This window comes from Bubalus bubalis, chromosome 20, assembly GCF_019923935.1.
Source record: "Bubalus bubalis isolate 160015118507 breed Murrah chromosome 20, NDDB_SH_1, whole genome shotgun sequence".
Classification (NCBI taxonomy): domain Eukaryota; kingdom Metazoa; phylum Chordata; class Mammalia; order Artiodactyla; family Bovidae; genus Bubalus; species Bubalus bubalis.
Window position 1 is genome coordinate 24,343,625 of NC_059176.1, and position 63,305 is coordinate 24,406,929.

General features: G+C 39.0%; 1 protein-coding gene and 1 long non-coding RNA gene across 4 annotated transcripts; both read right to left on the minus strand.

The window, feature by feature from the left end:
- Positions 1 to 15,965: 15,965 nt before the first annotated feature.
- On the minus strand, positions 15,966 to 29,963 carry LOC102409548. 3 transcript variants are annotated; one of them, XR_006546988.1, is made up of 4 exons: positions 29,400 to 29,963; positions 19,029 to 19,159; positions 18,306 to 18,929; positions 15,966 to 16,616 (listed from the first exon to the last, which is right to left on the minus strand). It is a non-coding gene; the product is annotated as an uncharacterized LOC102409548 (long non-coding RNA). The 3 variants fall into 3 exon arrangements; XR_006546989.1 differs by lacking the exon at positions 15,966 to 16,616 and having other exon boundaries at positions 18,083 to 18,521; positions 18,758 to 18,929; positions 29,400 to 29,961; XR_006546987.1 differs by lacking the exon at positions 15,966 to 16,616 and having other exon boundaries at positions 18,083 to 18,929; positions 29,400 to 29,961.
- Positions 29,964 to 42,254: 12,291 nt separating this feature from the next.
- Positions 42,255 to 43,239, minus strand: LOC112580826 (60S ribosomal protein L22-like 1). Its single transcript, XM_044932943.2, is given in 2 exon segments — positions 42,255 to 42,918; positions 42,921 to 43,239. Coding segments are annotated over 2 exon segments (366 nt in total). The 5' UTR covers positions 43,192 to 43,239; the 3' UTR covers positions 42,255 to 42,823.
- Positions 43,240 to 63,305: the final 20,066 nt, after the last annotated feature.

A 63,305-nucleotide genomic window follows, 5' to 3' on the forward strand; every position in this document is an offset into this window, starting at 1 on the left:
CTCAGCAGACTCGGATTAACAAATGAAAAAACGGAAAGCAGCTGAGGTCGTTCCACTAGCCCGTTTTTGCTATCAGGAAAAGGCTGCTGGGGCTTGCTCCACTTGCTTGGCAAGAGGAGGGGAGGTTGTTATTGCCAGGGGAGTGATTTTCTAAATTATCTTTAGGTCACTTATTGAAGACTCTAAATGTTTCAGATTATTGAGACTATTAATGAAGACTACACCCAGGCAAAGCTGTAGAGCACTTTTGCTCACTGGACAGAAATGGAACAAATGAATGAATTCTAGTTAAGGAAAATTCAATATCAATTATTTCATAAGCTAGAAAAGCAAGTATTTAAATGCAGCTGCTGAGCAAATCAGAAAGAATTTAGCAGAAACCTTTCCCCCCCCCACCAGTCTACATTTTTCACTGGAGATAAAGGACAAAGTTACTCTCCCTATCTCCCTAACTTCAGTAAAGAACTCTTTATAACATTCCTTTGATGTTAAAACCTGTCCTTTTCTTACATGAACTAGATACCACATGTAGGGACTTTAACTTAAGAATGTATCTACCAATCTGTCTCCTCAGAATAAAATCTGCCTCCATTAACCTTTATGCTGGAGCTCACTGACCATTGTTCTTACTGGATCTTAACTCCAAAATTTACTCAAACTTGCCACCTCCTTTCCAAAGAATGACTGAATTGGAGGTTGCAATAGGGAAACATTCCAAATAGGAATTAGACTTCACATTGGCTCTAATTCTTCCTTTGTGGCGACATGGTAGCCAGATGTTGATGATGCTGGTGAAGGCTGCATAACTATCCTTCACATAAACAGCCCAGTTTGGAAGGCAGAGGGAATAGATATTCATCCCAAAGTACAAAAATAGTATAGATCACATTTAAGGCATTAATACAGATACATAATGAACATTCTTCTGTGTATTCTGTTGTTGTTGTTACAAGCAAGTGGTATTTATTGGGGAAAACTTGTATTTTTTTTTTTTTTTTACCTTTTTCCCTTGTGACCCTAGAGCAGAATTAGCTTGGCATTGTGTCATCTCTACTCCTAAGGGGCAAATCCCTTCACTGAAGAAAAATCTTGCTCCAAGAATCATACGCTCAGCTGCTAGAATAAGAGAACTAACCTAAAAAGATGCAAAGAAGGTATGGGTGCGTGCTCAGTCATATCCGACTCTGTAACCACGTGGACTGTTGTAGCTCGCCAGGCTCCTCTGTCCATGGGTATTCTCCAGACAAACACACTAGAATGGGCTGCCATGCCCTTCTCCAGGGGATCCTCCCAAACCAGGGATTGAACCCAGATCTCTGGAATTACAGGCGGATTCTTTACCGTCTGAGCCACCAGGGAAGCCCCAAGCTCCTAATGCAGCGGCATGGGTGGTGCCCCCTCTGGTGGGGGAACTAAGATCCTGCATGCCACACAGTGTGGCCTAGAAAATAAAACAAAATAAAATTTAAAATAAGTAAAAATACATAAAAATAATGATAAATAAATTTACAAATGACAAGTCAATTATGCCAACACCCCTAGCAAATTTTTCTACGTTTCCAGAGTTGGCCATAAGCTGCAGATGCCATCTTTCTGGACTGCCTTTGAAATTCTGATGTTTTTGCACTTCAAAGAGGTACCAAGACAATGGATGGGATGTAGAGAGTGGGTCCTAGTCCCCAATTTAGAAAATGTTAGACTTATTTTATGAGCCTAAATGACTTTGTTTCATTGTCAAAATCTTCCTTCACCAAAGGATTAAAACTAGCCAGAACACAATAAATTGTTAATTATGTAGTCTATTAATTAAGACTTTCTACATAAAATAATTATCAATGAAGTCTCTATCTCAACTGGTTAGTGAACATCTTTATTATTGATGTGGCAAAACAAACAGGAGGGCCTTTAACAAAATTATTTTAAATCTACTGTCACTTCCCTTTCTTGTAGCATTCTTAAAGACTCTTTATCATCATCAAATGAACCTTCTGTTCACTTCAATTCCATTGACAAGAACTGTAAGCTCCTGTGTTAATTCTATGTAATAAATCAACACTTCTAAATAAGATTTATATATTTAAAAATAAATATTGGTAACATTACTGCTCAGTATAATTTTCTATATTAGAAAGGCCACATAAAGTTTTTCATCTTTTAACGGCTTAAAAAGTAAGTGGTGACTGGCACCCAAACCTAAAAGAAAGCCAGCAACAGGTCTCATGAAAATTGTGCAGAGAGCCCATCAGACATTAAGTAAATATACTTTACTTCTGTTTCCAATCCCTTTTTGTTTGGTTACCATGGCAACCTGTTTTGTGGGGGTCACTTGGAATGTATAAGAATTTGCTGCAATTAGATGCTTGCATCCTATTGGCCAGTATGAGTAGTAGTAAAACTAGAAAGAAATAAAAGAGAGCAAAAGGCCCTGATGAATGTGGACAAAGCCAACATGAACTTTAGGAACCAAAGAAAAAATTTGTAAGCCTAATTATCTTTCAGAGCTATTTTCAAAGTTGTTCTTAATAAAACATCCACATCCTCTAGCCTGTGATTTCTCACCTTGTTGACCTTCCAAACTACCCTTCAGCTGTAAGACCTATATTGCAATTGATTGTATTTTTGTTATTCTTTAATTGTTTTATGCATATGTCTTATGCCTTTAAGAGATTGCAAAAGTCTGTTCGTGGTAGGGGCCACATCTTAAACTTTTGAGGCAGCAAAAAGGAGAAAAAACCCACAGAAGGGGAATTACATGCGATGGGTTGGGGTCTAGGTTCTGAAACCAATGCATTGTACAGCATTTAGCCATGTCCTTTTAACCTCACTGAGCCTTGATTTCTTTTCTTAACTGATTTTATTGAAGTATAGTTGATTTCCAATTTTGTGTTAATTTCTACTGTATAGCAAAGTGATTCACTTATATATATCTTTTCCATTGTGGTTTATCACAGGATATTGAATATAATTCCCTATGCTACACAGTAGGACCTTACTGTTTATCTAGTCTCTATATAATAGTTTATATGTGCTAACCTCTGTTTCTATAAGAGTCACCATTTAGGGATGTCATTTTTAGATTATTTTCTTCTCTCTGCAGTGTTAGGCCTATGATATACTGTTTATTTCCTGAATTAAGTTTTAATTGCTCAATATTTTCTTTTAAAATTCTGTCTTAGGCAACCCTAAATATATAAAGATAACTGCCTTTTCTTCAATACTCACTTTGTTATGGACTCAGACTGTAAATTTTAAATCCATAGTTGGAGAGAGTGAAGGTGTTCTACTTCTAAGATACAAAGAGGAAGCAAGTTAAATATATAGCTATATTCAGAAAAAAAATAATAACAGCATCAGTACATGCTCAAAACCTTGCTTAGCCTGACTCATGAGAGGCAAAGCTACATTACTATTGTGTGTCATCCAGGCCTAGAGATTCTGAATGACAGAAATTGTTTACTTACAATAGCCTCACTGTGGTGTGTGTGTGTTTTTATTTGAAATAGTATCTACTAAAGTTTAGACCTATCACTAGACATACCAAATGATTTCAAATCTCAGCTTGATTGTTTACAATTCAAAGATTATGTAAACTCTCCTCCACTCACTATGATCACTCCAAATGCTTTAAGCCCTTGTTCAGCCTGCTCAAGGAGGTTATCCACTCAGGCTTTATTTCAACACCTTCAATGGCAAGAAACCCACCATGTCCCAAAGCCGTTCATCCTGTGTTCAAGCAGCTCTGTTAGACAATTCTTCCTTATATTAAAACCAAAATCCCCCTTCCCTGTTATTCTATACAAGTCTCAGGCTAGAACTGGTCTCATGACATTGTTTGGAATTCTTTTCCTCTGAGTACATACAAGTGTTCCAAGACTTTCTTCAAAAGGCACCCAGAGCTACACACAATCCTCTGTGCTGACTAATGTTGTTCAGTCGCCCAGTTTGCCCAAGTTCATGTCCATGATACTGTGCATATAATAGATGACTATCACCTCCAGAGGTTAATTCAACAAGCATGATTATGTGTCTGTTTGGGGCTCTGTGCTGGAGATACAAAGATAAATTAGACAACATCTCTGTTTTCAGGGAGACAATGGTCTAGAGGAAGAGCCAAGAATGTCAGCAAATATGTTCAACAGAAGGGATAAGGGCTAAGGTGGAGAATACAGTAACATTTCAAGAGTATGTTTTCAGTGCTTCTTGGGGAGTAGGAAAGAGCCAGGAAAAGTTTCATAAAAGAGGTATTACCAAGGAATCCATACAGAGCTTTCTGGGAAGAAGCAATAGTATAAGCAAAAGCCCTGACATAAAGACAACATGATAAATTCAGGGAACTCCAAAAAGTTCATTATAACTGGGTATGAAATGCTGGGTATGAAGCATGGGAAGTATGAGCTCATATACATACTCAAAGAAGCATTTGAGTATGAGAACTTCTATTTTAATTGATTTTTACCCCAAGAACTAGTCAAATATTAAGCATTACTGATATTTCATTTGAATTGACACTGGCACCCTCAATAGGTTTAAATGTCAAACTGTCACATATCACAAACAGTGACATGTAAGCAAAGCAACTTGAAAGAAAAATGGGAATTCCACACACGAAGCCCTGGACAGTCAGCCATCACCATTTTGTTTTTATTTAAAATGCTGTATATCAGATCAGATCAGATCAGATCAGTCGCTCAGTCGTGTCCGACTCTTTGCAACCCCACGAATCGCAGCACGCCAGGCCTCCCTGTCTGTCCATCACCAACTCCCGGAGTTCACTGAGATTCACGTCCATGGAGTCAGTGATGCCATCCAGCCATCTCACGCTCTGTCTTCCCCTTCTCCTCCTGCCCCCAATCCCTCCCAGCATCAGAGTCTTTTCCGATGAGTCAACTCTTCGCATGAGGTGGCCAAAGTATTGGAGTTTCAGCTTTAGCATCATTCCTTCCAAAGAAATCCCAGGGCTGATCTCCTACAGAATGGACTGGTTAGCTACTTTAAAGTAGATAACCCTCACAAAATAGACAAGTGACTTTTGAAAGATCTCATCAAACAAAGGCAAAACTAAAAACTCTAATAAGATAAGCAAAATAAGAGTTTAAAAAAAAAGGGAGAGCTAATCTTTCTACTCCATGTAGAATCTTTTTGTCAGGTAAAAATACTAACAACACATTCAAATCTGTTAAGTCATTGACATGTGACTTAAGATATGAATTTACATGTAGAATATGAAGACTTTACAAAGTTTACTAAACTCAATAAAGTTTATAAGCCTCTTTTGCAGAGTTTTTACTTAATAACTTTGGTTATTTTCTTCCTGCCTTAGGAAACATGGTCAAAAGCATTCTCAAGGCCATGTGGAGACCTCAGCAGATGATGCAGTGACTCTACCCAGAACTTTTTGTTGTTGTTCAGTCGCTCAGTCATGTCTGACTCTTCTTGACCCTGTGGACTGCAGCACGCCAGGCTTCCCTGTCCTTCATCATCTCCTGGAGCTTGCTCAAACTCATGTTCGTTGAGTCAGTGATGCCATCCAACCATCTCATCCTCTATCATCCCCTTCTCCTCCTGCCTTCAATCTTTCCCAGCATCAGGGTCTTTTCCAGTGAGCCAGCTCTTCACATCAGGTGGCCAAAGGACTGGAGCTTCAAGTTCAGCATCAGTCCTTCCAATGACTATTCAAGGCTGATTTTCTTTAGGATTGACTCGTTTGATCTCCTTGCAGTCCAAGGGACTCTCAAGAGTCTTCTTCCTCCTGTGGACATCTTACAACAGCACCAGTATCCCTGTATCTGAGGGTTCCCTCTAGATCTGCAAATAGGTAGGCCAAAAGTTTGTGTCAGGTGTGTGCAGGCTCAGTTATGTCTAACTCTTTGCAACTCCATGGATTATAGCCTGCCAGGCTCCTCTATCCATGGAATTTTTTACTGGGTGATTAATGTTTAGCCAATGACAGACAAGAGTCAGAGAATATTTACTCTGCTTCAAGTGGAACAATTGAAAAAAATTCTTTTTAAAAAAAATTATTTTTATTTTCGGCTGTGCTGGGTCTTTGTTGCTGTGCAGGCTTTTCTCTAGTAGCGGTGAGTGGGGGCTACTCTCGGTTGCAGTGTGTGGGCTTCTCGTGGTGACTGCTCGTCTTGCAGAGCACAGGCTCTCAGGAGCATGGACTCTTCAGGAGCTGTGGCACGTGGGCTCAGTAGTTACGCCTCCCAGGATCTAAAGCAAAGGCTTACTAGTGTGGCACACAGGCTTAGCTGCTCCCAGGCATGATCAAGCTCCCGTCTCCAGCATGGTAGGGTTGCAGATTCTTTACCCCTGAACCACCAGGGAAGCCCTCAGAAAAATTCTGTACTGCCTCCTAAGCTCTCCATGGGAGTGAACCCTAGTTTCCCACAGCAGGAATTCACTTGATAACATCTCCTTTATTGGACCATCCCCTGCTTTCTTTTCTCACATCTGCCATCCCTCATCCATGCTTCCTGGGATCTACTCCTCCCAAATAAATTACCACCACTCAAATTCTTGCCTCAAGATCAGCTTCTTTGGGAACCCAGCCTAAGACGGTGACTAGTTGAAATGTTAAATAGATATATAGATAAAGAGCTAACTATTTGAAGAAATAAGTACTAGAAAAGTCACTAAACCATTGGATAAACTATAGATGTTTCTAACAAGTTTCTATTTTTAATGTTTGTTAGGCACTGTGTCAATAATAAAATATGTGAAGAACTTTTTTGCAAGCCAATACAGTGACGTGTAGTGGAGAATATATGTTCTCATTAGTGGTACCGACCTCTTTTAAAAAGGCTACATTAAGGAAATACTGAGTGGAAATACAAACTTGACTAAAAGAAAAAAAAAAAGGAAATCATAAGATAAATGGAAAATGTTCATTGCCTGCATCATTAAAGGCAAATTTGGGTACAAAAATGATGAATCCAGATGAATATTTTGCTGATGGCATTAATTTTACAAAAACAAATCCTTTAAAATGTAGCTCATATCTTAAAAACATTTTAAAATCACCTTTTAATGAGGTGAAAAGTTATCATGCAAATTTGAGGTTAGTAGACATTTATCTCACAGCAAAGAATGTAAAAGGAACTTTCACATATAAAGATGAGTTGTACATTTTTCTGTTACAAATAAACAAATGTTCAAAATTTGCTTACCTATTCTATGATGAAAATAGATTGTCATTAGCATACTACCCAGATTTTTTTAAAGTAAATGAACACCAATCAAACTCCCAGCAAGTTATTTCATGGATATTGACAAACTAATTTTAAAGTTTTTATGGAGAGCTAAAAGGCCCAGAAAACTCAGCAGTGGCCACAGGACTGGAAAAGGTCAGTTTTCATTCCAATCCCAAAGAAAGGCAATGCCAAAGAATGCTCAAACTACCGCACAATTGTATCATCTCACACACTAATAAAGTAATGCTCAAAATTCTCCAACCCAGGCTTCAGCAATACATGAACCATTAACTTACAGATGTTCAAGCTGTTTTTAGAGAAGGCAGAGAAACCAGAGATCAAATTGCCAACATCCGCTGGATCATCGAAAAAGCAAAAGAGTTTCAGAAAAACATCTATTTCTGCTTCGTTGACTGTGCCAAAGCCTTTGACTATGTGGACCACAGTAAACTGTGGAAAATTCTGAAAGAGATGGGAATACCAGACCACCTGACCTGCCTCTTGAGAAACCTATATGCAGGTCAGGAACCAACAGTTAGAACTGGACATGGAACAACAGACTGGTTCCAAATAGGAAAAGGAGTATGTCAAACCTGTATGTTGTCACCCTGCTTATTTAACTTAAATGCAGAGTACATCATGAGAAACGCTGGGCTGGAAGAAGCACAAGCTGGAATCAAGATTGCCAGGAGAAATATCAATAACCTCAGATATGCAGATGACACCACCCTAATGGCAGAGAGTGAAGAGGAACTAAAAAGCCTCTTGATGAAAGTGAAAGTGGAGAGTGAAAAAGTTGGCTTAAAGCTCAGCATTCAGAAAACTAAGATCATGGCATCTGGTCCCATCATTTCATGGGAAATAGATGGGGAAACAGTGGAAACAGTGGCTGACTTTATTTTTTGGGGCTCCAAAATCACTGCAGATGATGATTGCAGCCATGAAATTAAAAGACGCTTACTCCTTGGAAGCAAAGTTATGACCAACCTAGATAGCATATTCAAAAGCAGAGATGTTACTTTGTCAACAAAGGTCTGTCAAGTCAAGGCTATGGTTTTTCCAGTGGTCATGTATGGATGTGAGAGTTGGACTGTGAAGAAAGCTGAGCGCTGAAGAATTGATGCTTTTGAACTGTGGTGTTGGAGAAGACTCTTGAGAGTCCCTTGGGCTGCAAGGAGATCCAACCAGTCCATTCTAAAGGAGATCAGTCCTGGGTGTTCATTGGAAGGACTGATGCTGAGGCTGAAATTCCAATACTTTGGCCACCTCATGCAAAGAGTTGACTCATTGGAAAAGACCCTGATGCTCGGAGGGATTGGGGGCAGGAGGAGAAGGGGACGACAGAAGATGAGATGGCTAGATGGCATCACTGACTCAATGCACATGAAGTTTGGGTGAACTCTGGGGGTTGGTGATGGACAGGGAGGCCTGGCCTGCTGTGATTTATGGGGTCACAGAGTCGGACATGACTGAGCGACTGAACTGAACTGAAGTGAAAAGGCCCAGGCTAGCCAACACAGTTTTGGAGAACAGAGTTAGAGGACTGATGACACTAAACTTCAAGACTTACTGTAAAACTACTTATCAAGGACATGGAAGCAACCTAGATGTCCATTAGCAGATGAATGGATAAGAAAGCTGTGGTACATATCCACAATGGAGTATTACTCAGCCATTAAAAAGAATACATTTGAATCAGTTCTAATCAGGTGGATGAAACTGGAGCCTATTATACAGAGTGAAGTAAGCCAGAAAGAAAAACACCAATACAGTATAATAATGCATGTATATGGAATTTAGAAAGATGATAATGATAACCCTGTATGCGAGATAGCAAAAGAGACACAGATGTAAAGAACAGTCTTTTGGACTCTGTGGGAGAGGGCGAGGGTGGGATGATTTGGGAGAATGGCATTGACATGTATAATATCATATGTGAAACAAATCGCCAGTCCAGGTTCAATGCATGATACAGGATGCTCGACGAGGGCTGGTGCACTGGGATGACCCAGAGGGATGGTATGGGGAGGGAGGTGGGAGGCGGGGTTCAGGATGGGGAACACATGTACACCCATGGTGGATTCATGTCAATGTGTGGCAAAATCAATACAATATTGTAAAGTAATTAGCCTCCAATTAAAATAAATAAATTTATATTAAAAAAAACTATTTATCACGACAGTGTGGCACTGGCAAAAGAATAAACAAATAGATCAATGGACAGAATAGAGAACCCAGAAATAGACACACATAAAGATAACTGGTCTTTGACAAAGGAGCAAAGGTAAAACAATGGAGTAAAGATTATATTTTAAACTAATTGTGCTGGAACAACTGGAAATTTACATGCCAAAAAAAATTAATTTAGACACATACCAATACCTTTCACAAAAATTAACTCAAAATGGATCATAGACCTAAATGTAAAACAAAATACTGTAAAACTCCTAGAAGATAATAGGAGCAAACCTAGATGACCTTTGGCACGGTGATGTCTTCTCAGATACAACACCAGAGACATGATCCATGAAAGAAACAATTGATAAGCTGGACTTCTTTAGAATTTAAAACTTCTGCTTTGCAATAGACAACATCAAGAGAATTAGAAGAGAAATCACAGACTGGGAGACAGTACTTTAAAAAGACACCATCTGATAAAGGACTGTTATTGAAAATATACAAAGAACTCTTAAAACTCAGCAAGAAAACAAACAACTCAGTTGAAAAGTGGGATCTGAACACACACCTCACCACAGAAGATATATAGATGGAAAATAAACATATGAAAAGATGCTCCCCATCACATGTCATCACGAAAATGCAAACAATGAGAAACATAAAACAATAATGAGGTAATACTACACACCAATTAGAATGGCCAAAATGTGAGACACTGACAACACCAACCGTAACCTTTGTGTAGAGTTCTACGTTTGGGTCTTGTGCCTCAAAAACCAACAGTGCCTCCTCAAACAGAAAATCCCTTTGCCGTTTCCTGCTCTACTTGTAGATGATGCACACATATGACAATATAAACCAAACACACAAACTAACTTACATGACTGGACATGTGAACACACGTTCACATCTTTGAAAGTTCACAACTTGAAGGTTCATTCATATGTGGGTGACTTACTGTAATACTAAATGAAAGAGGCCAAAATGAAAAGGCTACATATTGTATGATTTCAACTATATGACATTCTGAGAAAGGTAAAACTGCTGCTGCTGCTAAGTCACGTCAGTCGTGTCCGACTCTGCGACCCGAAGACGGCAGCCCACCAGGCTCCCCTGTCCCTGGGATTCTCCAGGCAAGAACACTGGAGTGGGTTGCCATTTCCTTCTCCAATGCAGGAAAGTGAAAAGTGAAAGTGAAGTCACTCAGTCGTGTCCGACCCTCAGCGACCCCATGGACTGCAGCCTTCCAGCCTCCTCCATCCATGGGATTTCCCAGGCAAGAGTACTGGAGTGGGTTGCCATTGCCTTCTCCGAAGGTAAAACTATGGAGACAATAAAAACATCAGGGGTTGCCCAGAGTGGGGGATAGAAGAGAGATTAATAGAACAAAGAGGATTTTTAGGGCACTGAAATACTCTGAATGGTATTAGCATGGATATATATCATTATACATTTGTCAAAACCCATAGAATATACAGCATCAAAAGTGAACCCTAAGGTAAACCATGGACTTTGGATTATTATGATGTCAAAATGTTCAATTTTAATGTCAAAAATGTTCATTTTTGGTCAAAAGTGTACCACTCTGGTGAATGATGTTGATAATTGAGGAGGCACTGTATACGGGGGTATATGAGGAATCCCTGAACCTTCCTCTCAATTTTGTTATAAATCTAAAACTGCTGCAGAAAAATTGTCCTTAATAAATAAATAGACTCAATCTGTCCTTTCAGAACAAAGATGAGAGTTTAGCCATGAATGAGAAAGAAACAATTTTTCAAAAGAAACATGTATGGACAGAGCATATTTGAAATGGCACCATTTCTATTATTATGCAATTTCATTAGCAAAAACAATGTGACAGTGTTGTTCTCACACCTGCACACTTAAAAGCACAAAAATGATTTTCTAACATTCTCAAATTTTGTAAATAAAGGATTTCATGGGAGCTCTTTTTGTTCAAAAAAAAAAAAAACATTAAAATGTAATGCCTTTTAGTTAGTTCACAAGAACAACTGATTGAAATTATGGAAGTTGGAAATGTATTACCCAAATTTTATAAAAAAGGTTGGATAATTGTTGGATGTGACTGAAAAATACAAACTGTTTTAATCATAGCCAATGATGTATTTCTCTTTGTTTTTGTTTTTGAAGTACCCTGTGTTTAGCCACTGTAGCAATCAAAAGCAAGCATCAGAAATAAAAACCAAAAACTGAACCATGAATCATTGTATCAAAAAAATTTGTTTTTAAAAATTAATGAAGCCTATTTAAATACATTGCAAAATAGATGTTCTATTAATAAATGATATTTTGAATGAGTTAAATTCTTAGAGTACCTCATTTTAAAAAAATTTCTGTTTTGCGTATGTTTTATCATGTACTAAATAAACATTTATATATGTACATTTGTACTTATATTGGATATGCATGCTCCAAATACTGTTATGGATAGAGCACAGGTAATGGGAAGGAACAATGAAAACCAATGGAAGTGTTTCAAGTTGGGAAATATGATCATATTTGCATTTTAAGAACGCATACCCTAGAAATTGTGTAGCTAGTCATGCAAGTTTGGAGACTGACAAGCTAGGAAACTGAGAGTTGAGTAGGATAGAGAATAGAGGAGCCTGGCAGACTATAGTCCATGAGGTCACAAAATAGTTGGACACAACTTTGTCCACAACTAAATAACCACAGAGTAGTTAGGCCTAAAACAACATGATAGCAAGGGAGAGAGAGATGAACAATGGCTAACATGAAAAACAAAAACAAAACACGGAAAACCAAATGTATGTGGGGATAAGGAAAAGATCTGAAATAAGGATGACTTGACTCAATAGTCTTAGAAGGCAGTGGCACCCCACTCCAGTACTCTTGCCTGGAAAATCCCATGGATGGAGGAGCCTGGTGGGCTGCAGTCCATGAGGTCGCTGAGGGTCGGACACGACTGAGCGACTTCACTTTGACTTTTCACTTTCATGCATTGGAAAAGGAAATGGCAACCCACTCCAGTACTCTTGCCTGGGGAATCCCAGGGACGGGGGAGCCTGTTGGGCTGCCGTCTGTGGGGTCGCACAGAGTCGGACACGACTGAAGCGACTTAGCATAGCATGACTCAATAGTTAGGGGCATAAGTAATTTCACTGGTAGTGTAGTACTTACGAAGACAGGCCCTCCCAGACAAGAAATATCAAGAGAACAGTGGATTTAGGAGAGAAAGCTCATATATTTATTGAATCTGAATTGCTATGAGAGATAAGTATTGATATCAGAAGACTGGGCTTACAGAGTCAAGAGTTTCAGCTTATATACTGCTAAGTCGTTTCCAGGCAAGAATTCCAGGCAAGAGTACTGGAGTGGGGTGCCATCTCAGCTTATATAATTATACTTTATTTCTTGATTAATGTGGCCTAAAAATGATTGTTTTGCTTTATTTGGGGAAGGAGAAGGGTCAGTTATTTCATCCTGTTAATTCATACTGAGCTTAAAATTAACTAAACTCTTAAATTTTTTACATGTGGTAATGTTAAGGCATTTCTCTTATACTGTGTTTTTGTCATTGAGTCTTTGGACTTAAGAACAAGGCTTCCCCGTTGTGCTTATCCTATTTCATTTTGTTCAAGACAATCCATCAACTGACTCATCAAGTGCTGTTTGGATAGTGACAACTATCAAGGCCATCAGACAGAGTCTCCAATTTTATTTCATTACTTGCTGTTGCTGCTAAGTCGCTTCAGTTGTGTCCGACTCTGTGAAACCCCATAGATGGCAGCTCACCAGGCTCCTCTGTCCCTGGGATTCTCCACGCAAGATAGCTTCTGTTAATTGAAAATTATATTATTTCATTTTGCCCCTCCTGGCTCCCAGGCACCTGTTACTGAGTTGATTGGTACATGGTAGCCTATTATCATCAATATCTGCCCAGCTGCTATTTTATGTTGTTGCTATTGTGTGCGTGTTCAGTCACTAAGCTGTGTCTGACTCTTTGTGACCCCATGGACTGTAGCCCACTAGGCTCCTCCGTCCATTGAATTACCCAGGCAAGAATACTGGAGTGGGTTGTCATTTCCTTCTCCAGGGGATCTTCCCCACCCAGGGGTCGAATCCACGTCTTCTCATTACTACGCAGGTTCTTTACCACTGAGTCACCAGGGAGGCCCATTGTTGCTGTTACTCTCCCTTATACAACATTTCCAATCCCACTTATCCTCCTTAAAGCTTCCCTCTACCATATTGGAACTGCACTGGAAAAAGAATTAAGGGCTCTACAACCTTTACTTTCCCACTGATTACAGTGATGTATCTCTTCATTTATTCAGATTGATTCATTAATTCAACAAATATTTCTTCAGTGTCTACTATGTCTCAAACTCTTTTCTAAAAGCTATAATCAGGGCTTCCCTGGTGGTTCAGTGATGAGGACCCAGTGCTTTCACTGCCATGGGCCCGGGTTTGATCCCTGACCAAGGAACTAAGATGCCATGCAACGTGACCAAATAAATAAAAATAAATAAATAAATAAAAGCTGTGATCATATTAGACAAAAGTTTCTTTGGGCCTTTTCATAGAATTTTAATATTTTTCTACAAGTATTTTCTACATTTTGTTGGATCACTTTCTAGATATTTCAAGTTTTGTTGCTATAATGAAGGCACAATTTCTATTATTTTTTAATTGACCAGTGCAAATATAAAAACTCTGTTGTTTTTGTTGTTGTTATCATTGGTCTGCTATCCAGCACATCATTGAACTCTTCCATTTGTTTTAATACTCTGCTGGTTGTTTTAAGTTTTCTGTGTCTTTCTTTTTTGTCCTTAACATTTCTTACATCTTTGTCTTGCCTTACTACATTGGCCAACGGCAATTACTTTTGCAAGAATTCACAAACCACTCTCTTGACAATTTAATACAAATCGATAGTGACTACCAGTTTACAGTTTATAAATTAGCTTTTCTTCTTTTTCTGGGAAGAAAGTCTGTTAAATTTTCTAGAACCTCTTTCTCCTCAGAATCTTTTTAAAAAATCTCAGTCCATATTGTACTGCATATGTGAAAGTTGCTAAAAGAGTAGACTTTAAAATTTCTTATCACAAGAAAAAAAATTCTGTAATTATGGTGAATGTCAAACAGACTTATGGTGATCAATTCACAATATATACAAATATCAAATCATTATGTTGTACACCTGAAACTAATACAATGCTGTGTACCAATCAAACCTCAACAACAAAAAAATCTCAGCCCAGATTTTAAACAATTTTCTAAATGAGATTTTGTATACATTCCCTGAGACTATTTTATCTGCCTAAAGTCATGTTTCAATTTGTCTTATAAGAGATTCAGGTAAAGACTCTATAATAGCAGCTGTAAACATAGGTTAAATATATTTAATTCATGTCTAGCAATAGATGTATTCCTATCACATTATTATACTCAGAGTTGGCCCCTCCAAAAATGATGAGTGGAAAAAGAATGGAATGCATCATAAGGACTATAGTGTGCATGCATGCTCAGTCACTAAGTCATGTCTGACTCTTTCCGACTCCATGGACTATATCCCACCAGGTTCCTCTGTCCATGGGATTCTCCAGGCAAAAATACTGGAGTGGGTTGCCATTTCTTCCTCCAGGGAATCTTCTTGACCCATGGACTGAACCCATGTCTCCTGCATCTCCTATGTTGGCAGGAGGATTCTTTACCATTGAGTCACCTGGATAACGACAAATTTTAATAAGACACCAAATATTATAATAAAAGGATGAGGGCTCTGAAGCTGAAGTTAATTTAGTATGTCATGGTTGCTGCTGCTGCTAAGTTGCTTCAGTCGTGTCCGACTCTGTGCGACCTCATAGACGGCAGCCCACCAGGCTCCCCCGTCCCTGGGATTCTCCAGGCAAGAACACTGGAGTGGGTTGCCATTTCCTCCTCCAATGCATGAAAGTGAAAAGTGAAAGTGAAGTCGCTCAGTCGTGTCCAACTCTTAGCGACCCCATGGACCGCGGCCTACCAGGCTCCTCTGTCCATGGGATTTTCCAGGCAAGAGTGCTGGAGTGGGGTGCCATTGCCTTCTCCGATGTCATGGTTAGTTCAGAGTAAAATCAGTAGTTAGTGCCTAATTTGTACATACTGTGTGAAGAAAGAGATAATCTCTTTATTTTGTTATTTTTCAAAAGCACTAAATTTTTGTTCAGTTGAAAATATTTTCAGAATAAACCTATCTGGTCATTTCATGGACATGACGCATTTGTTTATGAATCAATTATTGTAAATGAGATTGAATTATTATGCTTCTTTTCATTATGCAAATTCATTCATTACACTTTTTGGTTTGGGGGTGCTGTATTTCAGTGTCTGGTTATATTAACACTAAAACAAATACTTGGCATATATTTGGAGTGTACTCAGAATAAAATTTAAGTGGTTTGTTGTGAAGTCAGGAAAATTGTTGAGACAGCAAACACATAAAAACAGATTTACTCAGCTAATACATGTTACTATCCATTTCTTGGGTAAAGAAATTTACTAAGAAATAGTACATATATATATATATATATATAGAGAGAGAGAGAGAGAGAGAGAGAGAAAGAAAATATTTGAGCAGAGTTCAAGGTAACAATTATAGAAAAGCTGCCATATTAATAGGAATCAATAAACTGACCAACTTTTTTCTCTCTACTTTCTGCCAGAGAGACTATTATAAGCAAAATGACAGAAATGGAAAAGGGGAGAAATCCATACACTACATGTAGAGTATATTCTCCAGGATTATATTTCATTTTTTAAGTGATGATATTGTACTTTTTCATCTTCACAAGTTTGAATCACCTCCTCTAATAAAGTTTATTTATCATTTGCAATGACCACTTCCATATTCAGTCAAAAATAATAATAATTACATCAAGAAAAGAGCAGGTGATACTCCTGATTTTAGCATTTGCTTTCCAAGAAATGTAAACCATTCATTTAACTTTTTTTCCTGCCATCAATTTACTTAATAATTTGGATCATTCAATATCTCCATTAAAAAACCATAATGTGGCTATAAAAAGGATAAGAAAAACTCATACTAAAAGGAGAGCCAAGCAGCAGATAAGAACAGAGCTGGTTAAAAGCACTAAAAGCAGAAATATTTACAGATCATTCATCTTCAGCTTTTTCTAGAGCAACAAATCCAAACAGTGCTATGCCTTCTGTTGCTTTCTTTCACTTTACAGATGCTGAAAACTTTCAAGTTTCTATCTCCTAGAAGTGGGATAGGAAAAAAAAGCTGGTTATTATTCCTAAACCCATTGAAATTGCATTTGTGGCATCAAAATGGATTTTTTTTTAAGCAGGATGTTGGATTGACAGTAAAGCAGCTGCTCTGCAGCAAACGAAAGCAAAAATTAATAAGAGACCTTAGCAAAAGAAAGACTATTGGTTTTGCACACCCAGAGCAAATTGGCTGGATTTAGAAGAGCACACTTTGATCTTTTCCAGACTAATTACTGCTCTGTGGTTTGACTGTTTTGTGCATTAGTTGCCCTTCATACAAAACCGAAACTGCTGTGGTACACAGCTGTAATACAAATGAAAATTTGACATTCAGTAAACAAAGCATGGCAAGGGTCATTCTTTTAGCACAATAACTGCATAATACAATTTTAGAATGCCTTTTGTATACAAAAAATTACACATTTTAAGGCAGTTTTGAACTCAGAGTAGGCAGTCAAGGCTGTTTGTAAAGGATAGAGAAATTGCTCCCAACTCTAATCTATAAATACAGATTGAAAACAGTTTATTTCAACATTGTAGAAATGCTGAGGAATTTACATATTTACAGAAATAAATGTGTCTGTTTTTAGAAGATGGTTTTTCATTTGTCTATAAGGTTAATTGGGAGCAGATTTCTTAAGTAGCTGTTTGCAGTGGCAATAATGGTGTTGATTCACCAATTTGATTCTAGATTTGCTTCTGGGAAAGAATTCAGATTATTTTATGTGGAGACTCTATATTAAAGTATTTAATGCTTTCTTTATGTTTCAGAAAATATAATGAATTAACATTTTCAACAACTACCAAAATTGAAGAACTTTCCATTTTTCATTATATAAATATCACCATAATTATTAAAGCATAAATCTCTATCTGCATAAGAAATACATTTACCTTACAACTGAGTTTTCCTTCAAAAAGGGCCTGACTTTATGTAGTTTGTATTTTTAACGTATTTTGACAATCACTCTAACAAGCTATACAATAACTTATCATCATATTCCCAAAAAATAGATCAAATATATTGAAAGGCTTTTATAATACCTGACTCAGTTTGTATTTAAACCAAATTAACCTTTGGAGCTAGCTATACAAATGTTACCTAGTTTTTTTCCAACACACATATTTATGCAACTTTGAGAATATAAAGTCAAACAATTTACAATAATCCCATTATTTAATGCTGAAATATTTGAAATATAGAGAAATATTTGATCAAAGAATTGACCTATCAAAAAATGTTGCTTTTTGCTTTGTTTCAAATGTTTCAAACATTTGAAAAGAGGTGATTTAAAGAAGATTAATGATATAGTTTATTCAATTAACTGTTCATTAGAAACTGAAAAAAAATTTATCCAGGATTGATTAATAACCAATAACCATAACCAAGACAGTATACCATGAGTGTTGAAAATACTGAATTCTTCCATTCAACCATTTAAAAATACCACACATTAGATGTTGAGCAAGTTTTATTTCAGTCATTATTTCTTTAATTGCTATATGATTTATATAAATTTTATGACCTTCAGAGCCTCCCCTTTTTGCTTTCAAAATTTAGCTGGATACATTCTTCATAGACACACAAAGCTGCTTTATAAATGCCTGTTTCTCTGGCTCATTTACCTTTACCTCACAGAACAGCTATCTTGGGTGGGAGTTGAGGGGGGTAGTTACCTATTCACAGCAAGACTTGAGAATTCAGCACAAAAGATTTTCACAATATGTTTAGGAGAGGCCCAAAGCTCCGGTGCTAAGCGCCATGTGGAAAGGTAGATAAATACACAGAGACAGAACTGTAGACTTTAGCCAAGTGGCTTGAAGAATAACAGAGAATCTATAATGCTTTCTGCTTCAGTGGCAATCAAACTCAACCGCTGCAAATTAATCAGCCTGCAAAACACCAAGAATGGAGAAAAGAGGATATTGATTCCTGGAAAAGTCACCTATATTTTATTTTCCCATTAAAAATAATCACAGAATGCTATCTAAAATGTGAACATTTTCCCCTCCCTGAAGTATAAAATAGACCAGTTCCTTTTTGATAATATTTCAAAGATTATCTCAGAATGACTCCATGAAACACTTTGGTTTTAATTTTTATCATGGGAGAAAATTATTAAGTATACCCATAAAAGCATTATTGGCCATGCACTTTTTCCAAGGGTGTTAGTGTCCTGGGGTTAGAGTAGTTTACTGATGACACTGTTCGGTGTGCTTTCTTTCCTATGACCACTGACTCCTTAATGTCCCCTTCCATTTACTTTTATCCTCAGTTGTGCCTTCAGGTTTGGAAACTATCTGCAAAGAAACAAGAAATTTTAAATTAGTTTTATTTTTCCCTTTTCAAAATAAGCTTCCTGGTTAAACACCCAAATGAAAGACCCCCTTCTGACTTACCTTAACTCATAAATCTAAAGCAAATATGTTCATTGGGTTAAAAATTTTTACAACAAAACTTCTAATTCTGAAAAACGGAAGTTGGGTTTTACTTAGCAGTGGAAGCTGTTTTTCATGTTTCCATAATTATCCTGTAAAACAATAAAGAATTATTTCATGTGCTATACAATCAATTACAGCCTTGTGATTGACAGACTTTTTGAATACCACCCTCCACAATAGTTAATGTCCCAAGTTTGTGCTTTGGGAGTTATTAGAGTTAGTTATCACAAACACTGTTTTAAATTTTAAAAACACCTAATTAAATGGAAGCCATTCATAAATAGCAACAAGCACAAATCAGAATGAAATAATAAAGTCTCCATGTCTGTCCTCTTTTCCCACAAGACTCTTAGAACATTTTGTCCCCAGGGAAAAACTGAAATTTGTCAGCTAGCTAGACAGCTTTGTTGAGTAAACTGGCCACCACGGTCACCAGCGTGTTTGGGTATAAAAGAATGGCAGCGACTGTCATCCACCGATAGAAATACTCCCCAAAGCAAGATGGCCCCAGGTCATTCCGAGACCAGGTCATACTGGTCATGCCACTCTGCTTCCTTCTGGCAAGAACTTAACTCCATCCAGATCAAGAGAGGAAAAAAACTCTCAACCTCTGGGTGAAATGTGTTTGCAAGAACTCTCATTGAAAAAATTTATCTTCCTTTTCTTAAGGTTGGAGGTTACAGAATAGTTTTAAAATGGACTTAATACTTGCTGATTACTGAGAAGATTAAAGGCAGAAATGGCCAAGACTGGATGGCAGGGTCGCTACCAAAAACTTCACACCACCACTCTCTTTTAACCTGCTTTTCACTCCTGTGTATTCAGATGCTCCTCAACTAGATCTGAAAATTTCAGAATTTATCAAGAGCTAGACAAGAAGATAACATATTTCAAACATTTCATCATCAAATGAAGGTTGGTTATAGAGCTGATTGGCCTTTCACCTTAGGGAAATTATTTCACATTTCTCTTCCTCATTTATAAACTGGGGTTATAGACAGTTTGTGGAATAAAGCCTCACAAGGGCAAATGAATGAAATTGTACCTTTAAATGGTTTAAAGTCAGGAACAATTTGAGTTAAAAATATTACTTTTCATACATTGTGATCTTACATCAAAGCAAGGGGAATATGGTGCTTTTTCATTTGAACAAATCCAGTAGCAATCATGCTTATTAAATCCTTGTACATAGTTCTGTGATAAAAGCTGTGTTGTCATACAGGAGCTAATTATCTCAAATGAGAGACCTTTATGAAAGTAGTGTATAAAGTATAAAAATATAAAAAACTACACTTGTAATAATAATAGTAATAGTATTAAGTGCTTGTGTGTGTGTGCTAAGTCATGTCCGACTCTGTGACTGCATGGACTGTAACCCACCAGGCTGCTCTGTCCACGGAACTTCCCAGGCAAGAATATTACAGTGGGTTGTCATTTCTTCCTCTAGGGGATTAAGTACTTATCCTGTACCAAACAGTATATTCTACAAGGGTTAATTTACCATCACAGCAACCTTGGGAGATAAATGCTTTTGTGTGTGTGTTAGTCATGTCAGACTCTTTGCCACCCCATGGACTGGGGCCTACCAGGCTCCTCTGTCCATGGGATTTCCCAGGCAAAAATACTGGAGTGGGTTGCCATTTCCTTCTCCAGGGGATCTTCCTGACCCAGGGATTGAACCCGGGTCTCCCTCATTGCAGCCAGATTCTTTACCATCTGAGCCACACCCTAGGGCTGAAATGTTTTTATCACCATTTAAAAATTTGTACACCTAAGACCAAAGGACGCTGAGTCACTTGGCTGTTTCACACAGCAAGAAGGAGAAACTAGGGAAGAGAGAAACAAGGTCTGTCTGATTTCCAAAGCCCAGCACATGGAACACCCTGCACTATGTACACGATGGCTCTGGCAATGATGTTTACCTTTTCACTGTATTAGATAGCAATATGGTGGTTTTGTCATGATTGACAATTTATACCTTTGAAAATGCAGATGCTGTTTTGAGTTAAAATGTTGAAACATGGCATATTTTGTTCATAAAAGGTTTTTTTTCTAAATTACTCTTCTAGTGCAGCATTTACCTTAAGAGGAAAGGAAGTAAATAATGGATCCCAGAAGAAATTACTTTTGTTCTTATTTTGTTGTTCATATGAGTACAATAAGTGCTAGAAACACAAACCAATTACATCATTACTTGTTAACTAACAGTCACATTTTTCAGTGTTTACTGCTAACCTTTAAGGCACCAGAAAATATTGCCGACAGTGGCACTGTAATCACATCATTCTGTATTCCGCATATGAAATTTCTAACCTGGAAATTTCCTGGTATGAAAATATCAGCTCCAACAGTAATTCACTAAGTCATCTGAGTCAAGAATTTATAGTTAGTCATAGTTCAGTCACTCAGTTGTGTACGACTCTTTGCAACACCATGGACTGCAGCATGCCAGGCTTCCCTGTCCAACACCAACTCCTGGAACCTACTCAAATTCATGTCCATTGAGTCGGTGATGCCATCCAACCATCTCATCCTCTGTCATCCCCTTCTCTTCCCACCTTCAATCTTTCCCGCCTCAGGGTCTTTTCCAATGAGTCAGTTCTTTGCATCAGGTGGCCAAAGTATTGGAGTTTCAGCTTCAATGTCAGTCCTTCCAATGAGTATTCAGGATTGATTCCTTTTAGGATGGACTTGTTGGATCTTCTTGCTGTCCAAGGGACTCTCAAGAGTCTTCTCCAACACCACAGTTCAAAAGCATCAATTCTTCGGCGCTCAGTTTTCTTTATAGTCCAACTCTCACATCCATACATGACTACTGGAAAAACCATAACCTTGACTAGACGGACCTTTGTTGGCAAAGTAATGTCTCTGCTTTTGAATATGCTATCTAGGTTGGTCATAGCTTTTCTTCCAAGGAGCAAGTGTCTTTTAATTTCATGGCTGCAGTCACCACCTGCAGTGATTTTGGAGCCCAAAATATAAAGTCAGTCACTGTTTCCACTGTTTCCCCATCTATTTGCCATGAAGTGATGGGACCAGATGCCATGATTTTAGCTTTCTGAATGTTGAACTCTAAGCCAACTTTTGTACTCTCCTCTTTCACTTTCATCAAGAGGCTCTTTAGTTCTTGAAGACTTTCTGCCATAAGGGTGGTGTCATCTGCACATCTGAAGTTATTGATATTTCTCCTGGCAATCTTTTTTTTTTTTAAACTTTACATAATTGTATTAGTTTTGCCAAATATCAAAATGAATCCACCACAGATATACATGTGTTCCCCATCCTGAACCCTCCTCCCTCCTCCCTCCCCATTCCATCCCTCTGGGTCATCCCAGTGCACCAGCCCCAAGCATCCAGTATCGTGCATCGAACCTGGACTGGCAACTCATTTCATACTTGATATTTTACATGTTTCAATGTCATTCTCCCAAATCTTCCCACCCTCTCCCTCTCTCACGGAGTCCATAAGACTGTTCTATACATCAGTGTCTCTTTTGCTGTCTCGTACACAGGGTTATTGTTACCATCTTTCTAAATTCCATATATATGCGTTAGTATACTGTATTGGTGTTTTTCTTTCTGGCTTACTTCACTCTGTATAATAGGCTCCAGTTTCATCCACCTCATTAGAACTGATTCAAATGTATTCTTTTCAATGGCTGAATAATACTCCATTGTGTATATGTACCACAGCTTTCTTATCCATTCATCTGCTGATGGACATCTAGGTTGCTTCCATGTCCTGGCTATTATAAACAGTGCTGTGATGAACACTGGGGTACGCGTGTCTCTTTCCCTTCTGGTTTCCTCAGTGTGTGTGCCCAGCAGTGGGATTACTGGATCATGAGGCAGTTCTATTTCCAGTTTTTTAAGGAATCTCCACACTGTTCTCCATAGTGGCTGTACTAGTTTGCATTCCCACCAACAGTGTAAGAGGGTTCCCTTTTCTCCACACCCTCTCCAGCATTTATTACTTGTAGACTTTTGGATCGCAGCCATTCTGACTGGTGTAAAATGGTACCTCATAGGGGTTTTGATTTGCATTTCTCTGATAATGAGTGATGTTGAGCATCTTTTCATGTGTTTGTTAGCCATCTGTATGTCTTCTTTGGAGAAATGTCTATTTAGTTCTTTGGCCCATTTTTTGATTGGGTCATTTATTTTTCTGGAGTTGAGCTGTAGGAGTTGCTTGTATATTCTCGAGATTAGTTGTTTATCAGTTGCTTCATTTGCTATTATCTTCTCCCATTCTGAAGGCTGTCTTTTCACCTTGCTAATAGTTTCCTTTGATGTGCAGAAGCTTTTAAGGTTAATTAGGTCCCATTTGTTTATTTTTGCTTTTATTTCCAATATTCTGGGAGGTGGGTCATAGAGGATCCTGCTGTGATGTATGTCAGAGAGTGTTTTGCCTATGTTCTCCTCTAGGAGTTTTATAGTTTCTGGTCTTACGTTTAGATCTTTAATCCATTTTGAGTTTATTTTTGTGTATGGTATTAGAAAGTGTTCTAGTTTCATTCTTTTACAAGTGGTTGACCAGATTTCCCAGCACCACTTGTTAAAGAGATTGTCTTTAATCCATTGTATATTCTTGCCTCCTTTGTCAAAGATAAGGTGTCCATAGGTGCGTGGATTTATCTCTGGGCTTTCTATTTTGTTCCATTGATCTATGTTTCTGTCTTTGTGCCAGTACCATACTGTCTTGATGACTGTGGCTTTGTAGTAGAGCCTGAAGTCAGATAGGTTGATTCCTCCAGTTCCATTCTTCTTTCTCAAGATTGCTTTGGCTATTCGAGGTTTTTTGTATTTCCATACAAATTGTGAAATTATTTGTTCTAGCTCTGTGAAGAATGCTGTTGGTAGCTTGATAGGGATTGCATTGAATCTATAGATTGCTTTGGGTAGTATACTCATTTTCACTATATTGATTCTTCCAATCCATGAGCATGGTATATTTCTCCATCTATTAGTGTCCTCTTTGATTTCTTTCACCAGTGTTTTATAGTTTTCTATATATAGGTCTTTAGTTTCTTTAGGTAGATATATTCCTAAGTATTTTATTCTTTCCATTGCAATGGTGAATGGAATTGTTTCCTTAATTTCTCTTTCTGTTTTCTCATTATTAGTGTATAGGAATGCAAGTGATTTCTGTGTGTTGATTTTATATCCTGCAACTTTACTATAGTCATTGATTAGTTCTAGTAATTTTCTGGTGAAGTCTTTAGGGTTTTCTATGTAGAGGATCATGTCATCTGCAAACAGTGAGAGCTTTACTTCTTCTTTTCCAATTTGGATTCCTTTTATTTCTTTTTCTGCTCTGATTGCTGTGGCCAAAACTTCCAAAACTATGTTGAATAGTAATGGTGAAAGTGGGCACCCTTGTCTTGTTCCTGACTTTAGAGGAAATGCTTTCAATTTTTCACCATTGAAGATAATGTTTGCTGTGGGTTTGTCATATATAGCTTTTATTATGTTGAGGTATGTTCCTTCTATTCCTGCTTTCTGGAGAGTTTTTATCATAAATGGACGTTGACTTTTGTCAAAGGCTTTCTCTGCATCTATTGAGATAATCATATGGTTTTTATTTTTCAATTTGTTAATGTGGTGTATTACACTGATTGATTTGCGGATATTGAAGAATCCTTGCATCCCTGGGATAAAGCCCACTTGGTCATGGTGTATGATCTTTTTAATGTGTTGTTTCTCCCGGCAATCTTGATTCCAGCTTGTGTTTCTTCCAGTCCAGCGTTTCTCATGATGTACTCTGCATAAAAGTTAAATAAGCAGGGTGACAAAATACAGCCTTGATGTACTCCCTTTCCAATTTGGAACCAGTCTGGTGTTCCACTCCAGTTCTTACTGTTGCTTCTTGACCTGCATACAGATTTCTCAGGAGGCAGGTCAGGTGGTCTGGTATTCCCATCTCTTTAAGAATTTTCCACTGTTTGTTTTGATCCACAGTCAAATGCTTTGGCATAGTCAATAAAGCAGAAGTAGATGTTTTTCTGGAACTCTCTTGCTTTCTCATTGATCCAATGGATGTTGGCAATTTGATCTCAGGTTCCTCTGCCTTTTCTAACTCCAGCTTGAACATCTGGAAGTTCACAGTTCACATACTGTTGAAGCCTGGCTTAGAGAATTCTGAGTCAAGAATTTATAAGAATCCTAGTTTTCAAATATACATTCTATCATTTTGATTATGATAACAACAAACTATATTCTTTACAACAGAAGAAACTGACAAAGAAAAGCTATAATAGATGGTGAAACAAAGTGCTTTAGTTTCTTCTAAAAGTAAAGTCATCTTAAACTGGTTCAACCACTTAAGGCTACTTCTAACTTTTAAAATATTTTATAAGAAAAAATCAATTCCAAAACTCATTCACCACAGTTTATACTTCAGACTATTGTAATCAATTTTGGAAAGTGGTATATAAAAGAAAAAAGGATTAAAAGTTCATCTACAGTAATATAAATCTTGCTAAAATAGTGAAAATGATAACTGGAAGTTTCATTATGATGCAGAGGAAATACCTCCTAATACCAAGTATTTTCCTTATTCTACCATTATAGATCTATGAAAAGCTCAGAGAAACATTAGGAGCTGTGTTTTGAAGAAACTTAGTGTGAGCTTTGCTAACCATGATCCAAATAAGTTTTTTGATTACTCTTTCAAGAAATTGCAGTATTTCATGCAAAATGGTATCACTTTACCATTAAGGTAATTTTATAACTCATCATGAAATAAAAATCTATATTTTGCTCTTCCTTGCATGTCTCTTTAAAACCTCAAACCAGAAGAATGAGTCATATTTTAAACCATTTTCTTTTTTAATCTTCGTCACTCTTCTGTTTCTAAAGGGATATTTAGTTTTAACTAGATTGCAATTTCATTTGAAAAGACCTGAACAGGGTTTCTAGAAGGTTTTAAAGATTACCCACTGATGGTATTTTTGGCTGCTGCAGCTGCTGCTAAGTTACTTCAGTCATGTCCGACTCTGTGCGACCCCACAGATGGCAGCCCACCAGGCTCCTCTGTCCCTGGGATTCTCCAGGTAAGAACACTGGCTGCTGCTGCTGCTGCTGCTAAGTTGCTTCAGTCGTGTCTGATTCTGTGCGACCCCATAGACGGCAGCCCATGAGGCTCCCCCATCCCTGGGATTCTCCAGGCAAGAACATTGGAGTGGGGTGCCATTTCCTTCTCCAATGCATGAAAGTGAAAAGTGAAAGTGAAGATGCTCAGTCTATCCGACTCTTAGCAACCCCATGGACTGTAGCCTACCAGGCTCCCTCGTCCCTGGGATTCTCCAGGCAAGAACACTGGAGTGGGTTGCCATTTCCTTCTCCAATGCATGCATGCATGCATGCTAAGTCGCTTCAGTCGTGTCCAACTCTATGCAACCCCATGGACAGCAACCCACCAGGCTCCTCCATCCACAGGATTCTGTAGGCAAGAATACTGGAGTGGGTTGCCATTTCCTTCTCTGGTATTTTTGGCAGCTACCTTTAAAGATGCAAGGAGCTGTAAAAAATTGTACAGCTAGATTTAATACAGATAATATTTGGTTCTTTGAGATAGAAACAATGTAATGGTGATATTGCAGAAAAGATAGGTAAAATGTGCTTTTACACCTAACATCTCTTTGGACAAGCCGAGTGTTCTTTGTAGAATTGTATTATATTGACAATGCTAACTACATGAGTGAATTTCTCATACAATGACAACAGAAACATCTGGTATTGTTTTTAATTAAAATAGTTAAATATACACAATATTATTTCATGTTACTTACAATGAGAGTATGAAACTCAAGGCATGTGGCAAAAATTATTGTCATATCATTTCTATGAAAAATAAAGGGACAAGTGTTAAACTCCTAATTTTTCAAACAGAAACTTAAAGCTAGCTAAGAAAAGCCAAAGGTAAATATAAGAACTAATAATAACAAATTATAAATAATTAAGAAAAGTTTTTTCTTCTTTTTTTATTGTACCTATATGAGATGACAAATGCTAATTAAATTTATTTAGTAATCATTTCACAATATGTAAGTCAACCATTAAAAAATTCATTGTTTTACTTTGTCCAAGTACTGTGCTATTTTACAAAAAAATTATTTAGTTAATGGGGCTTCCCAGGTGGTTCAGTGGTAAAGAATCTGTCTGCCAATGCAGGAGACACAAGGGACACAGATTTGATCCCTGGGTTGGAAAGATCCCCTGGAGCAGGAACTGGCAACTTGTTCCAGTATTCTTGCCTGGAAAATCCCATGAACAGAGGAGGCTGGAGGGCTACATGGGGTTGCAAAGACTCAGACACGACTGAGCACACACACTTAAGTTAATTCCTTATAACAATCACATGAGGTAGGTAGGCATCCATTCTAAAGATGAAGATAAAGAAGCTTAAAAAGATTAAACAACTTGTCAAAGGTCACAGGCTGACTTTAAGTCTGCCACTGCTGCTAAGTCACTTCAGTCGTGTCCGATTCTGTGCGACCCCATAGACGGCAGCCCACTAGGCTCCCCCCGTCCCTGGGATTCTCCAGGCAAGAACACTGGAGTGGGTTGCCATTTCCTTCTCCAGTGCATGAAAGTGAAAAGTGAAAGTGAAGTCGCTCAGTCGTGTCCGACTCTTAGCGACCCCATGGACTGCAGCCTACCAGGCTCCTCCACCCATGGGATTTTCCAGGCAAGAGTACTGGAATGGGGTGCCATTGCCTTCTCTGGACTTTAAGTCTACTAAAATCTTAAATATAGTCTAGTAACTGTCCCTCATTGTTCAACAGCTATGAAAATAATGAGAAGCATAACTTTCTCAAACACACTATAAATTACTGTAACAAAATACAAATTGGGGATATTTGCATGGAAAACGTAGAAATTGGGATTTCTGGAATATATTAAATAAACATTTATTAGCAAATATATAGTAAATACCTTCTATGTTCTAGGCACTGGGCCAGGTGTCTATGATACAACGATGAAAAAGGACATAGTCCTTGCTCTCCAAATAAGCACTGTCTAAACAGACAAATATTTAACAGATGATTGCAATACAACAAGAGAGGTGCTATAATAATTAGAATGCCTGTGTGTGTGCTCAGTCATGTCCAGCTCTTTGTGACACCATAAACTATGGCCTGCCAGGCTCCTCTGTCCATGGAATTTTCTAGGCAAGAATGCTGGAGTGGGTTGCCATTTCCTCCTCCAGGGGATCTTCGTGACCCAGGGATAGAATCCACATCTACTACATCTCTTGCATTGGCAGGAAGATTCTTTACCACTGAGGCACCTGGGAAGGAAGCCCCAGTGATGAGAATAGCTAATCCTTTTTGAGGACTTATAATGTGCCAGCTATTGTTAATAAGCACTTTATCTATTTACTCTAGTAACCCTCACAGCAATCTATGAGATAGATACTATAGAGATAAAGAGGTAGGTTTAACATCTATTGGAACACAGAGAAGAAAATCTTTCACTGTCTAGAGAAGTCAGGAATTTGAGCTGAGTCTATAGGATGCATATCTCGACAAGAGGGAGTGACATGTCCATCAGTATAACATAAATTATCCCCCAGGAACCCCAAATCCCCAAGTCTTGGTGGCTTATAACAACAAAGATTTATAGGTCCCAAACAGCCAAGTCCCTGTCAACTTGGCTTGGGGACCCTTCATGTCTCCTCACTCTGGGACCCAGACAGAGTTTCCTTTGTCCAGAGCACCACCAACCACTACAGCAAGAAAAGGGGATTTCATAAATTATTCAATGGCTCTTCGAGTCTCTATCTATGAGATATTGTCACTTCTGCTCTGTTTTCATTTGCCAAAACAAGTTACATGGCCATACCTACCTTTATTGGAGAAGGGAAGTGCCAGCTTACTATATACCCGGAAGTAAGACATAGGAACACCAGGAAATAATCCTACTGCCTACAAGGGGGTGGAAAGGATAAGCAATCCGAGGAAAAGGACACATACAAAGGCATGGGAGTGAAAGAGTGTTTGGCACATAGTGGTTTCCACTATAAAAGCACAGGATGCACAAGAGAAGCGTGAGGAGGAGAGGAAAAGGTAGGTGAGTGCCAGGTCAGGAAGACTTAACACACTTGGCAAGTGTCAACGTCATCTTTTAGACCATGGAGCGTTATTGCAAGATTTTACGCAGAGGGGAAATCTCAATACTACCAAAATATTCATCCAGAAAAACCATGCTATCTGAAGCATGAAAGAAAAATTAGAAGAGATTAGAGACAAGGGGACTGTATGAGGTCACTGTTGCTGTGTAATAAGTTACCACAGACTTAGCAGTTACATAAAACACATCCATTACCTCACAGTTTCTGCAGGTCAGAAGCGAACTGAGTTGAGCTCTCTGCTTTCAGGCCTCACCGAGTTGCAATCCAAGCATCCACTGGGTCATCAGAGGCTCGACTGGGGAGAGTTCCACTTCCAAGCTCCCTCATACTGTCAGCAGAATTCTGTTCCTTGCAGTATCGAACTGAGGGTTTTAGTTTCTTGCTGAAGGCCACCCTCGGCTCCAAAGGAGTCACTCACAGTGCTTTGCTACATGGGCTTCTCCACATGACCACTATTTTGTGACAGCTTATTTATTCAAAGCCAACAAGGAAGAGAGTTTCTCACTTCGGGGAGGGTCCAGACCAGCTTTTAAGATTCTCACCTGATTAAGCCAGGCCCATTCAGGATAATCTTGATGATCTATTGATTTTGAAGTCAATTGATTAGGGACCTTGAAAAGATATTTCAAGATTCAAGGTGAAAAGTATGAGATCCCAGACTGTTAGATTCAAAAATGTTTAAGAGATTCACATACACCTTAAATTTATATAATTTGACTTTTTATTAAACTTTAATTATCAGTTTGGTTCTTTTTCTCTTATATGTAGAACTAAACTCTGATAATTCTTAAAGTAAATATTCTTTTAAAATATTTTGATCTTTATAAGAAAAAAGCCACAAATATTTCAACTATCTGGACATTCTTGCTGTTGTTGTTATTGTTCCATCATTAAGTCGTGTCCAACTCTTTGTGACGCTATGGACTGCAGTATTGCTGAGTTTTCCAAATTTGCTGCCACGTTGAATGTAGCTTTTAAGCAGCATTATCTTTTAGGATTTTAAATAGCTCAGCTAGAATTCAATCACCTTCACTATCTTTGTTCATAGTAATGCTTCCTAAGGCCCACTTGACTTCACATTCCAGGATGTCCAGCTCTGAGTGACCACACCATCATGGTTATCCAGGTCATTAAGATATTTTTTGCATAGTTTTTCTGTGTGTTCTTGCCACCTCTTCTTAATCTCTTTTGCTTCTGTCAGGTCCTTATTCATTTCTGTCCTTTATCATTGCAGGTAAGCTATTTAAAATCTTAAAAGACGATGCTGTTAAAGTGATGTACTCAATACGTCAGCAAATTTGGAAAACTTAAATAGTAGTCACAGGACTGGAAAAGGTCAGTTTTCATTCCAATCCCAAAGAAGGGCAATGCCAAAGAATGTTCAAACTACTATACAGTTGGGTTAATTTCACATGCTAGCAAGTTTATGCTCAAAATCCTTCAAGCTAGCCTTCAGCAGTACATGAACCAAGAACTTACAGATGTACAAGCTGGGTTTAGAAAAGGAAGAGGAAGCAGAGATCAAATTGCCAACATTCACTGGATCATAGAGAAAGCAAAGGAATTCCAGGAAAACAACTACTTCTGCTTCATTGACTACACTAAAAGCTTTTGACTATGTGGGTCACAACAAGTTGTGGAAAACTCTTAGAGATGGGAATACCAGACCACCTTACCTATCTCCTAAGAAACGTGTATGCAGGTCAAGAAGAAGACATGGAATAACTGACTGGTTCAAAATTGGGAAAGGAGTACCACAAGGCTGTATATTGTCACCCTGCTTATTTAATTTATATGCAGAGTACATTTATGTGAAATGCTGGGCTGGATAAAGCACAAGCTGGAATCAAGATTGTAAGAAGAAACATCAACAACCTCAGATACACAGATGATACTACTCTAATGGCAGAAAGTGAAGAGGAACTGAAGATTCTCTTGATGAAAGTGAAAGAGGAGAGTGAAAAGAGCTGGCTTAAAACTCAATTCAAAAAACTAAGATCATGGAATCTGGTCCCATCTCTTCATGGCAAATAGAGAGAGAAAAAATGGAAACAGTGACAGATTTTCTTTTCTTGGGCTTCAAAAATTACTGTGGATGCTGACCGCAGCCATGAAATTCAAAGACGTTTTCTCCTTGGAAGAAAAGCTATGAAAACCTAGACAGCATATTAAAAAGCAGAGACGTCACTTTGCCAACAAAGGTCCATATAGTCAAAGCTATGGTTTTTCCAGTAGTCAGGTATGGATACGAGAACTGGACCATAAAGAAGGCTGTCTGGCAAAGAATTGATGCTTTAAAATTGTGGTGCCAGAGAAGACTCTTGAGAGTCCCCTGGACAGTAAGATCACACCAATCAACCCTGAAGGAAATCAACACTAAATATTCATTGGAAGGACTGTTGCTGAAGTTGATGCTCCAATACTTTGGCCACCTGATATAAAGAGCTGACTCACTGGAAAAGACCCTCATGCTGGGAAAGATTGAAGGCGGGAGGAGAAGGGGATGACAGAGGAGGAGATGGTTGGATGGCATCACTGACTCAATGGACATGAGTTTGAGCAAAATCCAAGAGGCAGTGGAGGACAGAGAAACCTGGCGTGCTGCAGTAGGAGGTCATAAAGAGGGGGACATGTAGCAACTGAACGACAATATTCTAGCATTTTCACAGCTTCCTATCAAAACAGTTGTTTTAAAACATGTACATATATATGCATAGGCTAACTTACACATATGTGTGCTATTTTTAAAGGGTAAAATAATGTAATGAGTATTGTGCAAAACTTCAGCTTATATAATCAGAATTCCGATTCTAAAAAAAATGAAAACCAAACATATTAAAAGGTGTTAGTTGAGCCAAAGGCATGCATTTAGGGCTTAAATGCAGAGACATTTAATAGCTACATTAGAAAGTGATGAACCATCTGCTTCAATTGGCTCTAACTAGAAATATCAGACAAGTGTGCTCATTATGAGCCATAAATGTACATAACTGACTAAAGGGAGAGAAAAAGCCAGGTAATGTCAACTGATGTCTGCACATCCACTGCCCTGTTTTACTTTCAGAGATGTTCTTAATGCTTGCATTTTTGAAATGTGACAAAAATGACCAATACAATTATTTTAGATTCTGTGTCAGATACCATATAGTTTAGCTGAAATTAGAAATAGCCAGCAATTAAGGGAGATCAGTTGAGAACAGATGTTAAACTCACTGTAAAGAGGTTGATTTCACTCCTTTAGGAATGAAAAACACTAGTTAAGAAAGTTTTGAAATAATCTTTAAGTGAAGACTCAATCTCTCAACTCATCTTTACACCTGGGAGTAGGGAAGAAAAAAGCTCCCAATTGTCACTGTTCTTCAAAAAGAAAGTTCACGAAGAATCTCTGCTCTCCAGAATTTCTAGGAATCCCAAATACTTACTGTTCAGAAATATTTTTTACATCCTGAGATTTGAAAAATGTCATATTATTTGCACCAAAGAAAACAACTTATCTCATAGAAAACAAACTATACTCCCATAAAAATTAATTTAAATAAATAAAGTGTGTTTCTTGTAAGCAGCATATAATTGAGTTTTACTCTTTTAATCCAATCTGGTAATTGATGCCTTGCAATTATTAGAGTGTTCAAACATTTACATTTCATGCCATAATTGGTATGTTAAAATCTATCATGTTATTATGTTTTCTGTATATCCCATTTGCTTTTTTTCCTTCTCTTTTTTGTCTTATTTGAGACTGAATAAAATATATATATTTTGATGGGTATTGAATTCTAATTAACAATTTTTTCCCTCAGTACTTGAAAGAGGCTGCTGCACTATTTTCTCATTTGTATTGTTTCAGATGAGAAATATACTGTCATTTCTTTATCTTGATCTACTTATGCTCATTCCTCAGTATGTAACATGTATGTGGCAGGCAGAAAAATCCCCCATACATGATTTAGATGATAGTTGTGATTGGGATTTTTGAGCTAATGAGACTTAGATGATTTTTTTATTTGTGTTGATGCTTTAATTGGAGATCTTGTAATGTGATGAATATATTTTACACATGGGATGTATATTGGCATACTTAGGGTCCAGAAGATAGACTATGCTAGGCAGAATAATGACTCCCAAAGATGTTCATATTCTGTTCCCGGAACCCTTGAATATGTTATATTACACCAAAGAGTAATTAAGTTTGCAGTTAGAATTACAGGGAGATTACCTCATATTATCTGAGGGTGGGGGGGAGGTCCAATTTAATCACAAGGGTCTTTAAAGGTGAAAGAAGTAAAAGAGAGAGAAAGACTGGATTTAAGTCTTTAAGCTCAAAATGGATTTAAGACTTAAATGTGAGACAGGAAACAATAAAACTAGAGGAAAACAGAGGCAGAGTACTCTCTGACATAAATCACAGCAATATCCTTTTTGATCCATCTCCCAGAAAAATAGAAATAAAAACAAAAACAAACAAATGGGACCTACTTAAGCTCAAAAGCTTCTGCACAGCAGAGGAAATAATAAAGTGAAAAGACAACCCACAGATTGGGAGCAAATAATTGCAAATGATGTGACCGATAAAGGATGAGTCTCCAAAATTCACAAACAGCTCACGATGCTTAACAGCATCAAAACAAAAAACCCACTCAAAAAATGGGCAGAAGATCTAAGTAGACATTTCTCCAAAGAAGACATACAGATGGCCAATAGGCACATGAAAAGATTTCAACATTGCTAATTAGAGAAATGCAAATCAAAGCCACAAAATATAACCTCATATCAGCCAGAATAGCTATCATCAAAAAAATCCACAAATAATAAATGCTGGAGAGGGTATGGAGAGAAGGGAACCCTTCTACACTGTTGGTGGGAATGTAAATTGGCACAGTCACTATGGAGAACAGTATACTACTGCTACTACTACTAAGTATGGAGATTCCTTAAAAAACTAAAACTAGAGCTACCGTGTTGTTCAGTTGCCCAGTCGTGTCCAACTCTGTGATCCCACGGACTGTAGCACACCAGGCCTCCCTGGCCCTCACCATCTCCCGGAGTTTGCCCAAGTTCATGTTCACTGTGTTAGTGATGCCATCCAGTCATCTCATTCTCTGATCCCCTCTACTCCTTCTGCCCTCAATCTTTCCCAGCATCAGGGACTTCAGTGAGTCATCTATGCACATCAGATGGCCAAAATGCTAGAGCTGCAGCTTCAGCATCAGCCCTTCCAGTGAATATTCAGCGTTGATCTTCCTTAAGATTGGCTGGTTTGATCTCCTTGCTGTGCAAGAGACTTTCAGGAGTCTTCTCCAGCACCACAGTTCGAAGGCATCAATTCTTTGGCATTCTGCCTTCTTTATGGTCAATGAAGCTATGAGCCATGCCAAGCAGCGCCACCCAAGATGGATGGGTCACAGCAGAGAGTTCTGATAAATGTGATCCACTGGAGGAGGGAATGGGAAACCACCCCAGTATACTTGCCGTTAGAACCGCATGAACTGTATAAAAGGTCAAAAAAAGCTACCATACGACCCTGCATCCCACTCCTGGGCGTATATCCAGAGAAGAACATAATCCAGAAGGATACATGCACTCCAGTATTCATTGCAGCACTGTGTACAACAGCCAAGACAGGGAAGCAACCTAACTGTCCATCGACAGAGGAATGAATAAAGAAGATGTGGTACATATATATAATGGAATATTGTATCAATATTAAAAAGAATAAAACAATGCCATTTGCAGCAACATGGAAGGACCTAGAGAGAGTCATACTGAGTGAAGTAAGTCAGACAGAGAAAGAGAAATATCGTATGTCGTCCCATATATGTGGAATCTAAAAAGAAATGATACAAATGAATTTACATATACATTAAGGCTCCTCCATGGTAGAGAAGTGCTCAAAAATCAATAACATAAATGTTTCTATATGCACCCCTGAAAGACATAAAATAGGCTATTTTATCTTAATCTGGTCTAATAAATTCATTTCAAGAATAATGCTTTAATAATGCTATCTACTAATCCAACTAAATTCCATATTATATCAGGATTAAAGAATTACATTCGGCTTTTAAAGCTCCTTTCTTCTGAGAAACTCAGACTGCTTTTCCATACAATGGCTTTAAATGTCACAGTGACACCAATAATTTCATCAAAAGGCAATAAGCATTCCCAAATAAAGCTAAATCCCTACCCCAACCGCAATTGTTAACATCTGCTGGAATTAGGCAAACTCCTTGTTTTGTCACTTAAGAAACCCTGAGGAGGATATTGTTTAAGTAAATAAGGTTTAAGGGTTAAGAGAGGCATTCAGAGACAAAACAACTAAATTTTGGTAAAGCAAGTTCATAATTTTCAGATAATTTAAGGTTAACTATTTTCACACACACACACAAACCCATACAACTTTTAAAACTCATATGTCAGATACGTTCATTGTCAAGAAATTAGAAGAAACAGACAAGAATATGAATCCACCTGGGTGTTCTTTGGAAGGACTGATGCTAAAGCTGAAACTCCAATACTTTGGCCACCTCATGCGAAGAGTTGACTCATTGGAGAAGACCCTGATGCTGAGAGGGATTGGGGGCAGGAGGAGAAGGGGACGACAGAGGATGAGATGGCTGGATGGCATCACCAACTCGATGTACATGAGCTTGGGTGAACTCCAGGAGTTGGTGATGGACAGGGAGGCCTGGCGTGCTGCAATTCATGGGGTCGCAAAGAGTCAGACATGACTGAACTGAACTGAACTAAATCCCACTCTCCAGCATAACCTCTGTTAACATACTGCTGTACATCTGTTGAGCTGGTATTTTCTGATTGTCTCCTTGGGATCCCCTCTGAATCCTGCCCACCGTGCTCTGTGTTTTATGGGTTGATCTACACGGACTGCATCAGTGGACCTTTGCAGTCTGACTTCAGGTTAAACTCAAATGAATGAAGGACACCAGTAGGAGAGTAGGGAGAGGAAGCAAAGAAAGGCCAAGATACTCATTTTGCAGCAACCACACTGTGGAGCTGCTCTGGGAAGACGCCATCACTTTAAGAAAAGTCACAAATCCTGTCAAAAGGCCACAGAGTTCTCCCTAATAGCTTCTTCCTCTGGCTCCTTCAAGGCTCCCAGGTGGTTCAGTGGTAAAGAATCCACCAGCTAACTCAAGAGGTGAAGGAGTCGTGGGTTTGATCTCTGGGTCAGGAAGATCCCCTGGAGTAGGAAATGGCAACCCACTCTCCAGTATTCTTGCCTGGATGATCCCATGGACAGAGGAGCCTGGCAGGTTACAGTCCATGAGGTCAGGAAGAAGTGACACAAGCACAGCTGGCTACTTCAGGCAGGCACGGATGTGGCAAGCACATGCCACCCTCCACACCCTTATCAGCTGCAGTACCATATCTCATTGTTTCTCTATGTCCTGCCTACACCTTGTGAATAACCCCTATATGGAACCTGGCCCAAATTACTCAAATTGAGTGTGCCATCTGGGTCCTGCTGGTACCTTAACTAAAACTCCTGTCCAGATTTTTAAGTATCAATTATATACAAACACACACAAACACATATTCATGTTTTTTCAAAATACCTGCATAATTCTCTAGCGATTGTTATAGCGATATCAGAATCTATACAAATTACTATTATTCAAAATTTCCAGTTTCCATTTTTCTGTTCTAAAGTGATGCAATGAATACCTATGTACATACACATATCTTTGCCCTTTTGTCTATATTATTATCCTAGGATACATTCTTAGCAGCAGTATTTCTGGGACAAAGGGTATGTGCACATTTAAGTCTTTTGATATTACCAAATAGCCCATCATACTGGCTGTAATGATATTCATCTCCCCACACACTATACAAGAAGACCAAATGCCCATTATCTCACCCACTCACAAACACTCTACCAAAACATTCTTGCAGAAAGAAAATTAACCTCTTCAATTCTATTGTATTCATACCATTAGTACTGTGCAATGAAGCTATACCCAAAGCCAGCAAGTTGCTAGCTGGATAACAATTCAAACATCAGTTCTTAAGTCCAAATTCAGAAATCATAAAATAGAGTTTTCTGACATCTCCTTTCCTTCCCGCATGCCCTGTCCCCTACCCCCAGTAAACAGAGCCTTTAAAAAAAATTTTTTTTGAAGTATAGTTGTTTACAATGTTGTGTTAATTTATTTTGTACAGCAAAGTGACTCCATTATATATCAGTTCAGTTCAGTCGCTCAGTTGTGTCCAACTCTTTGAGACCCCATGAACCGCAGCATGCCAGGCCTCCCTGTCCATCACCAACTCCCAGAGTTTACTCAAACTCACGTCCATTGAGTCAGTGATGCCATCCAACCATCTCATCCTCTGTCGTCCCCTTCTCCTCCCATCCTCAAATCTTTCCCAGCATCAGGGTCTCTTCAAATGAGTCAGCTCTTCGCATGAGGTGGGCAAAGGATTGGAGTTTCAGCTTCAGCATCAGTCTTTCCAATGAACACCCAGGACTGATCTCCTTTAGAATGGACTGGTTGGATCTTCTTGCAGTCCAAGGGACTCTCCAAAGTCTTCTCCAACACCACAGTTCAAAAGCATCAATTCTTCGGCGCTCAGCTTTCTTTATAGTCCAACTCTCACATCCATACACGACCGCTGGAAAAACCATAGCCTTGACTAGACAGACCTTTGTTGACAAAGTAATGTCTCTGCTTTTTAATATGCTGTATAGGTTGGTCATAACTTTCCTTTCAAGGAGTAAGCGTCTTTTAATTTCACGGCTGCAATCACCATCTGCAGTGATTTTGGAGCCCCAAAAAATAAAGTCTGACACTGTTGCCACTGTTTCCCCATCTATTTCCCATGAAGTGATGGGACCAGATGCCATGATCTTAGTTTTCTGAATGTTGAGCTTTAAGCCAACTTTTTCACTCTCCTCTTTCACTTTCATCAAGAGGCTTTTTAGTTCCTCTTCACTTTCTGCCATAAAGGTGGTGTCATCTGCATATCTGAGGTTATTGGTATTTCTCCTGGCAATCTTGATTCCAGCTTGTGCTTCATCCAGCCCAGCGTTTCTCATGATGTACCCTGTATGTAAGTTAAATAAGCAGGGTGACAATATACAGCCTTGACGTACTCCTTTTCCTATTTGGAACCAGTCTGTTGTTCCATGTCCAGTTCTAACAGTTGCTTCCTGACCTGCATACAGGTTTCTCAAGAGGCACCCAGACACATATATATATATTCTTTTCCATTTTGGTTTGTCACAGGATACTGAATAGAGTTCCCTGTGCTATACAGTAGGACCTTGTTGTTATCCAACCTATATACAATAATTTGCCTAGATCTGTTTAACCTATAAGGTAGAATGTGTAAAAGTTTTCCATTGATTTGTTGGAAGTGTAAAAACCTATACTGATAAGCCCTACACTAAAAAAACGAGGGCAGATTTAATAAAATTTGTAATTTCTTTTAGAATCTAAAGGCAAATTACCAAACAGGAAGATTTAAGTCAATCTTATCAAAATGAACTGAATCCATGGTTGTGGAAGACATTAGAGTCAAGTGTTCCTGGGGGTCAGAGGAACCCCCAGGTGTGTCTCTTTCTACTCACAGCCTACTGTCTAATGCAGGAAACAGAAGCAGATGTGAATAGCTCTAAAATGGGCTTAGAACCAGTGCAACTGAAAGATAAATCTAAACAGCCTCCCTGAGGAGCAAAATGAAAACACCAATCTCTAGCTAGTCAAGAAAAAGGAATATATACAGACAAGCAGGAAAGATATGGGGGTGCTAACCATAGATATGGGCCTTCTCTGGTGGCTCAGGTGGTAAAGAATCTGTCTGCAATGCGGGAGACCAGGGTTTGATCCCTGGGTTGGGAAGATAACCTGGAGAAGCGCATGCTACCCATTCCAGTATTCTTGCTTGGAGAATTCATGGACAGACGATGGAATTTTTTTTTCTTTACAAAATACTACCTACAACTCTATGCTAAAACTTTAAAAATATGTATAAATACAAACTTTTCTTAAAAAATAGAAATAACAAGCATTACTTAACCAGATCAACATCCATGGAAGAAATGGAAAATGTCAAGGGCAGAACAGACAACGTATTAAGAGCACAGCCTTGGGCAATTCCCTAGCAGCCTAGTGGTTAGGACTCTGCTCTTTCTCTGCCAGGGAAGCGTTCGATCCCAGATCAGGGAACTAAAATCTGTCCCATGGTGTGGCAAAAAAAAAAAAAAAAAAATTTGCTCAGTTGTGTCTGACTTTGTGGCCCCCATGGACTGTAGCCCACCAGGCTCCTCTGTCCATGGGATTTTCCAGGCAAGAATACTGGAGTACAGCCTTAAAATTCCATTCCAGGATAAGGTGGTTGGATAGCATCACTGACTCAATGGACGAGTTTGAGCAAACTCTGGGAGATAGTGAAGGACAGGGAAGCCAGGCGTGCTAGAGTCCATGGGGTCACAAATAGTCATACATGACTGAGAAACTGAACACCAGCAACTATGGTTTTAGGTCATAACCAAACATGGGCTCTCAACACTGAGAAGAAACTATGGAATTCTGTTTTTCTAGTTATGTTAATTTTCTATTTTTCACATCTCTATAACAGAGATAAAATCTCTATTCTCAAATTTTCTGATTTCTGTCCCCTACACACCCCTCTCCCTAATCCTTGCAGAATCCCTCGGCAGGCAATCTGAGACAGACTTCTGTTACAGGCCCAGCAAAAATCACACAGATCAGGGCAGAACAGTGCAATGCTATAAACTTAACCAAGTGATAGCCCCAATTTGAGCTGCAGTGCTATGATTTTGATGTGCTATGTTTAATGGAACAGATTGACAAACTCCAGCATATGGTATGTAGCTCTTAACCTGGCAAATGCAGTCTTTTAAATCCTTATGAGGAAAAAAGATCAGAAGCAAATCACATTCATTTGCAACAGCTATCAATATGCACTCATGGTCTTGCCCCAGGGTTACATTAATTCTCCTGCTCTCTGTTACAATACAGTCCAAAGGGACTTTGATTATCTGGGCATTCCACAGAATATGACGCTGGTCGCTTACATTAATGACATTTTGTTAAACTACTTGAGCCCTGGGAGGATGTAGTGGGAGTCACGGAGGCCTCTAAATGCTGATAAGAAATATATGTATCAGAAAGTGGAAGATGACTACACAATCATTCAAGGACTTACCCTGTTAATGAAGCTGTCCTGAGTGAGACTGGGTGGCCTGAATCCTGCTGAAACATACCATCCAAGAAAAGACCAATTTACGGCACCTTGTACAATCTACTGCTAAGAAGGAAGCACACCAAACAGTAGTCCTCTACAGATTTTGGAGACTGCATTTTTGGGAATCCAACCCTTTGGCCAGATGACTCCATACACTGCTAGTTTTGAATGGCCTCCATAGTAAGGGAGGGGTTGGCAGCAGCTGTAGGCTGTGCTCCAAGCAGGCCTGCCACATGGATTAGGATATGTCAAATCCTATGAGCTAGAGGTATCTGTGGTAGATAAGGATGCCCTGCAGTCTCTGGCAAGTCTCACAGAGGAGAGCCGGACTTCAGACCACCAGGGCTCTGGAACAATAGCAGGAAGTTAGATATCATTTGTAAAGCAGCTTTTGACTTGCTTTTAGCCCTTAGTAGAGACTGACTACCTGATCATGGGACACCAAGGGACTATGTGACCAGAACCATTCATCATGAGTTGCATACAAGAGGAGGTAAGTTGGGGATCAGGGAGGACTGAGCAGATCCAGAAGGCACAGATAAGTAACCAAACACATTGCCCAGTCCCCCGACTCACTTGCCTCTGAGAACCAACACCCCTCCTTCAGTTCACACCTGTGGCCCAATAGATGTTCCCTCCAATTAGCTGACAGGAAGAAAGAGCCAAGGCTTGGTTCACAGGTGAGATACAGAAGCACGTTGGTACAAACTCAAAATTCATCTGGAATTAATTGCTTAAAATATTTTTATTGTAAAATAAAATGTGAAGACAGAAAAAGCATGCAATACACACATAAAACTCAAGAAATTATTATAAGGCAAACATACATTGGTCAAGAAGTACAATCTTGTCAGCACCTCCAGAAGCTTCCTCCATGTGTCCCATCCCAGTTGCCACTCTTCCTCTTCCCACATGAAGAAGCTTCCCATCTAGATTTTTCATTCTTTGGCTGCTCTGGGTCTTTGCTGTGATTTGTGGCTTTTCTCTACTTGTGGCACAAGGGCTTCTCATTGAGCACAGATTTCTCTTGTTGCAGACCACTGATTCTACAGAATGCAGATTCAGTAGTTGAAGTACAGACTTCTCTAGATGAGCTTAGTTGTCCCACAGCATGTGGGATCTTAGTTCTCCCACCAGAGATTGAACCTGCATACCTTGCATTGGAAGGTGATTTCTTAACCACTGGACCACCAGAGAAGTTCCCATCTAGCTTTTATGATAATCATTCCTCTGCTTTTTAAAAATAATTTTGTCAACACACTATCAGTTATTCTTGCCTCATTTTTAAAAAATATGTCTTTTGAGGTCTCTTATTCTGTTAAGTTCTCCCTTTATCTCTTTCATTTCCTTATGCATTTTCAGTTGAAGAACCTGAGCCTTTTAACCTGTAGAGTCCCACAGACTGGATTTTGATGATTGCAATTTGTTGGTACAATCCAAAATTTTCTTCTGTTCTTTGAATTTCTGCAAATTGTCAGTTGCATACAGAAACTGGATTAGACTCAGATTCAAGACTATAAAAGGCATATAATTTCTGATTATCTCTTTATTTTGTGATATTAGCAGTCATTAATGTTTAATGCTTATGGCCATTCATTAGAAATTGCCAAATAGTGGTATTTTTTTTTTTCAAAACTAAATATTTTATTATAGTTACACCCAGTTGTGTTTTTGCTATATACTTTTAACTTGAGGACATCTGTAAAACCAGTACATTAGATAAATCCTGAAATTCCACTAGCTATAAGCTATTTAAATACTGCTTATACAAAGTATTTGGGGCGGGGGGGAGGTGGACAAAGGCTTATTTACAAAATGGAAGTCAGATGCAGCAAACTTATGATTACCAGGGAATACGGGGGAGAAGGATACATTGGGAGATTGACACTGGCATGTACACACTACTATACATAAAACAGATAAGAGTAGGAAATGGCAACCCACTCCAGTATTCTTGCCTGGAGAATCCCATGGACAGAGGAGACTGGCGGGCTACAGTCCGTGGGTTTGCAGATAGTTGAACACAACTGAAGCAACTTAGCATATAACTAAAAAACTGTATAGCACAGGGAACTCTACTCAATACTCTGTAATGGTCTATATGACAAAACAACAAGTGGATATCTATGTATAACTCATTCACTTTGCTATATACCTGAAACTAACACAACATTGTAAATCAACTACACTCCAATAAAAATATAAAAAAGTATTAAAGGAAAGCCAGCACTCTATAAAGAGCATACACTTAAATAAAGATGAATGTTTAACATACAGAGTAATGTTTTTTATTCACTGATAAGCTAAAGGTCCATTTCAAGATGTTTCTTTCTTTTGTATGCATAATTAGTTTTATTAGCAAGCAAAGCCCTGTGAAGGATGGCATCATCTAGTCCTCAGACTCAGATTCATCTTCATCTTGACTAATCTGGAAGTAACGAAGCTCGTAAGTCTCCTTGTCAGATGCAACCACACGAAGCCATCACGAAGATTGTTCTTTTTAAGGTATTTCTTGGTAAGGTACTTCAAATACCTTTTAGAGAACTGTTTCTCAGAAACGACTATGATTTTATTCTTGAAGCGTTCAATGTGAACGACATTCCCAAGATTTCCAGTTTTTCCATTTACTTTAACCTTCTCCCGCAGAAACTGTTCAAAATTTCCCGAATCAAAAATTCCATCTTCTACTGGATGAGTAAGATCCAAATTAAACTTCCAGGTTGACTTCTTAGGCTTCTTGTCTTTCTTCGGCGCCATCTTGAAGGCTTGCCGCGCGATGAGAGAGCCAAATAGCGGTATTATTTTCATTTATTTGTTAGATTACCTTTATAATAATCTACTCTTTTGTTACCAAGTGGTATAGCTCATAAAGGCAAGGCAGGGTAAATGTTGGACTCATTCTCTTTATTCATCAGTTTTCAAGATAATGAGTTGTTTCCTTGCTGCTGCTAAGTTGCTTCAGTTGTGTCTGACTCTGTGCAACCCCATAGATGGCAGCCTACCAGGCTCCACTGTCCCTGGGATTCTCCAGGCAAGAACACTGAAGTGGGTTGCCATTTCTTTCTCTGATGCATGAAAGGGAAAAGCGAAAGTGAAGTCGCTCAGTCGTGTCTGACTCTTCACGACCCCATGGACTGCAGCCTACCAGGCTCCTTCATCCGTGGGATTTTCCAGGCAAGAGTACTGGAGTGGGGTGCCATTGCCTTCTCCAGTTGCTTCCTTATCATTCTCCAAAAGGTATATAAACACATGTACACATACACACAATCATTATAAGCTTTTCAATGTAAACATTTTTATCAATCCTTTATAATTATCATCATGTTTGAGCTCAAATTGTCCCATCTTTGACCACTAGGAGGCCTTTAAAGCTGGCTTCTGAATCCTTTTGATATAACCCTAGCAGTATTTGATAGTTTTCTTTTTCTCTGGTAATACAGGATATGCTGTAGGCTTGTCTTGCTCATTTCATGCCCAAGTCCTCAATTTGACCACTCCTCCCCAAAGCCCTGTTTTCTTTTAATGAGAAATTATAATGAGAATTTACACTGTATCACAATCTAAGCATAAAGGATGCATGCTATTTCTGGGTTGATTATTATTTTTGGACTGTTCATTGGACAGAATTACAAAATATATATAAAATATGTTACTGATAATATCACATATTGATATCGATAATTCTAATTACAACTCAAACTTTTATGTAACCACTTTTCTATTATATCTCCTTTCTTCCATATGAGAATTCTGATTCTTGAGAATGCAGAGAATTCTGTCTGTGGTCAAGAATCTGCCTGCCAAGGCAAGAGACACGAGTTTGATCCCCAGTTTGGGACAATCCCATATTCCACAAGGCAACAAAGCCCAAGCGCCACAACTATCGCACCTGTGCGCTAGAGCCTGGGAGCTGCGACTGCTAGGCCCACGTGCTGCAACTACTGAGGCCTGCGTGCCCCAGAGCCCACGCTCTGCAACAAGAGTTGCCATTGCAAAGAGAAGCCCTCACATCGAAACTGGAGAGTAGCCCCCTTTGGCAGCAACTAGAGAAAAGGCAATGGCACCCCACTCCAGTACTCTTGCCTGGGAAATCCCATGGATGGAGGAGCCTGGTAGGCTGCAGTCCATGGGGTCGCGAAGAGTCGGGCATGACTGAGCGACTTCCCATTCACTTTTCACTTTCATGCATTGGAGAAGGAAATGGCAACCCACTCCAGTGTTCTTGCCTGGAGAATCGCAGGGACAGGGGAGCCTGGTGGGCTGCCGTCTATGGGGTCGCACAGAGTCGGACACGACTGAAGCAACTTAGCAGCAGTAGCAGCAGCAGCATGATTGCCTAGATTTAAGAAAGTGATGAAGGAAATGTTAATAATGCAAATTAAACTTAAAAGTATAGTGTGTCTATAGCCATTACATTTTGGAATAACACCCCCCAAAATGAGAAAGTACTTAAGAACCACTACCCAATTCATCAAAGAGGTCATTTGCATCATTGACAAATGAGTGAACTTGTGATACACATCTTCACATTTGTCTTACTCCTTAATTTATATATTCCAATATAACCAATATTCACGTTAGAAGCAGTCTCATTCTCTAGTGATCTGAATGGACTTCTTTGCTGAATCAGATAATAATCAGGCATTTAATTTATTCAAGTTTGATTTTTGCAACACTACTGTTGGTGAGATACTTATTAAAACTGGTAGTAGATTTTGCAAGAAACAGCATCTCACACTAAAGATATAGGCTGAAAAACAGTGTTTTAACTTGAAATGCATATTATTTCTAAAATAATAAAACACAACTTTTTTTTTCTTTTTAATTTATTGTTTTATTGAAGGATGATTGCTTTACAGAATTTTGTTGTTTTCTGTCAAACCTCAACATGAATCAGCCATAGGTATACATACATCCCCTCCCTTTTGAACCTCCCTCCTATCTCCTGCCCATCCCCACCCCTCTAGATTGATAGAGCCCCTGTTTGAGTTTCTTTTTATGGCTTATTAATATTCCATTGTATAACACAACTCTTAACCCCCAGTCTTAGTTATACAGTTAACCATATATTTAATACCTGTATTTTGACATCTCTCTAGTCATTTTGGTTGTCTGAAGCTCATTCTCTTATAGTTTGTTTAGGCAAAGTTCACTGGAATACAGGCATACCTCATTTTATCGCACTTCACTTTATTGCACTTTGTAGATATTGAGTTTTTAAAATATTGATGGTTGAGTTCCCTGGTGGTAGTAGTTAACTTTTGGTGTTTTCACTGCCATGGCCTGGGTTCGATCCCTGGTCAGAGACCTGAGATCCTACAAGCCATGCAGTAGGGCCAAAAAAATTGAATTTGAAGCAAACCCCCTTCAAGCAATTCTATTGGCACCATTTTCCCAACAGCATTATTTTATTTCAGGTAAGTACATTGTTCTTTTAGACATAATGCTAGTGTACACTTAATAGACTAAAGTATAGTGAAAATATAACATTTATACACACCAGGAAACCAAAAAATTTATGCAAGTCACTTTATTGTTATATTTGCTTTATTGCAGTGGTCTGAAACCAGGCCTGCAATACCTCCAAGTACATCGGTATTGTTCCCTGAGTGCTTGTTTGCTGACAATTTGCGCCCTTTATTTCTTAAAGTCAAGTGTGCTGAATATAAAATCTCTGCCTCACACTTTCTTTCCCTGAGTATCTTAAATAGGTTTATTAATTCTCTTCTGGGATAAAGCATTCCACTGAAAAGTCCAGTGATAATCAAGTTTTCTATTTGTCATATGCTTTCTTTTTAGATAACCTCCAAATATTTTTCCTCAAAATTTAGCAATTTTACTATAATATGTCCTGTTACTGTTTCTTCTGATTCAATATACTCAGTTATACTTTCAACATAAAATTCAAATCCTTTTTTAATCTCAGAAAAGTTTTTTGTAATTACATTTTTAATGTTGCTCTATACTGTGCAAAAACGATCTTCACGACCAAGATAATCACGATGGTGTGATCATTCATCTAGAGCCAGATATCCTGGAATGTGAAGTCAAGTGGGCCTTAGAAAGCATCACTACAAACAAAGCTAGTGGAGGTGATGCAATTCCAGTTAAGCTATTTCAAATCTTGAAAGATGATGCTGTGAAAGTGCTGCACTCAATATGCCAGCAAATTTGGAAAAGTTAGCAGTGGCCACAGGACCGGAAAAGGTCAGTTTTCATTCCAGTCCCAAAGAAAGGCAATGCCAAAGAATGCTCAAACTACCACACAATTGCACTCATCTCACACTCTAGTAAAGTAATGCTCAAAATTCTCCAAGCCAGGCTTCAGCAATAGGTGAACCGTGAACTTCCAGATGTTCAAGCTGGTTTTAGGAAAGGCAGAGGAACCAGAGATCAAATTTCCAACATCTGCTGGATCATCAAAAAAGCAAGAGAATTCCAGAAAAACATCTATTTCTGCTTTATTGACTATGCCAAAGCCTTTGACTGTGTGGATCACAATAATCTGTGGAAAATTCTGAAAGAGATGGGAATACCGGACCACCTGACCTGCCTCTTGAGTAACCTATATGTAGGTCAGGAAGCAACAGTTAGAACTGGACATGGAACAACAGACTGGATCCAAGTAGGAAAAGGAGTATATCAAGGCTGTATATTGTCACCCTGCTTATTTGACTTATATGCAGAGTACATCATGAGAAATGCTGGACTGGAAGAAGCACAAGCTGGAATCAAGAGTGCCAGGAGAAATATCAATAACCTCAGATATGCAGATGACACCACCCTTATGGCAGAAAGTGAAGAGGCACTAAAAAGCCTCTTGATGAAAGTGATAGAGGAGAGTGAAAAAGTTGGCTTCAAGCTCAACATTCAGAAAACTAAGATCATGGCATCCGGTCCCATCACTTCATGGCAAATGGATGGGGAAACAGTGGAAACAGTGTCAGACTTTATTTTGGGGGCTTTAAAATCACTGCAGATGGTGATTGCAGCCATGAAATTAAAAGACTCTTACTCCTTGGAAGGAAAGTTATGACCAACCTATACAGCATATTCAAAAGCAGAGACATTACTGTGCGAACAAAGGTCCATCTAGTCAAGGCTATGGTTTTTCCAGTGTTCACGTATGGATGTGAGAGTTGGACTATGAAGAAAGCTGAACGCCGAAGAATTGATGCTTTTGAACTGTGTTGTTGGAGAAGACTCTTGAGAGTCCCTTGGACTGTAAGGAGATCCAACCAGTCCATTCTGAAGGAGATCAGTCCTGGGTATTCTTTGGAAGGAATGATGCTAAAGCTGAAACTCCAGTACTTTGGCCACCTCATGCAAAGAGTTGACTCATTGGAAAAGACATCTGATGCTGGGAGGGGTTGGGGGCAGGAGGAGAAGAGGACGACAGAGGATGAGATGGCTGGATGGTATCACTGACTCGATGGACGTGCGTCTGAGTGAACTCCGGGAGTTGGTGATGGACAGGGAGGCCTGGCATGCTGCGATTCATAGGGTCACAAAGAGTCAGACACGACTGAGCGACTGAACTGAACTGAACTATGCCTTCACTTTGGCTTTCTTCTTCTGGGATATCATAATCCATGTCATCAATCTTCTTTGTCTTCAATATTTGTCATTTCTTCTTGAAATCCCTTTCAACTCGTACTTTGTTGACTTTTTAATTTTCCTCTTTTCACCTTCTGTTTCTTTTAAGGAATATGTATTGGGTTTCTTCACTCTTGTGCTCCTTTTAGTTTCTTCTTCCCTTTTGAAATGATTTTTTTATTTTTTATTGTTTGCTGAATTCTGTCACCTCATTTCTGAGTTTTTCTAATTGTGAAATATTTTGTTCTTTCATGTCTCATAATCTTCTTTTAATTATCTGTGAGTGGTTTTGAAATAGTAGATCACTGTTCTGATCTGACTTGTAGACATGTCTTTCCAGCATAGGCATGTTATTCTACTTCTTACTATCTTTTTTTTACACTAACTTTGTATGGGATTTGAATGGATACTTTCTTTTAATATGAAAATGGTTTTCCTGGACAGCTTGTAAGCAAGGCACAGGACACCTTCTCCAATATTAGAGTTTCCTCTTGAGTTGTTTCTATGTGATGCTTAAAAATATGGTGGCTTATTTTCTGAGCTCTTTTTGTTTCTGTTACCACACCCAACTTCAGTCTGTACCTTCTCTGTCCTTAGTCTCTATTGTCTCTATCTTGGTCAACTTTGATTATATTCCCCAAGGTTTCTCCTCAGTGTGGATCCCTGACCATTTGGAAAGTTCATGGGGCTGGGTTTCTCCACACCGTCAGTCCATCTTCCTTCAAGGCCCTTGGTAGTGGAGAGAGCAAAGCCTCTGCAAGTGTCAGCCGCTCTTCTCTAAGTAGCTCGTGTTGCTTTCCAGTGAATGCCTGTCGGCTACTTTACGGGTCTCCTCTTTCCTGTTGCTTCCCTCTTCCTCCTACACAGATGCTGTTTGTGTTTTGTGGCTCATGGTGGGTTAGCCCCATCCACCTATAGTTCAGGGTCTGTAGGAAAACTTCTCCATTCCATAAATGGAATCCATGAACTTTGGGTCCTGCTATCTGGTTTCTCGGACTGCTTTTATGTGAAAAATAAGAGACTGAAAAACCATGCTGCTGTCATCACCCTCTCTCCAGAATTCCCCATCTGAAACCAATTTTTGTATTAAGGTAGAAGTCCAGCTTCCATATTTTCCTATAGGGGTAACTATTTTTCGACAACCAGTATGGAAAGTCCACTCTTTGCCCACGGCTCTGAATTTCCCCCTCTCTTGTGTATCAAGCATCCACAGACGTCCAGTGGGCTGAGCGTGCTCCTCCTCCTCTGTTCTCTTCCACTGACCTCAGCATCCAGTCTTGCAATGATACTTCAGTGTTTAACTACAAAATCTTTATTAAAATTCTAGTATCTGGTAAGATCATATCCCCTTTTTATTCTTCCTTGGAAGTGTTTGAAGTGCTTATTGACCTTTTGTTTCTGCCAAACACACTTTCAAGTCAAGTGTGTCAGGTTCCTTCAAAAAAATCCTGTTTTTCCCCTATATTTCACCTTAGTATTTAGAAATGTAGATCCCTCCTTCATACATTATAAGGGTAAATGTTGTTTCAAGATACTCTTGTTTTAGGCGTGTGTGAGTGGTAGGTATGTGCGCATACATGTGTATGTGTTAGGACAAGCATCCCTGTCAGAAAGGAAGACACTGCCCTAGGTCATCCAGAAGGTTACCTAGGCACTGGTTCCCCCTCAGGCTTCCCCTTTTCCATTCGGTGTTTACTTTCTTACGGACTAAATTAGACTGTTTTAGAACCACAGGCTTTCATTTCTGGCTGCTATTTTGATCTCTACAGGAGAGCTACTGACAGTGATGACGGAGTTTGAAAGGGGCCGGGAGAAAGAATTCAGGGAGTTTCCACACCCATCAGATTTCACCACACAGGACCATCACGCACCTGTTTGTGCTATCAGCTGGGACTGCAGCTGGCTTTTTTTTGAAGCTCTTCTTATCCCTTGCCAGACAGTCGGGGAGTTTTTAAATTGAGACAGAAAATGAAGAAATGTTACAAATGTCTTTACTCTTACGAAGACAATGTGCAGTCTAGACTCAGGCTGCCAGTATCTTGGGATTCTACTAGGGAAAACCTCAAAGCGCCCTCTGCTGACAGCCAGTATTAATCACCACTGCTGCTGCTACTGCTAAGTCGCTTCAGTCCTGTCTGCCTCTGTGCGACCCCATAGACAGCAGCCCACTAGGCTCCTCTGTCCCTGGGATTCTCCAGGCAAGAATACTGGAGTGGGTTGCCATTTCCTTCTCCAATGCATGAAAGGGAAAAGTGAAAGCGAAGTCACTCAGTCATGCCCGACTCTTAGCGACCCCACGGACTGCAGCCTACCAGGCTCCTCCATCCATGGGATTTTCCAGGCAAGAGTACTGGAGTGGGTTGCCATTGCCTTCTCCACTAGAGTCAATAATTACAAATAATTACTGATGGAGACTTACTTTGTAATAACTACATTTTAAGCTGGGGATCACAAATAGGGAGTCATATTTATATTTACTATTATGCTCTCCATCTGAAAAATGGAATTCAAGCACATAAGCTAAAAATAGCTCTAACTTACACTGAATCTACAGTTAAAAGACTTTCTTTTTGAATGACACTGATAGATCTTTAAAAATAATGTCCTTAAAGACAATACACACACACACACACACACACACACACACACAGAGCATAATTAGTGGCTCTCTGTGAGGGATAATGTTATAGGTGTCTCACTAAGTTAGATATATTCTATAATGAAAATATTAAAAAAGACTTTTTTTTACTATTTTTTCAAGTATTACAAATAAATCAAAACACTATTTGAAAATGAAATAAACTAGTTATGTATAACTATTGAGAATAACTGCCATATTAAAAATGACTATTTTGGAAATTTTATACTATGAAGAGTTATTAATATTTCAGGAATAAATATACATGTCAGATATCTATGCTTCTTTATTTATATATACTTTTTGGCTCACCCTGTGGCATGTGAGATCTTAGTTCCCGACTAGGGGTCAAACCTATGTCCCCTGCATTGGAAGCACAGAGTCCTAACCACTGGACCTCCAGGGAAATCCCAGGATGTACTTGCTTCTAACTTTATATTTTTCCCTGGTCAAAAATAAACAAACTCGTGACTAACCTCTTTCACTCTTCATGTAAAATTTATGACTGCCTAAGAGAAACTACCATAAAAAATAATAAAAATAAATCATATGAATTATGAAAATTAAAGTTATATTTACTGTGGTTAACAAAGTCATTTATTACTATACTATAACCTTAAGAATAGAGTTAAATAGTTTAAAATAGAGTTAATAAAATTAAGTGAAGAGATAAACTAATATCTTAAAATTACAGACCATCCATATTTTAATAATTTCTAAACTGATTAACAGCCATCAAACTAAAAGACGCTTACTCCTTGGAAGGAAAGTTATGACCAACCTAGATAGGATATTCAAAAGCAGAGACATCACTTTGCCAACAAAGGTCCATCTAGTCAAGGCTATGGTTTTTCCAGTGGTCATGTTATGAATGTGAGAGTTGGACTGTGAAGAAAGCTGAGCGCCGAAGAATTGATGCTTTTGAACTGTGGTGTTGGAGAAGACTCTTGAGAGTCCCTTGGACTGCAAGGAGATCCAACCAGTCCATTCTGAAGGAGATCAGCCCTGGGATTTCTTTGGAGGGAATGATGCTAAAGCTGAAACTTCAGTACTTTGACCACCTCATGCGAAGAGTTGACTCATTGGAAAAGACTCTGATGCTGGGAGGAATTGGGGGCGAGAGGAGAAGGGGACGACAGAGGATGAGATGGCTGGATGGCATCACTGACTTGATGGACGTGAGTCTGAGTGAACTCTGGGAGTTGGTGATGGACAGGGAGGCCTGGCGTGCTGCAGTTGATGGGGACGCAAAGAGTTGGACACGACTGAGCGACTAAACTGAAGTGAACTGAACTGAAACTGATAATTAATGGTTGCCATTCCCTTCTCCAGTATATTTTCCCAACCCAGGGACTGAATATGTGTCTTCTGCATCTCCTGCACTGGCAGGCAGATTCTTTGCCACTGAGCCACCTGGGAAGCCCCAATACATACAGTACCTATTTATTTTAACTTTAATCTAGTAAGGTTACAGAATCCTGTTTCCCAATTTTCAAAGCTCAAATAATTGTGTGTCTATATACTGGGATCACTAAAAACATAACTCTAAATTTGGGTATAAATCAATGTACCAATGACACTGAGAGATAATATAACAATGACAATGAAGAGAATGACTATGAGAAAGAACTATGAAATGGTCTTGTTTTAGATTTTTATGTTAAAGATCTGTAAAATAATTCATTTTCCGATATGAATTAATATTTATAAACTTGCCATTTATAAATGTCCTTTATGAAATTGTCAGGCTATTCCTGATTAATAATGGTCTAGAAATCCTATTGATTATAGGTAGATCATTGGGTAAAACACAGTCATACAAAACTATTTAAAGAATGTTGAGGATAAAACCGGGGCAGTGGAGAACAAAAGCTCACAACAGGGATATTAATTTAATAGACAAATTAAACTGTTTACTACCACATCCCTTCAAAGCACTTTGATCTGTATGAAAAGTTCTAATGTTTCATTTTATTCCATACTTTGTTTCTGTAGTAATTCTAAAGCATATAATCTGTTGCAATGTTCCTAAGCCTTTCACCTGGTAAATTCTTTTTAATCAGTAAAAAGTAATAACAGTATAATGCTTGTTTAGAACTTAATCTTCTTCCTGAACACCCCTTAAATAGTATGAAACAGAATTAAATGCGACTGTGGACTCACGGTACAATTTTGAATGATTAGATGAAAAATTACAAATTCCAAACTAAGCACCTAAGACTTGTAGGAATTTACTGCCACCTTCAGGTTTTAATCAAAATGCAGTAGAAATACAACTTTTACATTTCCAGGAGACAGTAAAGTAGTTAAAATATTAACATTATTTTCTGGTGGGGGAAGCAAAGTGCGATATTAAGTCAGATTGCAGTACAAGTGTCTTTCATGAAATGCCCTTTCACCTTGTCTTTTATTATTCTTCTACAATGTAACTGAAAAATCAAAGGTTACCATATTTTATCATTTAACTATAATCACACAATGGGAGCTCTAGACAGAACACTGTCTAGAATACACCTGCTGCTGCTAAGTCACTTCAGTCGTGTCTGACTCTGTGTGACCCCATAGACGGCGGCCCACCAGGCTCCCCCGTCCCTGGGATTCTCCAGGCAAGAACACTGGAGTGGGCTGCCATTTCCTTCTCCAATGCATGAAAGTGAAAAGTGAAAGGGAAGTCGCTCAGTCGTGTCCGACTCTTCGCGACCCCATGGACTGCAGCCTACCAGGCTCCTCCGTCCATGGGATTTTCCAGGCAAGAGTACTGGAGTGGGGTGCCATTGCCTTCTCCAAGAACACACCTAAGTATCTTTAAATCTAATAAGAACTCTTCAAGCAAAACAGGTTTAAAGGTTCCATGTGCTAACACCCTCCAGCCAAAGACCACTCGTAACAAACACACCTGTAGTTCAACAAGTTGTGTCTTCTGCTCACTGCACAAGGGAGCACAACACAGCATGGGGAACTGCAGGCGTCTGAGAAAGAAGGTGTGAGAAAGGACTTGAAAGATGTGGGCTTGCAGGAGAAAATTTGGGGTTGGATTCACAGAAGTGGGGCTTTGCTCTGAATAGGATACTGTCAGGAAGTGCAGCACTTCTGTGATCAGGAATCTTAATAAGTCTTATTAATAAGGCAGGAGGAATGAAACAAGGCCAAAGCCATCACCAATAGGACAGCAGCAGCTGTTCCTATTACCCAGGACAGGGGAAGGCTTTGGATTTTTGTGGTTGGCAGGCTGACCCTGGTTTTCTCTACTTATACAAGATTATGAGGGGGAGCAGGGTCTTGGTATTTTATCTCACTTCATCATGGACACAGAGTGGCCTTGTTTAGTGATGATGTTTTATGCAATTGTTGATGTTCAACAGAATACCAAAATAAGCACCAGACAGTTCCCAGTTGTCAGGGACTGCTTTTCCTTCTCACGTGAACAATTCTACCAATACCTTTCATTTTATTCCTTGAATTTGTGGTGAAATTAAAGAAGTTTATTATGTTTTTTAAGACAGCATTCAATAGAATTTGAAGCCCTAAGGTTCATGATAAATGTTAAGTGTCAGGAAATCAACTAAAAAAAATTAGGAAAGGGGGTATTAACTTGAAGATTCCTGTAACATGAAGAAGACAAGGGTGCAGGTGGACTGTGAGTCAGCTGGAAGCAGGAAGTTAAGGGCCAAGAACTACCTGTCCATCTCTCAGCTCTTCAGCTCTCTATAGTATCTTTCTCCACATCACCAGAAACTTAACTGCCTGCTGCTTGTCTTCCCAGTTACAATATAAAATTTATATTTATATTTACAATATAAATATATATAAATTTTTATATATTTATAAAAATATAAATTTTCCACAGATAAAATTTGGAAGCTCCTAGGGAAGGGTTCCAACCGGGGCAGCCTGAGTTACAGACCCACCTAATCTAAACAACTATGACCATGACTGGCAGAACATGAGAGAGATGGCTGCTCCACTGGAACCACATGGCTGGGGAAGAAGTATTTTCCCGAAAAAGTAGAACTGAAGTGCTGGGCAAAAGTACTGAAGTTCAGCCAAGAGTGGAAAAAAATCAGTTTTGGGTTTTAGAAATAAAACACCTGCTATAGGCAGTACTCTTTACAACTGTCAAGGCATGGAAGCAACCTAAAGGCCCATCAACAGATGACTGGATAAAGAAGATGCAGTGTGCGTGTACACACACACACACACACTGGATTACTCAACCATAAAAAAGAATGAAACAATGCCATTTGCAGCAACATAAAAAGACCTAGAAATTATCATACTCAGTGAAGTAAGTCAAAGAAAGACAAATATATCATTTACATGTGATATCTAAAAAATATATATATATATATATACTAATGAACTTATTTACAAAACAGAAATACACTCATAGACATAGAAAACAAACTTATGGTTACCAAAGGGGAAAGGGTGTGGAGAGAGATAAATTAGGAGTTCGGGATTAACAGATATACACTACTATATATAAAATAGATAACCAAAAAGGACCTACTGTATAAGCCCAGAGAACTATGCTCAATATCTTATAATGGAAAAGAATCTGAAAATATACATATTTTTTATTTAAAACATTTTAAAGGCAATTATTCAGTTCTGACATTTAAAAAAAAGGCACAGAGGAGTACACACGATATTCCTTTAGCGTCAATAATGGGTCCTGCTACGTCCTATTCTATCTACCTGGCAGAAAAACAACCACTATAAGTCACAGAATCGTATACAGTCTTTTAAAGCTTAAAATGCAAGGAGAAAAAGAGAAAGTCCAGAGAATCAGGAGAGGACGTGGGAGGTCTTGCAGGCAGTGGACAGACCAGCATCCTCTCCATCTTAGATCTCCTCCCACCTTGGTAGCCTAGTAGAGAGTGGACTTGGGCCATGACCATGACCCGTGCTCAGAACTCCCTTGAGCAGCCACACAAGGGGGAGGGAGAAGAGAGCTGTACCGGAGAGGAAGGGGAACGAGTGGACAAAACCCTTGGGCTCCCCTGACTATGAGAAGCCCGAGACCCCCAACAGATACCCCTGTGCATGAGGGAGAGAGTGAGGAGGGACAGCTCAAGGCTGTGTAGGAAAGGCCCAAACCAAGTTTGCCCTGGTGTAGTGGGTACTGTTATTATTTACACAAACATAAGTATGTTGATAAAATATGTATAGGTTAACACTGTGGAGTGTAAGCTTCAGATCAAAAATGGCCTTAGCCAATGAATAATTTAAACAGTGCCTGAAGTCTTTTTTTTTTCAAATCATCTTCCTTAATAAGTACAATTATCTATAAATGTACTTAAAACATAATATACTGAAACCATAAATTTATCTTCAAAAACGTAAGCACTTCACTATCTTTGCCATTAGCAATACCATTTCCATATTTGTTCAATAATAAGCAAAATACATTTCTTTCACCATCCCACTAACAGCAGATATCATTTAGCTTCTGCCTAAGGATTTGGTTTTCTAAGCAGTTTAATGTAAATTGTAATCTTTACTAGAAGAGATGACCTGCTTCTGGACTAGAATTATGGCATTTTATCTTCAAGAGTATGCAATGTCTCCTGGCAAGTCCACCCACTTCAGACTTCTATTAGATACAGAAAAATGGAAAAGGAAAGGAAAGGTGAACTCTAAAGACAGTTACTACATACCTTTTCCCCTTGACCTTCATTTAACAAATTGTGTCTTTGAAAGAGTATATATTAACTATAAGTTTAGGAGAAAAGAAATCTTAGGCTTATACTTGCTTCCTAGTTATAAACAGATTAATAGATAATGTATGTATCAAATACACATTTTTCAGAAAGACTAGAAACTTGAGATAATCAACTAAGTTTAAAAACATTCAAAATGTAAGTTCTGCCACAATCTTTTGCCTCCCATACCTTGAGAAAAAGTTACCAGAAATTTCCTATTAAAAAGTAATTTTATAAAGAAAGCATATCAGAATTCCAACATTTAGGTTCATTTTATTTTAAACATGAAAAATATCAAATGACTTTCTGAAATGAAAAGTGAAGGCAAAATGTTAGTCACTCAGTTGTATCCAACTCTTTGCAACACCATGGACTGTATGTAGCCCGCCAGGCTCCTCTGTCCATGGAATTCTCCAGGCAAGAATACTGGAGTGGGTAGCCATTCCCTCCTCCAAGGGATCTTCCAGACCCAGGGATAGAACCCAGGTCTCTTGCATTGCAAGCAGATTCTTTACTATCTGAGCCACTGGGGAATTTCTACTTATATACTAAACATAGTTCCAGAAATCACTCCTTGAAGAACAAGAGGGCGGAGGAGTAGGTGGACGTGGGGTACATCTCTCTCCACGGATACATCAGGAATACACCTTCAGACACAGAACTGCATGCAGAACACCAGCTTAGAGCGGACAGGAGGACCTGACCAGCGGAAAGGAATATATAGAACCACGCAAAACTCGGCAGGAGGAAGGAACTAGGGGGGAAAACAGGAATGTTAGTAGGACTGGACCTGCCCTCGGCGGGTGGGGGAACTGAAGCAGGGGTCTGATCCCCACAGCGGGGCAGCTATCTGAGTCAGAGGAGAAACATTTAAGGCTGAGAGTGAAACAGTGGACCTGTGGCGTCCTTGCCACAGTCATAGATACCCCAGATAGGAACCCTGGTCTCCGGGAAGGGGCAGAGGCTGGGAGCTGGAGTTTAGGGATTGTGGAGCAATCCCAGGGCAAGGGCTGCTGTTGACTGCGGAGAGATGGATTGAGGGGATGTGAAAGAGGGGATCGTGGTGGGAAATGCCGGTGGAGAAAAACTAGGCAGCCATGGAAGCAAGGTGATACTGCTGAGTCACGCATAGGGGGTACAGCCATCACCATAGCCTCTCTCTTCCCACACACCAGCATCCGCAGCTGAACAACAGAAAGGCTGGCCCACCAAACACCAGACCCATGAACTACAGAGTAGGACCCCACCAGGATGTCCCTTTTAAGTGCCTGATGTGCTGATCTAGAGAGTAGGACCCCAACCAGGGGTCCCTCTCTATGTTCCTGATGCACCAAACAACAGAGAAGGACCCCAGGCATGGGAACCCTCTAAGTGCCTGAATGGGACGGAGCTATGGAGAAAGACTGGCCAAAGAGGCCTTCTGATCGCCAGCTAGAAAGGCTCAAAAAAAGACCCTGATAGGGCCATAACGCCTGCGCTTGAGGCAGTCCATGTCCCTGCAAGCCAAGCAGCTGCACCACCTTCACACTCAACTCTCACTGGGACAGAGCTGCCCCCAGCAAAAAAAAAAGTCTTGCGTCTATGCATGCAGGGTCACTTTGGTTGTGTCCGACACTTCGCAACCACGTAGACTGTGGCCTGCCAGGCTTCTCTGTCAGAGGCGGTTCTCCAGGCAAGAATACTGGAGGGTATTAGCCAATACTGGTTGCCATACCCTTCTAGAACACTATATTTCCTGCTGCCCTAGCCGACATACCCCCTGAATACCTGGAGCTGCCAGAACCCCTGCGACCCAAGCAGCTGCACCACCTCCACACCTGGCCCTCACTGGGGTAGGCTCAAGTCCTCCAGGGCAGCCGCAGGAGCAAACTCCAATGGATGACTCATGTGCAGAGGTGGAAATAAAACCACAATTGAAACCCAGGGGCAGTGTGACTAAGGAAGAAGACCCAAAACCTTCTCATCAGCAGTACAAGCTGCAGATTAAATCCACACGATCAACTAAGCAGACTCTGTCAACAGAATATATAAAAGGCCACTGAGAGCTCCCACAAAAGAAAACACACCAGCTCTGATAGCTATTGACATTGGAGACAAGAACACAGAGGCGTAGGACCAGATTAGAATCTAAGCTACACCCACAGCAGGTCCAGAGATCAGCACAGTGTTGGAGGTCATCCTAGGGAGGTGAGGTGGACTGTGACTCCCAGCGAGGGAAAGGACTCTGACAGCAGTGACTCAAGAAAAACATTTGTTATTCTTATTTTTTGACTTGTTATGTAGATTCTTTGGGTTTTCTTTTTTTTTTTCCCACCCCCTCTGTTGTAATTGTCAAATGTATTGGCACTAAAATCCAATTAAGCTTCCCAGCTTTTTTTTTTTCCTCAGTCACATTTTTTGTTATCATAAACCTCTGCCTCTATGTTGGGCTTTTGCAGTGGCATTTTCCTCTTTTCTTTCTTTTCTCTTTTTTAACTTTTTAAACCTATTATTATTTTTTCCACATTTATTCCTTTGCTTTTCCTACTGTTCTTTTCCCCTTGCAGTTAATCGTTAATGTATATAAATCTTCCTTATCTACCTCTATTTAACTCTGCATATCTATTCTTTCTTTCCTTTCTCTCCTTTCATCACAACATATTTGTTACTTTTATTTTCATTGCTTTATTCCCCAATTGGAAGCTTGCTTTAGTTTTGTTTCCCAGTTTGTGCTTTAATTAGTTTTGTTCTGGTAGATATAATTTTTGGTTTCCTTTGTTTGCCGGGTCAATCTATTGTACTTTATTTTGGTTGGACTGTTTTGATTCTGACTAACTGTGTATATGTATATGTGTATATTCATTCACACTTTCTATTGTTGTTATTAACCTCTAGCTTTACGTTGGGCTTTTGCAGTTGTGTGGAGTTTTCCCTTTTTTTCCTTTTTTCTTTCTTCTTCCATTTTTTTTCTCTTTTTTCTTTTTTAAACCTATTATATTTTTTATACATTTATTCCTTTGTTTGCCTTTCCTACTGTCCTTTTCCCCTTGCAGTTAATTTTTAATGTATGTAAATCTTCTTAATCAACCTCAAATTAACTTTGCATATCTAGACTTTCTTTCTTTCCTTTACTCTCAACATATTTGTCAGTTTTGTTTTCATTGCTTTATTCCCCACTTGGCACCTTGCTTGAGTTTTGCTTTCTAGTTTGTGCTTAAGTTAGTTTTGTTCCTAACTGATAAATATAATTTTTGATGTCCTTTGTTTGCCAGGTCAATCTGTTGTACTTTATTTTTGTTGGACTGTTTTCACGTTGCTCATGGGTGTATAAGTATATGTGTATATTCCATTATTTTAATTATTATTTGCCTGATTTTGTAACTGGCATTTGTCTGGGGTTCATCTTTGGTTTCTCATTTTTGGATATTTGTTTTTATCTCATGTAATGCCATAACAAACCACTTGTGGAATCTTTGTTCCTGACCAGAGATCAAGCCCTGAGTTTTTGGAGTACACCACTGACTCCAAGACCCTAGGCTACCAGAGAACTAATCCTAGAGAGTATCAAATAGTGAGAACTCACACAAAGGAAACCACTTGAATACAAGACCCTGCATCACCCAACCACCAACAGCACCCTGTACAGGACACCTTATGTAAACAACAAATAAAATAAAAATACAAATCGAACCATAAGCAGACAGGATTACCAACTCACTCAGCCTTGCTCATCAGAGGAAAAACAAACAAACAAACACTCAGCACAAATCTCATCCTAAACAAAGCTCACGCAAACCACTGGATGAATCTTAGAGGAGGGCACAAACCAAAAGGAAGAAAGAATTTTACTTTCTTCAAGGAAAGAATTCAACTTTCCTTGAAGCCTGGGAACACAGACCTCAAACACAATAACTTAAAAAAATAATAATAATGAAAAGGCAGACAAATGCTGCACAAATGAAGGAACAAACTAGGAAACCAGAAGTCCAAATGAAGGGGAAATAGGCAAACTACCTGAAAAAGAATTCAGAATAATGATAGTAAAGATGATCAAAAATCTTTAAAACAAAATGGAGAACATGCAACAATCAATTAACAAAGACTTAGAGGAATGTGAAGTCAAGTAGGCCTTAGAAAGCATCACTACGAACAGAGTTAGTGGTGGTGATGGAATTCCAGTTGAGCTATTTCAAATCTTGAAAGATGATGCTGTGAAAGTGCTGCACTCAATATGCCAGCAAATTTGGAAAACTCAGCAGTGGCCACAGGACTGGAAAACGTCAGTTTTCATTCCAATCCCAAAGAAAGGCAATGCCAAAGAATGCTCAAACTACCGCACAATTGCACTCATCTCACATGCTAGTAAAGTAATGCTCAATATTCTCCAAGCCAGGCTTCAGCAGTACGTGAACTGTGAACTTCCAGATGTTCAAGCTGGTTTTAGAAAAGGCAGAGGAACCAGAGATCAACTTGCAACATCCGCTGGATCATCAAAAAAGTAAGAGAGTTCCAGAAAAACATTTATTTCTGCTTTATTGACTATGCCAAAGCTTTTGACTGTGTGGATCACAATCAACTGTGGAAAATTCTTCAAGAGATGGGACTACCAGACCACCTGACCTGCCTCTTGAGGAACCTATATGCAGGTCAGGAAGCAACAGTTAGAACTGGACATGGAACAACAAACTGGTTCCAAATAGGAAAAGGAGTACGTCAAGGCTGTATATTGTCACCCTGCTTATTTCACTTATATGCAGAGTACATCATGAGAAACGCTGGGCTGGAGGAAGTACAAGCTGGAATCAAGAGTGCTAGGAGAAATATCAATAACCTCAGATATGCAGATGACACCACCCTTATGGCAGAAAGTGAAGAGGAACTAAAAACCCTCTTGATGAAAGTGAAAGAAGAGAGTGAAAAAGTTGGCTTGAAGCTCAACATTCAGAAAACTAAGATCATGGCATCTAGTCCCATCACTTCATGGCAAATGGATGGGGAAACAGTGGAAACAGTGGCTGACTGTTTTGGGCTCCAAAATCACTGCAGATGGTAACTGCAGCAATGAAATTAAGAGACATTTACTCCTTACAAGGAAAGTTATGACCAACCTAGATAGCATATTCAAAAGCAGAGACATTACTTTGCCAACAAAGGTCCGTCTAGTCAAGGCTATGGTTTTTCCAGTGGTCATGTATGGATGTGAGAGTTGGACTGTGAAGAAGGCTGAGCACGGAAGAATTGATGCTTTTGAACTGTAGTGTTGGAGAAGACTCTTGAGAGTCCCTTGGACTGCAAGGAGATCCAACCAGTCCATTCTGAAGGAGATCAGCCCTGGGATTTCTTTGGAAGGAATGATGCTAAAGCTGAGATTCCAGTACTTTGGCCACCTGATGCGAAGAGTTGACTCACTGGAAAAGACTCTGATGCTGGGAGGGATTGGGGGCAGGAGGAGAAGGGGATGACAGAGGATGATATGGCTGGATGGCGTCACCGACTCAATGGACATGAGTTTGAGTGAACTCTGGGAGTTGGTGATGGACAGGGAGGCCTGACATATTGCAATTCATGGGGTCGCAAAGAGTTGGACACGACTGAGAGACTGAACTGAACTGAAAAGGAATTAAAGAATAAACAAACACAGACAACATGATTACTAAAATTAAAATACTCTAGAAGGAACTAATAGCAGAATATCTGAAGCAGAAGAATGTATCAGTGAGCTGGAAGTAAAATGGTGGAAATAACTTCTGAAGAGCAGAATAAAGTAAAAAGAATGAAAAGAGCTGAGGAGAGTCTCAGAGACTTCTGGAACCATATCAAATGCACCAACATTCAAATTATAGAGGTCCCAGAAGAAGACAAAAAGAAAGGGTATGAGAAAATTTTGAAGAGATTATAGTTGAGAATTTCCCCAACATGGAAAAGGATATAGTCAATCAAGTCCAAAGGGCACAAAAAGTCAAATACAGGATAAACTAAAAGAGAAACATGCCAAGACACACACTGATCAAACTAACAAAGACTAAACACAAAAAAAGAATATTAAAAGCAGCAAGGGAGAAGCAACAAGTAACAAACATGGGAAACCACATATGTTTAACATCTGGTCTTTCAGCAGAAATCTGCAGGCAAGGGAATAACAGGATATATTTAAAGTACTGAAAGGGAAAAATCTACAACCAAGATTACTGTACCCAACAAGGATCTCATTCAGAATTGATGGAGAAATAAAAAGCTTCTCAGATAAGCAAAAGTTAAGAGAATTCAGTACCACCAAACCAGCTTTACAACAAATGTTAAAGGGGCTTATATAGTCAAGAAATACAAGAGAAGAAAAAAGATCTACAAAATCAACCCCAAACAATTAAGAATGGCAATAGGAACATTTATATCAATAATATCTTTAAATGCAAATGGATTAAATGCTCCAACCAAAACACACAGACTGGCTGAATGGATACAAAAACAAGACCCGTATATATGCTATCTACAAGAAACCCACTTCAGACCTCAAGACACATATAGACTGAAAGTGAGAGGATGGAAAAATATATTCCAAGCAAATGGGAAGCAAAAGAAACCTGGAGTAGCAATGCTCACATCAGACAAAATAGACCTTAAAATGAAGATTACAAGAGATAAGGAAAGACACTACATAATGATCAAGGGATCAATCCAAAAGGAAGACATACCAATTGTAAATATCTATGCACCCAACAGAGGAGCACCTCAAAGCATAAGACAAACACTAACAGACATAAAAGGAGAAACCAACAGTAACACAATGATAGTAGGAGACTTTTAACTCCCCACTCACACCAACGGACAGATCATCAAAATAGAAAATTAATAAAGAAACACAAGTCTTAAATGATACATTAGATGAGATGGATCTCATTAATATCTTCAGGACATTACATCCAAATGCAGAAGAATTACCAAGAAACGTCCAT